The sequence below is a fragment of the Sorex araneus genome, chromosome 2 (assembly GCF_027595985.1).
Source record: "Sorex araneus isolate mSorAra2 chromosome 2, mSorAra2.pri, whole genome shotgun sequence".
NCBI classification, from domain to species: Eukaryota; Metazoa; Chordata; class Mammalia; order Eulipotyphla; family Soricidae; genus Sorex; species Sorex araneus.
The window spans coordinates 228,799,839-228,850,479 of NC_073303.1; the positions used below are offsets into that span (position 1 = coordinate 228,799,839).

A 50,641-nucleotide genomic window follows, 5' to 3' on the forward strand; every position below is an offset into this window, starting at 1 on the left:
CTAATTGGTGGACACCCATGACCATTTAATCTTGCTTCAAGTCCCCTCCCACCCGGCTTTCTAATAAAAACGCAAAATAGCGTGGGAATCCCCTCTCAGAGGAAGCAACGGTGCGGCTTTAAGAGAAAGGGAGGGGAGAAAGAGGGCACTGACTCAGGTAAGCCTGCCATTGGCTACTGGAGGGGATCCCACCGCAGGGATTGGCAGCGACAGAGTCCGCCTCTTCTTGTGATTGGCTGATGCAGAGAGATATAAAGGGCTGGCTCGGCCTCCCGTTCCGCTGGAGCGAGACGGCTGGGAATCGCGCGGAGCAGCGCCGAGCCGCTCCTGGCGCAGTCCTCGCGTCTCTGAATCGAGTTCAAGCCCTGCAGCTGCTGCACCATGAAAGAGAGACGGGCCCCACAGCCAGTCGTCGCCAGATGTAAGCTGGTTCTGGTGGGAGATGTGCAGTGCGGGAAGACGGCGATGTTACAGGTGTTAGCGAAGGACTGCTACCCCGAGGTGAGCTCGCCGCCGCCGCCGCCGCTGCCCTCCCCTCCGGCCTGCGGCGACTCCCGCCCGCCGGGGAGCGTCTCCCTCCCGGCCCCGCGCGGGCTGGCTGGACCAGCGCCTTCCCCCGAGACCTGTTCCACTTCTGCCGCCGGGCTGGCTCCTCCTCACATCTTCCCCGAAGCCCCAATCAGATTCCCTTCTCGCTCCTGGACCTGCTCTCGGGGAGCGAACGGGGACACCCGAGAGGCAGGGGTTTCTTCTCGACGCAATACCTGCTGGCACTTTCCTCTTCCCAAGTCGGTGTCAGATGCCTGCTGGGATCAGGGGCTTGCAGGGAGAAGATCCAGGCGAGACTTGGCTTGTGGCTCTGAAACTGGGTGACCCCCAGATTGGGGGGGGGGGCGCGAAAGGAGTGCGAGTGTATCCCCACACACCTAGGAGCTGGGGGCTGCACCCTGGCTGGGAGTCCTTCTTGGTCCTTCACACTGTCCCCTGTTGACTCATGTGTCCCCCCCACCCCGAGTATCCCCCCTCCGCTACTGCCATGCTAGTGTCTCACTAGACTGTGTGGCCCCGTGGGTAGCCGGCACCAGCTGAGGGTTCTGAGGGGGCTGCGGGGCTGAGTCCTTCCTCTCCTTTCAGACGTACGTGCCCACCGTGTTTGAGAACTACACAGCCTGCTTGGAGACGGAGGAACAAAGAGTGGAGCTTAGCCTCTGGGACACCTCAGGTAAGGCCTGGCCCAGACACCCCTCCCGTACCCCGTCTCCAACCTCTCCTGGTCCTATGCAGCTGCTTTTAGATACAGGTTCCCTCTTGACTGGGGAGAAGGACTGTGAGTGTGGCAGGAATCTGCGAGAAGGGGACCAGAAATTTCCTTGGCTGGGAGTGGAGGAGAGGTTGGGTCAACTCAGTCTACTGACTGGTCGAGGAGTACAGAGCGGGTGAGCCCCAGAAACCACCAGCGTCTGTCTCTACCTTCATCTTCCAGAGAGCTGGGCTGGTGAGGCGAAGGGACCCACGAATACTAATGGGCTTGGGGGAGTCAGAGAAGGTGCCTCCATTTCCATTCCTGGCCACCCAACATGCTCCCCGCCCCACACCCCATTTACTGCCCAGAGAACAGCCACATGAGAGGCTGGAGACATTGTTGCTGGAGGCAGTTGCCTTGGGGGGAGTGTTGTCCGGCTCAGTCTTCTCTCCTGCATTCTAACTCCGCCGCGGCTGTTCTCTGCTGCAGCCGGCGTCTCTGTCACATGCTGCGGCTCAGAGGCTCAGCGATGCATCACTCATGTTTTGGAGGGTGGGGAGCTGGCTTCTTATAGCGCACTTACATCGTGGGTGGGAGTGGCAGGGGATATGTTGGCTCCGACCATTGCCCCTCACCCCCCAGCTCCTCATAGTGGATTGAGGCAGAAGATGCCCTGTCTTTCTGGAATGCAGAAAGCAACATATTCTCCCAGCCTTCCAGCCTAACCCCTAAAGGCTAAACTGACCGTAGCTTTGATTTTGGCTCTCTTCTCCGACCTCTTTACCCCAATCACGATCAGAGATTGGCCTTGTAGGGATAATTTAGGAATAAAGACTAGGAATCTGAGAAAGAAAATGAAACCCACTCCTCTCCAAAACATGCATATTCGGGCTGTTTAAAGAGGAAGTGGAAGTCACAGGGGCTCCTGTGACATATTGCAAATATGCCAACCTGCTCCTCTGAAGAATGGTGGCTCCCATGATTCAGTTTTGAAAAGATGGGATTGGACAAGGGATGGATAAGCAGAAAATGAGACTTCTCTCTCTCCCCCCACCATAGCAAAACCCCAAACCCAAACCCCAATTCTTCAACCTGGTGTGTTGTCCACTGCGGTCCAGTGGTTGGGAGGCGGCTCTGGTTTCCTGGTCTGGGCCGTGCTGGCTCGGGCTGCCGGGAATGCAGCGTGGCTTGCATGACTTATGGTTTTTCGTCTGCTCTATCCTGCCTACCTTTTCATCTTCGCAGAATCTTCCTGCAGCTGCGCTCTCTTTTTCCCTCCCACTGCCCCCAAATGCCTCCACCCCACGACTCCCCCCACCCGCACCCCCACCCTCATCAGAATGCAGCCCTGAAATCCCAATCCAGATAGCTGAAAACCAGCAAGGGTGGTCTCTGCTCCCCACATTGCATCCCATCCCCCCAATCTTAAAGGACACAGTCCCCCACAAACTCCCTCTTTCAAAGTAGGTGCATACACGGAAAAGGACGTGGCAGGGGGTTTGTGGGATGGGGCCTCCCAACCCCCAGGATTGAGCTGGACCTGCTTCCATTCTTCACTTGTGCTCTCAGGGGCAGGGGTGCCTGGAGACCCGGCCCCTGAGTCGTACACAGTGGCAGTGTTCTCTGTTCCCTGGCATTGCAGAGCTGAGACCCCACCTCAGGGAGGGGATGGGAGCGGGCTGCCGAAGAAGCAGGCTGCAATCCTAACTCCCCTTTTCTCCTTTTTTTTTTTTACAACCAACCCCCCCACCCTCAGCTTGGATTCCCCCCAGTTTCCATGGTGATTGCAATGAAGGGAGAGGGGCTGCTTGCTATTCTGAGCACGAATTGTCTGGGTTCCAAATTTGCTACTGTTCCTTCCCTGGGCTGGCAGGGGGGGCAGGCTTGCCCCGGCATTTACTCAGGTGGACCACCTGGGTCTGTCCTGCTCACACCCCTCCCGAGGAAGGGCACAATGAAGCCCTGGAATCCCTAGGTACTGGTGCTGCTGTCTTTAAAAGTGCCTCCCGATGGTCTTAGGTGGATGGGGCACCAGCTTACCTTTCACCCATTTCAGTGTAAGCCCATTTGCGGGGGAGGAGGAGGACCCCAGATCCCTGTCAGCTCTTCCAGTTCTGACCCCTGGGAAGAGAAGCAAACCGCCAGTTATGTAACAGGCAGGTCTGATTATTCCTTGGGAAGACCCTGGAGCGGAAGGAGGGAGCAGACGGTGGGTGAGCAGGGGAGGAGGTGCCTTCCTCTGGGACAGTGTGACCTTAAATTAATCCGGGTGGGCACCCACAAAGCGACCACCCCCTTATTTTGCCCAGTTTCCCCTTTTTGAGACTAAGGAAGATAGTCTTCTTATACTGCTGTCTGGTAGGGGGTTGGTCCCAGGCTGCAGCATCTCCTCCTGGGAAGTGGGGCGACCAGTCTAAGGGACTTGACTGCTCTTCTCTAGGGTCTTTGGCGGCATTCGCAATAGCTCATAACCAGCTCTTTCTCCCCTCTGCCAGGATCTCCCTACTATGACAATGTGCGTCCACTCTGCTACAGTGACTCGGATGCAGTATTACTGTGTTTTGATATCAGCCGCCCGGAGACAGTGGACAGTGCACTCAAGAAGGTAGGGCTGGATAAATGCTACAATATTTGGTAGCCTGAGAATAAAATGAGTCACAGGAACCTTGCCTTCATATCCCCCCTGTGTACCAGGAAGAAACTGGGTCCAGGCAAGGAAGAGATTGGCCCAAGGCCAGACCAGTAGCTTAGTTCTGAGACTAGAACTCAGCTCTCCTGCCCACTCTGCTCCTGCCCTTCCACTCTCCTGTTCTGCTCTGCCAGAAACCAGAGGGGGGGAGAGAGAGAGAGGGAGAGAGAAAGAAAGAGACAGAGAGGGAAAGAGAGAGAGGGAGAGAGAAAGGGAGACAATGGGATCCCTACACTGAGTCCCAGGACACCTTGTGCATCTTGCCCTGTTTTCCATAAAGATCTGGGATTATTTCTTTGGCTGCTTCTGCATTCTGGACTTGCTCAGCTCACTGGACTGGGCGAGGGTATAGACCCATGCTGGTCTGTTGAGCAGAGACTGGAAGGAGACCTGCCCTGTGTTCTCTGGTGGCTGTGTAGTTGAACGAGGGAGCAGCCTCTTGGGCAGCATTCCTGTGGCCCCAGAGCCTGTGTGCAGGAAGATGATGTAATTAGTGCAGTGGTGGCGTTATGAGTCAGAGCAGTGCTGGCAGGCAAGAAGTTGGATGTTGTGTTCTCCTGGTACCTGTCAGTCTGACTCTCCTTCCTTCCTCTTTCCTTCTTGTATGGCTCTTCAGTGGAGGACGGAAATCCTGGATTATTGTCCCAGTACCCGTGTTTTGCTTATTGGATGCAAGACAGATCTACGAACAGACCTGAGTACTCTGATGGAGCTGTCCCACCAGAAACAGGCACCGATCTCTTATGAACAGGTGTGTGTGTGTGTGTGTGTGTGTGTGTGTGTGTGTGTGTGTGTGTGTGTAGGGGGGGTGGTCTCTGGGTATGGCCTGGGACAGGCTCTAGGCAGATTGACACTTGACCCTTGGCAGGCAGGGGATGTGGTGCGCACATCTGTCATCAGCAAACTGATTACCAGACTAGAGGTTCCTGTTTGCTCTGATTTGTGCTATGGGTTGACAGGTGAGCTGTTTTGTTCCTACATGTGCCCACATCCCCTCTATTGCTTTCTGTGGACCCTTCGCATTAGAATCTCCAGAGGAGAATCATTAGGATTCTTGATTCCAGACCTAGAGTCAGTGGGATGAAGAGCGGAGCTGCATTTTAATGGAGCCCTGGATGATGTCTTATGCTTATGGGAGTCTTTTAAACCCATGCGACACATTTGATTTTTTTTGTTTTGTTTTTTGTTTTTGGGTCACACCTGGCCATGCACAGGGGTTACTCCTGGCTCTGCACTCAGGAATTACTCCTGGCGGTGCTCAGGGGACCATATGGGATGCTGGATTTGAACCCGGGTCGGCTGCGTGCAAGGCAAACGCCCTACCTGCTATGCTATCACTCTAGCCCCCATGCGACACATTTGAATCAACTGGTGTGTTCTTAAAAATACTGATGCTTTGGGTCAGAGACATGGCACAACGGGCTGAGCACACGCTCCACATGCAGGAGGTCTGGGTTTGATTTCTTTTTTTTTTTTTTTGCTTTTTGGGTCACACCCGGAAATGCACAGGGGTTACTCCTTGCTCTGCACTCAGGAACCACCCCTGGCCATGCTCAGGGGACCATATGGGATGCCGGGATTTGAACCTGGGTCGGCCGCGTGCAAGGCAAACGCCCTACCCGCTGTGCTATCTCTCCAGCCCCTGGGTTTGATTTCTGGCACCATATAGTCCCCAAGCACTGCTAAGAGTGAACCCCCCATCCCCCGCCCGCCACCACCAGGCGCTGAGCCAGTAACAGACTCTGAGCGCTACTGGGTGTGGTCTCAAAACAAGTAAGACTTTCCCTGCAGAAAATAATTAGCAGAGGGTGATGTGGGAGAGGGTGCTGGGTCCCATCTGGAGTATCCCTGGGGAGGAACCCTAAGCAAACAAGGGTGTGTCGTTAAGATGCTTTGGAGGGCAGCACTGGTGACCTTACTGCTCCCCCATCCCCCCATAGGGCTGTGCGATAGCCAAGCAGTTGGGTGCGGAAATTTACCTGGAAGGCTCCGCTTTTACCTCGGAAAAGAGTGTCCACAGCATCTTCCGGACAGCATCCATGGTGTGTCTGAACAAGCCCAGCCCAGTGCCCCCAAAGAGCCCAGTGCGAAGCCTCTCCAAGCGGCTGCTCCACCTCCCAAGTCGCTCTGAACTCATCTCTTCCACCTTCAAGAAGGAAAAGGCCAAAAGCTGCTCCATCATGTGAAGTGGGGGCTGCTGGGAAGACGGACCCCCCCCCCCCCGCCCTTGGGGAGCGAGGCACGGGGAGTGGGAGCATGAGACCGTTTAAGAAACTGGACTTGAGTTTTTCAGATGGCCACAGCGAGGGCTTGGAAGGAGACAGGAGTGGGACGAGGAAAGAGCCAGGCCTGGCTTGAAGAGCTAACAGAGAAGGAAACATCTCACCCCGAGCCAGGCGCTGGGTTGTGGAGGGGTCAGCTGCCCCTGTGCCCCCTACTCTGGGGGAAGGGAAGGTGTGTGGGGGGGCTGGAACCTGCGGGAACCTCACCTTCAGCATCATGCCACTTCCACACAGGCCTGGGGACTTGAGGGACCCGGAGCCCTTCCTTCCCCAGCGGAGTGGAGAGTGGAGAGGCCCACGGGCAGCTTCCCTGGGAGGGAACCAGGCGATTCACCATGGAAGGCAGCAGGGCAGGAGCTGGCCAGAGCTTGTGGCAAGGAAAGTCCGTCTGTGCACAACCCATGCCTCATGGAGCAGTGCTGTCATGCATCTCCATGCTTCTCGCCGGACTCCCAGGGTCCACGGGAGGTGGCCAGACCCCCATCTCTTGTGGTGTGGGGGTTAGTGGTGCTTCAGGGGGTAGGGCTGAGTGGGGTCACCAGGCTTTTCTGCCCCTCAGACAGTACAGATGGCGTTTGTTTTATAGACTCTTGTCTTTGGAATGGGGGGAGTATTTCAATCTGTTATATGTTCTGTGTTTAAAGAAGAAAAACTATTTATTAATGAAAAATATAATACATATAAAGATCACTGCTTCTTTTATCATTTATTTGGGGGGTGTTGAGCTAGACCAGGCTGTGCTCAGGGCTTATTTCTGGATCTGTGCTCAGGAATCACTCCTGGCAGTGCTTGGGGGACTGTAAAAAATTATAAGGATGCACGTGCACGCGGGAGGGGGAGATGTGATGATGTGTTGTTGTTGTGTTGTTGTGTTGTTGTGTTGTTGGAGGGCTCTCAGGGTGGTTCTCTCCTGCACGCGCCGCTCATATTCGTTGCTCTCGAGCTGCTGTGTGTGAAATGGGTCAGGATGGCTCCTCCTTGTGCTCTGCTTCTGTGTGAGCCACTGTGCTCTCTTCTGTCTGTCTCTCGTCTCTGTCTCTGTAGTCTCTCCCTGGCCTCTTCCGACCTCTCTCTGTCTCTGCTTCTGTGTCTTCTCTCTTGCTTCTGTGTCTTCCCTCTCCTGCTGCCTGTCTGTGTCCTGCTGCCTCTTCTTTTGTCTCTGCTGTCTCCTCTTATGTCTCTGCTGTCTCCTTTGCTTCTGTGTCTTTCCTCTACTTCTGTTACAGTCTTAGTTTATATAGCAATCACAAACGGCAGTAACACAAAGGTGGGTTGAACATTAACAACAAAGAAGGGTAAGACCATTTCTTGAGGAGATTAACAAAATCTCATCTAAGGAGATTACTCCATATTACTAGGAGATCTGCTCAAGGGTGGGATCCAAACAAGAGTGTGTCAGGGACACACCCTTCCTTCCTCAGCTAGTAATCAGCTTAAATAGGTATGTAAATCTACTTCAAATACTTCTAGCAATGTCATTCTGTATGAGCACAGTCAGAGATACATTAGACTTAAAGTTTGGTTCTTCCTGAGGACATTCACTATCTATTCCAGACCACAGTCCTCAGGCCAGGTTAGTCTTCCTAACCCTGGCAGGGTCCTAGTCTCGTCGTTACTTTTGGATCATGACAGCATTTGTCTATGACCATGCTCTCAACTGATAGTTGAGTATTGTGGCACTTTGGCCTGGCCCATTTTGATGCCAGGGTAGCTCATAGCTTGCCCTGGGTCCCTTCTGTCCCTCATTGGGAACTTGCTTTTGGGGTGCTAGGAACTAAGGGCAACTGAGTCAAGAAAGCAGATGCCCAGGAGTAAATATTATTGGAGTCAACCAGCTCCCAAGTTACAAAGCATATATTAACTGTCTTCCTGTGTCCATACAGAAAGGCCATTCATTGCTTTAAGGTAAACTAAGTTCTCTGCGGCAAGGCTGAATGGACAAACCCAGTGTTATCCTACAGGGGACCATATGGGGTACCTGGGATTGACCCCTAGTTTGGCCATGTGCAAGGCAAATTCCTTATTCACTGTACTACAACTCAGGCCCCAGTTCACTGTTTCTTAGATTTGTCTCTATTTCCTTTGAGGGGAAATCTGCCCCATGGCACTTACAGGAGACTGCAGCAGGGCTGCCTCTGCTACTCTCCCGCACCTCCAACAGGGGTCTCCTCTACCCGACCCTGTCTTTGTCCCCAACTCCAACCAAGTCTGACTCAGCCAGTGAACATGTCCTTAGTCCTAAAGCAGGTTTCCCTCAACCTTGGAACTAGTGATAGTTTTGCCTAGATAATGCTTCATTGTAGGGAGTTGTGTCATTGAGGAAGATTAACAGCATCCCTGGCCTCTTATTTGCTCTTAGTACCACTACCAACAATGTCTTCACATACAGCTAGACACCTCTTGGCGAGCAAAAATCACTCTGTGATGAAGCTGTTGCCACAGAGTCTGGAGGAAAAAGGTCAGGTTGGGGAAGGAGCAGATCCAAGCTGCTGGGAGTAGGCCCCTCCAGAAGAGGGACGGACTGACCCACAACTGTGGGAGGAGCCCAGGGCTCTGCCACTCTCTGAGTTCAAGGAGAGCTGATGTCTCGGGCTTTCTTGCTCACTAATTCCTTTTCCTGTTGCTAGTAGCTCAGGGGTCTTTTCATTCATGCTCTTTAATGGCCTGAAACTCTTTTCTCTCCATTTCATAATGTACTGGATATAAGAGGCCATTACAGGACCAGAGCGATAGCACAGCAGGGAGGACGTTTACCTTGCATGTGGCCGACCTGGGTTCAATTCCCGGCATCCCATATGGTCCCCCAAGCACCGCCAGGAGTGATTTCTGAGTGCAGAGCCAGGAGTAACCCCTGAGCATCAGTGAGTGTAAAAAAGTTTATTACATGGGCCCAGGGACTTGACTGAGATCTCACACTGGTCTTCCATGAGTGAAGCTGCTGGTTTATTCCTTGACATTGCAGTCCTCCGGGCTATGCAACAAAGTGTTTGTGACTATTTCCATTTCCACATGGCAACTGAAATCAACAAAAAGGAAGAGAAGGGGAAAAAATAATTTCTCTAAAAACCATTGGGGGGCTGGAACAACAGCACAGCAGGTAGAGCGCTTGCCTTCCATGCGGCTGACCTGGGTTCGATTCCCAGCATCCCATATGGTCCCCAAGCACCACCAGGAGTAATTCCTGACTGCAGTGCCAGGAGTAACCCATGCACATCACCGGGTTAGACCCAAAAAGGAAAAAATAAAATTAAAATAAAAACCATTGAGTATTGAGTAGTTATTATGTGATTGACACTATGTGGAGAGGTTTATTTACTACACTGAGCACCATAAATTATGATAGCTAATATTTGATGTTTTCTATGGGTGAAAGATGCTTATGAGTTCTTTATGTGATTACTACCTCTTATAACTTTGGGGTATTACATACCTCATTTTATAAATAGCAGAACAGATCCAGAGAGATTAGTTAGGGAGAGATTGGTCATCACTAGAGAGTGATAGAATCTGGATACAAAACTTGACTACCTAGTTCTAGAACATGTATTTTATTTTTTTTTAACTGCTATGTTAGCCGATCTCTGGTGATGGCCATGGATCTGTTTTATTTATTTATTTAGGATTTTGGTGGGTCATGTCACACCCAGCAGTTCTCAGGGGTTACTCCTGGCACTGCACTCAGAAATCACTCCTGGCAGTGTTCAGGGGACCATACGGCATGCTGAGGATTGAACCCTCATGCAAGCCAAATACCCTATCCACTGTACTATTACTTCAGCCCTGCACCTGTTTTATGTTTATTTAGCCAATTCTGATGGTATTTGGGTGCTACCTCTGGCATCGTACTTGGGGGTCACTCCTGGCAGTAATCAGATGACCATGTGGCACTGGGACTTGAGCTTGGGTCTCCGGCATGCAACACATGCGCTCAGCCCATTGAGTGTCTCTCTAGCCCTCATTTTCTGTACTTTATAAAGGAGGAAACTATTTAATTATCATATCAGGGGCTGGAGTGATAGTACAGCAGGCCGGGTGTGTGCCTTGCACATTGCCAACCTGGGTTTGGTCCCTGGCATCCCATATGGTCACCTAAGGAAGCCAGGAGTGATCCCTCAAAACAAAACACATGTCATGAAATCATACTGCTAGTAAGTAATGAAATCAGAATTCAAACTAGGTCTCGGTGTTAACAATCATCTCATGGACCTCTTCCTGCAATCCATGCTGAGCCCAAAGTTTGTGATTCTCACTGGACAGCAGTTTGTCTACCAACATCACTGAACATACATGTTGGTGAAGGAACTAGAAGACTGTGAGGTGGCAAAATGGTTAGCATGCATGACCAACAAGTGCCCAACCTGGATTTTACTCCTAGTACCATACCACGTGGTTCTCTGAGCATTGCCTGGCACAGCCCTGGAGATCCCTGACCACTGGGTGTGGTCCCAGAGACCCCAGAGTACTGCCAGGGTGGCCTATGTAATTCTTGTCACTTTGGGGCCTGAACAGTATCACATCCTGAGGCCTTGGCATTAAGCCACTGGCACAGTTAGCCAGGATCAATGTGCATGATCCCTGAGCACTCTTGGAAGGCCCCCGCCAAAACCAAAATAAAACTAGCAATCAAGGCAATGGTACGGCAATGATAATTCTTTAAGCACACATCAAAGAGTTATGCACAAGTCTATCGACTTGGACAAGCTTATCATACTTTGGGGCTCTATTATTATTATTTTTTTATTAGTGAATCACCATGAGGGTACAGTTACAGATTTACATATTTTTGTGCTTGTGTTTCAGTCGTACAATGCTCGAGAACCCATCCCTTCACCAGTGGTTGGGGCTCTATTTTTAAAGTTGGTAAATTCCAGGTTGGGCATATGGTTCAACACGTGAGAAAGAATCCGAGTTTAGTCCCTGGCCCTAGACAAAACCAAACTAAACCAGACTGAAGCAGGCCAGTGCTGGTAAATTCCACACTATGTAACCCTCATTGAGCACCCACGGCTTATGTGTGTGATCCCTGGTCACTGGCACCAACAACAAGAGAAAGAGATTAAAAGAAAAAGAGAGATGGGAAAGAGAGAGATATGGCAAATAATGGTGTCCTAGAAATAGGAAAAAAGCATGAATTCTGAAGTTAAATGAACCTGGAGTTGAATCCTGGCTTCATTCTTTTACCTATGTGGACTTTGAAAGAATAGTTAATCTTTTTGGATCACAATCTGATTTATCAGTAAAATAAAGAAAACACCCATATTATACTATTAGGGAACTAAGTAAAATAAATGTCCAGCACAGGGATGGGCATTTGGAAAATTCTCAGTTAACAGTAGCTGCTTTTGCATATTCCAACCTATCCCTCTAGACCTAGCTGGGATCCTGTCCCGTGAGAGGGGCGCCCTCCAGTGTTCCTCGAGTGAATTGCAATGAGTAGATGGCAGGTAGCCTTTTTCCGTTCTCAGAATAGTAGATACGCTGCAGGGTTCTAAGTGCAGGAATGTGCCTCTCCCAGGGTTGCTTTGTGCCTTACGCTCAAGGCTGCAGGATTATTTCAGTTTATTGCAAGGTTCAGTCTGAGGAGAAAAACTGGAGAGAGAGAAAAGCTGATGCCCCTCCAACATGTCACCTCCCCACCCCCGATATTCTTTCTTGTGTCGCTATCATCTTAGAAGCTTCAAGTTTTGTTTTCTGATTTGTTTTGATGAGGAAGTACCAGGAGATTATGAAGTCTAAATCCAAAGAGAAAAAAAGTGAATGTACAATTTTGGGATGAAAAACTAAGTAGGAGACTAAAGAAAGGGGAATAGAAGAAGAAACACTACAAAGCTAGTTCATTGCCTAGTCAGATTCCAAAAGGCTATGATGCAGTCAGAACGCCAGTAAGATGTTGAAACACGTGCCACATCTCAGTGATCTTTCTAGAACAATATTCCCCAACACCCTGTCCACTATTGGTTACCAGGTAGAGAAAGGTTGAAAACCATCCTGACATTCCAATATGGAGCACTCCATTTGGAGGACATCAAACAAGATGGGATGTTTGATGACAGAGAAGCCAGCTAGGCTGATTAAACACAAACAAACAATAATACAGAAATCTCAACTAACAACAAACAGTTTAGTAAACCCTCAGACAAGCACTTAATGACTCCATGGTGAGGTATAACTATTCTCACAAATTTCCTTTTTATTGTAGTGCTTTTTGATAGTTCTGTTAGCCATTTAGTCGTAACAAGCAATATAAAATAAATTATTTTGTGCCTGCTAAGGGGGCAGGCACGGAGGATGATTGGGAAAGTGGGGACAATGATGAAGGAAGATCACTCTGGTGGCAGGATTGCTGTTGGAACACGGAATGACTGTAACAACTGTATTATGAATGACTCTGTAAGCCATGGTCTTTAAATAAAGAAAAAAATCAATTAACAACAACAAAAAAATAAGGGGCTGGAGTGATGGCACAGTGGGTAAGGCGTTTGCCTTGCACGCGGCCAACCCGAGTTCGATTCCCAGCATCCCATATGGTCCCCTGAGCACCGCCAGGAGTAATTCCTGAGTGCAGAGCCAGGTGTGACTCCTGTGCATCGCCGGGTGTGACCCAAACAGCAAAAAAAGAAAAAAAGATGGGGGTATGGTGCCTCCAGCAGATCAGCCTGTACCTGTGGGGCAAGTGCATCAGCAGCCTGATGGTGCCTTCAGACTTCCAGATACCCCAAAATTGCTGCTGTGCCTTTGACCAGACCCCAACAACTTGGGGCCAAGTTTACCAAGAAATTAAACAGCACAGCACCAAAAGTTAGATATGTGGGAGACACACCAACAAACCACCTCTGGCTCAACTATATAAGCTCATTTATTGGTCTTATTTCAGAGACCCATAAATCTCAAAAGAGATCAAAAGATGTAGTTAGGGCCTATAATGCAGAGGTAGGTGGGAACCCATGACTAAGAGCTCCAGGCCTGCTTGGACCAGGACTGGACCTCCTCCCCCCGGGCCCCCAGTTTTCCAGTAGCTTGGCAGTCACACCCACAAACTGCCTCCAGTGTCATTGTAATCTCATCAACGGCCAAGACCCAGGGACTATAAACTAAAACTCCCAAAAGAAAGCGCCGCAGAATGTCCTCACCCCATGCCAGGCTGTCTTCACCAGGGCGCCCCAGAGAGGGGCAGGTGAAAGCCCTCCCCGCCCCAAGGGACCCAGCTCCAGCAACCCAAAACTTTCACAACCCAACTGCCGCCAGGCTCAAGGTCACTTCCCATGCGCTCTGCTGAGCCTCGCATATGAGTAAACATATTCCTGGACCATGTGGCCACTTTTGCAGCTGTGTGACACATCATAAAACACTCCCTACCCATTCCCCTTAATAACCACACCACCTTTGATGGGGTTCAGAGAGTAGGCAACAAATCATAGAGGGAAATATATATATATGCATATATATATATATTTTCAGATATATATAACAAAGCTCACATCACCCAAACTTTATTTATTTATTTATTTATTTTTGCTTTTTGGGTCACACCCGGCTATGCACAGGGGTCACTCCTGGCTCATGCACTCAGGAATCACCCCTGGCAGTGCTCAGGGGACCATATGGGATGCTGGGATTTGAACCCAGGTCGGCCGCGTGCAAGGCAAATGCCCTACCCGCTGTGCTATCACTCCAGCCCCATCACCCAAACTTTAATGTGTTAGTGATATCCTATAGAATGTCTTAATGGCTCCTGTCAAAATAGAATAATCTTCACACTATTTCCTATATGAACACTTTTTTGTAAGCATGTTCAGCAGTTCTTCATAACAGACAATATGAAATATATTTTTTCAGTTGTGTTTTGGGACAGGGATTGGGGTTTGGGATGAAAACATCCTGAATTTGGTGGTGGGAAGGTATAATGGTGGGATTGGTGTTTGAATATTGAATGGAATCAAACATTGTGCACTAACTTATAAATTTAAAAAATTAAATAAAAAAAAGTAATGTGGAGTTCGTGCCAAATTCAATCAGCTTAATCAATGGCTGAATAAATAGCAGTGCTCCTACATTAATAAAAAAAAGAAAAAAAGGCTGAAAACCACTGGTCTATCACTTAGGTTATAATGACAGGTTGGTGGAGCAGTCGACAGGTGTAAAAAGGATAAGGAATGCTGTTCTAGAAGACCTTTGGAATCTGTTGTGGGAACATGTTTCCCACAAAGTGTTCACAGTAACTAGGATTAAGGCAATTGCTCTATGGTTTCTAATATGTCCTTCTAAACCTGCGTCAATCCCACACAATGAATACTTGTCCCAGTCTTATTGTAAAATGGCAGGTTACTGGCGGGGACTGGAGGGCTGCGGCACGTAGTGGTGCCCACACCTGCTCTGCGTTCAGGGATCAACTCCGGCTATACCGGGTGCTGGAGATTAAACCTGGGTCAGTCATTTGCAAGGCAAGCACCCTACCTGCTGTACTATCACTCTCCCGCCTTGGCTACCACTAGCCTTTAGTTTGTCCACCTGGAAAAAAAACAAAAAAACAAAAAACAGGGCCAATGATTCAGTGAAGACACAAAGATCTTGTCTATCCACTAACAGTCAAGTAATTCATTCTAATCTAGCGCTAATTGTAATAACTTTAAAAAGTCCTTAAATTTCTCGTCGTAAGCACAGGCCACCATAGCCATCAACTGCAGTTTCTGGGAAAACTACTACATTCCAGGAAGGTGGAGCGGCGGGAGAATCTCATGCGGGAAAAGGACACCAAAAAAGAAATCCCACAAAACTCTTCCTCCAGCCAGCGTCGACGCTCTGGGAACCACATCGCCCGGCAGCGCCCGCGGCTCGGCGGCGCCCGCGCCGTGCATTGTGGGACTGGTAGTTCTCCCGGCGCGCGCCGGCCCGGCCTCCGCGCGCCCGGGACTCGCCTTCCCGGCAGGCCGCGCGGCGGGGCTGCCTCTCGGCGACCAGGAAACAGGAAAGATGGCGGCTGCTCGGCGACGTTGAGGCCGCGTTGGGCGGTTCAGACTCAGAGTGGTGAGTCGCGGGCGGTGGAGGTGGCCCCTAGGAACGCGCAGAGAGGGCGAGTGTGGTGGCAGGGCCGTGGTCCCCGCCCTCGCGACGTGGCGACCGAAGAACGCTGCAGGGCGAGGGCCCGAGCTCCGAGAGCTCGGCCGGGCGCTGCGAAGGCGCTGGGGCCCCGCGGGAGTGCCGGGACCCCGGGCGGGTCACACGCCGGCCACGCGCCGGCCGCTGCCCCCGGTGCCATCTCGCTGCCTCGTGTTTCAGTGCTCAGCCCAGCCCCGGCCAAACTTATCTCTGGCTTTGCTTCCGGATCCAGCTCCCCCCTTCCCGCCTGGATCTTTCCCTCCCCGAGAGTGACTCTAACACACGCCTTCGGACCCGCCAGTGCGCGGGATCCACGCCCCTCGGGCCTTCCAGTCACCGTGGTGGCCCCCGGGCCGCCGTCTCGGGCCGCTCGCCTCCCTTCATTGTTCGGGAGCCCCCGCACGGGCCGGCCCGAGGGGGCTTTTCTCCTCCGGAAGCCGCACGGCCCCGCGCTCCGCCTTCGTGTCTTCAGCTGGAGAAACGCTTCCTTGGCTGTAAAGGGAAACCCGCCCCGCCCTTCACGACCCCGGGGGTGGGTGGGCAACTGTAGGAAGCGTCCGGATGAGCTGCCCCCAATGAAAGGGGGCTGTGTTTACTGTCTTCTCCCTTCTCATTCTCCAAATGCATGGCTCCCAGAACAGTTCCTAAGCTCGCCACCCATCTGTCTTCTGAACGCAAGGGTCGTTTCTCCATCTCCTCAGCCGTGTCTGGTTGCTACCTTCTTGAAACTCGGTTTTGGGTTCTTTGGGGCCATACTTTACTTTTTCCCTTCTCCTTTCTCGCTGCTGTTTTGTTTCAGTCTTGTCTTTCCTTTTTGTTGTGTTGTTTGGGCAGTGCTCAGGGACTACTTCTGGGGTGATCATGTGGGGGATGGAACCCAGCCTCATGAGTTCTCTCTCCAGCTCCTTCTGTGCCTGACCTCTAAATGTGACATTGTTTAGACTTTAATCCTGGAGCCTCCTCTGATCTACTTTTTTTCCTATAGTCATGTGTTGCCTAACAATGATTTGGTCAATATCAGACACATGACAGTGGCCCCCAAAGGTGATACCGTGTAATTAGTGGATAGTAGGCTGTACCACGTAGATCTGGCAAGTCACCTAACGCTGCGTTTGTCAGGATCTGTCTCTGTCATTGAGTGGTGCATGATTATGTACTGCCTACTTAAGTAATACTATGTAATATCTATGACTTTAAAAGTAATTTGTGTACTGAACTCAAATTTTTGTCACCATAGTTTTCCGAGTTCCAGCATTTCATTTTCAAATTGACTTTCTGTAATGGCCACGAGCAGGGAATCCTAGGGCCGCTCATGGTAGTACTTGGCCAGCCTAGCAGAGCTTTGGGTCCAGCAGTGCTGGGGAAGGGGGCTGGAGGATGGGGTTCTCCAGATATCCCCTAGCAGTGCTTGGATGCTGCCCGACAGGACCACATGTGACGGTGCTGAGGGCCAGGTGCCTTGCAGGTGTGGGGGATCACCGAGACACTCTGAGCCATCTCCTGGCGCGGCTACTGATTTTCCTACTTTCACCACTTAGACCCTCAACATCACCAACATGAAACTTCGTTTATTCCTTCCCTACCTTCTATGGTCACTAGTATCCCGACAAACTATTACATTGCCAAGGTCTTAAACTTAGAGGTATCTTTGTGTCCCCTCCTCCTTCTCCCTTCCTGGTCAGCCCTGTCAGTTCTACCAAAGTGTACCCTGAAGCAGCTTCTTTTCATCTCACTGCTATTTTCCTAAAGCAAGCCACTGTGATCTCTTGTCCGGACTATTCTAACAGCACTGTCACTCGTTCTGTTTGCACTCTCCCTGCTGTGTATTTTCTTTGTTTGGTGAGGGTGAGGCCTGTGCCCAGCAGTGACTTCTGGCTCTGTGCTCAGGGTGTCACTCCACTAGTGCTTGCTGTGTGCTTAGGGGATTGTGTGATGCTGGAGCTCAGACCCAGGCCTGCTGCAGTCAAATCCTGCGCTCCAGTCTCAGAGCTAGCTAGCTAGCCTCCTACTATGTAGTTTTTTGCCAGATACCAAAGGGAGTCTCTAAAAATAGAAAATATCACATAATTTCCAAATTTATTTTTTAGCCTTGAATGAAACTTTTTAAACACCATGATTTACAAAGTTGTTGACAGCACAGCTGTTTCAGGTGTTCAATATTTCAACACCAGTCCCACCACCAATGTGCCCTTCCCTCCACTAATGTCCCCAGTTTTACACCCACATCCCCGAGCCTGCTCCCTTGCAAATAAATCTCATAATGGTGTTGCTAAAGTCATGGCCTGAGGAGTTACTGAGTTGTCAGGTGCTATTTGAACCTTCTCGGTTACTGTTTTCGCTTATTGAGTGGGCTTTACTCAGTTTTCCCATCTCATTTTCTGTAGCTCTGTAAAATTTGGAGTTGTGCCACTGCGCATGTGGCACATTCAGGGGCTTAGGAGCTGGGACCATCAGCTGCAGGGGTCTTTCTGTTGTCCCTCTGCTATCGCTTGTGAAGCTGGGCCATTCTCTGGCAGCAGTAGGAGCCGAATGTGGTGGGTAGGAACACTGAGTCTTGTGGGGGGGGGGGTCCATCAGCCCCCATCCCACTAGGGGTCCAAGATCTGGGTCTAGTGGCAGCAGGGCCCACCTGAAATAACTCGGCTGCCAGCCTCTCTGAGATCAGTCCTGAAGCTGGGCCATTTCTTTGGCCACATAATTTCCAGTTGAACACACTTTCAAGGCTCCTGATGTAGTTAAATTAAAATCCAGATTCAGGGGCTGGAGCGATAGCACAGCGGGTAGGGTGTTTGCCTTGAACGCGGCCGACCGGGGTTCAATTCCCAGCATCCCATATGGTCCACTGAGCACCACCAGGAGTGATTCCTGAGTGCAGAGCTAGGAGAAACCCCTGTGCATTGCCGGGTGTGACCCAAAAAGTGAAAAAAAAAAAAATCCAGATTCAGTGAAAACTATAGAATCCAAGTTTCTTTGTTCTTTCTTTGTTTTTGGACCAGGAGGTGCTTAGGGCTTACTCCTAATTACGTGCTCTGAGGTCACACATGCTCAGGGGACCATATATTTTGATCAAACCAGGATTGGCTGCATGCAAGGCAAGTACTTTAATCCTGGTCTGTCTCTCTGGTCCCATAAAATCCCAAATTTCTTTACTTTTGCCTAAAACACAATTAATAATTTGGCTCCTTCCCACCTGCCTGACTCCATCTCTAGTCAGTCTTTCCCCAGATCGTAGTCACTAAACCACAAAAACCGCAGCTTTTCCTTTATGCGGCATGGGAAAGAAAGTGGCTGTTGCAAGCTAGTTTAGGAAACTAATATTCCAGCTTAAATCTTTGGAGATAAAGCAAATTCTAAGAAATAATTCCAAATTTTAGGAGAAGGAAGCTGAGGAGGTGGATGTAGTAGAGGCAGATTCAGACTTGCTATCCTTTTGCTCCTACCTGAAGTAGATGTAATGGTCTCAGAAACAGTTGACATCGTAGCACGACAGGAGAACAAATGCTTAGAATCTCTTATGGCACTAGACTGAAAATGGGGAATATCAGAATGTCTGTGCATTCTTATTTTGGATCCATTTCCTGTGTGCGCTTCATCACACTTCACCAACTTTTCCCCTTTGCATAATTAGAGTTGTTTTTGCTTTCTTGGAGTGCCTGGGTTTTCACTCCGGGGCTCCTCCCACCAGTGCGTAGGGGTAGCTTGAGCCCAGGTTACGTACCCATGGGTCACTCTGGGCATTGCTTAGTGTTGCCGGGGACTAACCCGGGTTAGCTGGATGCAGGGCACACCTTCTGCTCACTGGCCCCTTTAATTTCCTTTTGTGTTTGTCTTTCAATTTAAAATTATATTTTTTAAAACTTTTTGTACTGGTTGGGGTTCTGTGATTTATAATATTGTTAACAATGGTTCCTCATTAAATTTAGATTTTATCTGGGGTGCTGATTATAATGCCTGATCTCAAAAATTAAGCTTTTGGCAGCAGAAAGATGGTACATTAGGAAAAGTGCCTGATTGCATACAGTCCTGGTTCAATCTCTAGCACCTTATATGATCTCCCGAGAACTACCAGGAGTGACCCTGAACATGGAGCCAGGAGTAACTCCCGAGTGCTACCAGGTGATGTTCCAAAACCAAAAAAATAAATGTTTTTTTTTTTTTTTTAAATGACCTTATGATGACTCCTCTTTTTTTAGTTGTATGTGGGGGATGAATACTCACCTGGTGGTGCTCAGGGCTTCCTCTTTTTTTTTTTTTTTTTTTTGGGTCACGCCTGGCGATGCACAGGGGTTACTCCTGGCTTTGCACTCAGGAATTACCCCTGGCGGTGCTCAGGGGACCATATGGGATGCTGGGATTCGAACCCAGGTCAGCCGGGTGCAAGGCAAACGCCCTACCCGCTGTGCTATTGCCCCAGCCCCTCAGTGCTTCCTCTTGACTGCACTCAGGGATCACTCCTAGCAATGCTTAGGGGACTGTATGTTAATGCTGGGGATTGAGCTGGGCTTGGCTGTATGCACAGCAAGCACCTTAGCCCCTGTCTTACATCTCTGGCCAGAGAACTTGTGTTCCTGAGATATATGTATGTTGACTGATCCTAGTGTACTGGCAGCCTAATAGAACCCTAAGATAAACAACAGAAGATACTTCTAGAGGTAACTGGTACATTCTTTATTCACTAGTGTTTCTTTTAATATTCTCACAGCCTAATTATAAAAATAAGGATGGTCATTAAATATTTACTTTTATTTTAAATTTTTGGCAGTGCTTGGGGTTGGTTCTCATGGAATCATGTAGTACCAGAGATTGAACCTGGTGCTCCATGTTCAATGCAAAGCCCTTAAGCCATCTTCTTGGCTCACTGTATACTTTTTTTTTTTTTTTTAAGTCACACCTGGCTCTGCACTCAGGAATTACTCCTGATGCTGGGAATAGAACCTGCGTTGGCCCCATGTAAGGCAAATGCCCTACCCACTGTGCTATCACTCCAGCCCCTCACTGTATACTTTCAAAAATAAATACAGAGGGAGTTGTGGAGGGAATAATATAATGAATGAGAGAGAAGCCAGCTACTCTGTGAAGTTACTCTGAGCTTCATTTTCCTTATCTATGAAGTTGGCAAGCCAATATTGGTAGAAAGGGCTCTTACTGACCTTATCTAGGGTTGTTCTGAGAGTAAGTGAGGTTTTTTTTTTTTTTTTTTTTTTTTTTGCTTTTTGGGTCACACCCAGTGATGCTCAGGGGTTACTCCTGGCTTTGCACTCAGGAATTGCTCCTGGCAGTGCTTGGGGGACCATATGGGATGCCGGGGATCGAACCCGGGTCGGCCGCGTGCAAGGCAAACACCCTACCTATCGCTCCGGCCCCGAGAGTAAGTAAGTTATATATAAAATGTTTGTGGCTTTTTGTTTGTTCTTCGGCCATACTTAGTGATGTTCAGGGGCTACTCCCAGAGTGATGTTCAGGCGACTGCACTGCAGCGCTTTGGACTGCCTCCCAGTCCCTATAAACACTTACTAAATTTTTCTTTTTGGGTCACATCTGGCGACGTTCAGGGGTTATTCCTGGCTCTGCACTCAGGAATTACCCCTGGCGGTGCTTGGGGGGACCATATGGGATGCTGGGAATCAAACCTGGGTCGGTTGCGTGCAAGGCAAACGCCCTACCCACTGTGCTATTGCTCCAGTTCCTATAAACACTTTTGAGCACAACTTAATACATAAAGAGTTCTCTTACCATGACAGATGGCAGGAGAGCTGGCTGACAAGAAGGACCGTGATATATCACCTTCCAAGGAGGAAAGGAAGCGATCTCGGACTCCCGACAGAGATCGGGATAGAGACAGGGACCGGAAGTCCTCCCCATCCAAAGACAGGAAGCGGCATCGGTCAAGGGATAGACGACGAATCAGCCGTTCTCGCTCCCGATCCCGATCCAAGTCCACAGAAAGGTAAATTAACTTTTTTTGGTTTGTTCTTTGTGAAGGGAGAGTGTATCTCAGACTTCTTTCTTTTTTCTTTTTTTTTTTTTTTTTTGGCTTTTTGGGCCACACACGGCGATGCACAGGGGTTTCTCCTGGCTTTGCACTCAGGAATCACTCCTGGCGGTGCTCAGGGGACCATATGGGATGCAGGGAATCGAACCCAGGTCAGCCTCATGCAAGGCAAATGCCCTACCTGCTGTGCCCCTCAGACTTCTTTCTTGGTTCTTCCAATGTCCTGTACAGAAGACATTGTTTTTCATACTCTTTAAGAAGTGACTTGTAAAATGCTCAAGAAAGATAGTTCTGTTAGAATAATTTGTGACCAATTATTGCCATTAATACAGCTCATACAGTACAACTCTGATAGATAAAATCTTAGAATTCCTTTATAACTTTCCAGGAAATAATCCCCAAATTTGTAAAAATATTACATTGATTAGGAAAGAGCATGTTTTAGTACTGCTGTGAAGCAGAGTACTCTGGAAATATCCAGTAATTTTTATATTCTGTCTTTAGAGAACGACGGCACAGAGAACGAGATAAGGAACGGGACCGGAATAAGAAGGACCGAGATCGGGATAAGGATGGGCACAGACGGGACAAGGATCGCAAACGATCCAGGTACCCAGGAGCTGAAGGTGGCCTTCGGGCATATTCCTGTCTCTTTTCCAACTCATCATCTCTGCATCTGAGCCAGCTCAGTTTTGTGGAAAAGTAACTTTCTTAAAGTGATCCTACAGTTAATGGCAGTCCTGTGTTTTGCATCTTCTTTTTGTTTGTTTGTATCCTTGTTTGCTTTACCCAGCAGTGCTTGGGGTCCCCTGATTAGTACCTGGGGATCCAAGCATATATCATCTTTAGAAATACATAACCACTTAAGTCACAACGCTTTGAGCATCCACTTCCTCTTAGAACTTAGAAATTATTTTTGAAAGAGTTTCCAGTGTCCTAAGTATTTCTTTAGCAATCATAAGACTAATGATATATACATTATATATTTTCTCGGGGTATATAACGTATGTTTGCTGGGGCAGTACCTCAGTATCTTGTTCCTCTGGAGACTTCTGTACCATCTCTTTTAGGCCTTGGGTGAGGACAGAATCTTATAGTAGATGTGGGGAAAAGGCTGGTAGAAAAAATGAAGAGGAAACATAGGTAACTGGGAACGGGATAGGAGGGTGGGGTATAGGCTAAAGTCATTAAGAATTAAAAAGTTAATTCAGTAAGCATCTGCTATTTGAAGAAAACTTGGGGTTGTTTTTTTGGGGGGGTCACACGTGGCAGTGTTCAGGCGCTAGCCCTTGCCCTGTGCAGTGTGGAGAGACTATGCGGGGCTGGGGATCAGCCTGTTGAGCCGAGCTGTCTCTTTCTCTGGCTCTTAAAGAATAAAAATTTAAAAATACATATTTTTGTCACATCCAGTGATGCTCAGAGTTTACTCCTGGTTCTGTACTCAGGTATCACTCTTGGTGGTCTTGGGGACTTTATGGAATATTAGGGTTTGAACCTGGGTCAACCATGTGCAAGGCAAATGCCTTACTCACTGTATTATTGCTCCAGCCCTGCAGAAAAACTATTTGACCTCAGTAGTGAAGACCCATTTCCCAGCAGAAATTATTAGTCTTGGAAAAGGAGACTTGGGTAGAGTGGGACCATGGTTGGATTCTGTGATGGCAGAGTGACCCTGACGGCAAAGGGTGCATCGCACATGATGGATGGCCATGGACCAGTCCTGTTGAGTTAGGGAAATACTCTATCCTGTTTGGGGGGCTCAGCTTGCGTCCCAGCCAGAAACTGGGGTGAAAGAGTAATTTGGACCTCTCTTTTCCCTTTTCCTTAAAGTTTATCTCCTGGTCGAGGAAAAGACTTTAAATCTCGGAAAGACAGAGACTCTAAGAAGGATGAGGAAGATGAGCATGGTGATAAGAAGCCGAAGGTAAAGATGTGGAAGGGCTTTCTCATTTCCTCCTGCAGGTCAAGCACAGCTCTGCTGACCTTCAGAGGGGACGGCCTTTGTGGCTGACGCACTTGTCTTATCTTTAGGCCCAGCCACTATCCTTGGAGGAACTTCTGGCCAAGAAAAAGGCTGAGGAAGAAGCTGAGGCTAAGGTAAGAAGGGAGAGTCTGTGTATGTGTCGGTTGGCCTGGTCAGAAGAACACACCCCACAGAAATGCACATGCTCACAGTTGCGCAGGCTGGCAGTGTGATGCAGCGGGCAGAGGGCTGTCTCCTTTCAGGCCCCCTTGGCTTGCCAGGCATGTCTTTCTGTTGTCACATCGTCCTTTGTACAGGATTGCTCTGGCAATTTGTGCATGCAAATGTCTTCTTCATGGACCTCAGATTGGATTAGGGTCTCTCCTGACATCTCGCATTACTTTATAAAGGCCCTGTCACCAAATACAGTCACTTTCTGAGGTACTAAGAGTCAGGATTCCATATAGGAGAATGTTGAAGGCAAGTAGGTATGATCATAGAGGGATCTAGGACTACTTCATTTTCTTTTTGGGGTTTTGTTTATTTTTATTTTTGTTTTGGGCCATGCCTGTTGGTGCTCAGGGGTCACTCCTTAGTTCTGCACTCAGGAATGAGTCTTGGCAGTGCTCGGGGACCATATGGAATGCCAGAGACTGAACCTGGGCCAGCTGCGGCAAGGCAGGTGCCCTACCCACTATAGTGTTGCTCCAGACCCCTGCTTAGTTTCCTTTACAGGTTCAGTGCCTCAACCGATGTTCCCTGTCAGTTATGCCCTACTCTCAGACTATTTATAGTTTCTGTCTGTTTTGTAGCCCAAGTTCCTCTCCAAAGCAGAAAGAGAGGCTGAAGCCCTGAAGCGCCGGCAGCAGGAGGTGGAAGAGCGGCAGAAGATGCTGGAAGAGGAGAGGAAGAAAAGGAAACAGTTCCAAGACCTGGGCCGGAAGATGTTGGGTTCGTTTCCTCCCCTGGCTGTGGGTGCCTAGAGGGAGGACAGAGGGGAATGGAATGGTAACGTCACTCTGGGAAGCTGGAAACTTGTTTGCTCTGGACTTTGGAAGATGGAAGAGTGGGAGAGATTTATGAGAAAAATACCTTCCCGAGGTCTCTACTGGCATATCACAAACCTCCCCTTTTTACTCACTTGGCTTCTTTCTGTATTCTCCTTTTGCCTTCCGTGGGTTCCTCTCCAGAGCTTTCTTTTGTTCTGCAGAAGACCCCCAGGAGCGGGAGCGTCGGGAGCGCAGGGAGCGGATGGAGCGGGAGACAAATGGAAACGAGGATGAGGAAGGGAGGCAGAAGATTCGGGAGGAGAAGGATAAGAGCAAGGAGCTCCATGCCATTAAGGTGCAGGCGTTGACTCTGTCTTCACTTCCATCACAGACGAAAATGGGGCTTAATGATTTGGCTGTTCTGATCTCTGCATTTTAGATCTGGGACTTCAGTTAATGGAATTTGTGTTCTGTTTCTGGGCAGGAGCGCTACCTAGGTGGCATCAAGAAGCGACGCAGAACAAGGCACCTCAATGATCGCAAATTTGTCTTTGAATGGGATGCATCTGAGGACACGTCCATTGACTACAACCCCCTGTGAGTGGCTCTGGACAGATACCACGTCTTTTCAGCGAGGCAGTTCTTAGAGCGATCTGGCGATTATGGTGGTAGATGTATGATACACTGGGTTGAGAAATTGGCAAACTAATAGCCTTCTGAGTGAGGCGAGATTGACACCAGGTTGTGGAATGGTACTTCTTGATAGTCCGTCCTTTCGTTCTCCAGGTGCAACAATTCCTTCTCCTTTCCCTTCTCTGGTTTAATTGCAGGTACAAAGAACGGCACCAGGTACAGTTGTTGGGGCGCGGCTTCATTGCAGGCATTGACCTGAAGCAGCAGAAGCGAGAGCAATCACGTTTCTACGGAGACCTGATGGAGAAGAGGCGGACACTGGAAGAGAAGGAGCAGGAGGAGTGAGTGGGCAGAGCTGGGCTCGTTGGGCAGACCCCCAGGCCCCCAGCAAGGGGCTAAGTAGAAAGTCCACGTGTTCCTCATGTCCTGCTCCAGGGCCAGACTCCGCAAACTTCGTAAGAAGGAAGCGAAGCAGCGCTGGGATGATCGACATTGGTCTCAGAAGAAATTAGATGAGATGACAGACAGGGACTGGCGAATCTTTCGCGAGGACTACAGCATCACCACCAAAGGTGGCAAGATCCCTAACCCCATCCGATCCTGGAAAGACTCTTCTCTGCCCCCACACATCTTGGAGGTCATTGATAAGTGTGGCTACAAGGTAAGGAGGGGCAGATTGGCTCAGAAGACCTGAAATGTCCTGATTAAAAACTTAATTAGCATCAGAGAATTTGGTTCCTTGATTCATGCCTTCTCTGCTGCTGGGTTCCAGGGTGACATTGTCTCACAGTTCTGGTCTTCGGCCAGCATTGGCCTTTGACAAGCATTGGCCTTACTGGTTGTGTTTCTTCTGGGTACCCATTCCTCTGTCATTGGTGTCCTGCTGTGCTGGCATATATGCCCACTTTGTGAGTGTAATTCCATTGCTGTCTGGTGCATTCAGGAACCAACACCTATCCAGCGCCAGGCAATTCCCATTGGGCTACAGAATCGTGATATCATTGGTGTGGCTGAGACTGGCAGTGGCAAGACAGCGGCCTTCCTCATCCCGTTGTTGGTCTGGATCACCACGCTTCCCAAAATTGACAGGTGGGCTTAGTTGACACCCATTGGGGCAGCCGTGGCTAGGAAAGGTGAAATGGGCAAGTAAATGTTAGAGATTAAACCAGGAAATAATTAAGCCCAGGGAATAACTGGATAATGTTGGAGATTAAAGCAGGAAATAATTAAACCCAGGAAATAATTGGATAATGATAATCAAAGAAATGTTTTATTCTTTGCAAAGGTCACCCCCTGGAGTAGTTGACTCTCCTAAAGTTTCCGCTTGATTTTTTTTTTGGGAAGCTAGGGATCAAACCCAGGGCCATTGAACCCAGGGCCTCAGTCATGTGCGGCACAAACCCTACCACCAGGCCATAGGCCCAGCCACGTGGAGTCTCTGAATTTGCTGGGTTTTGGGTTTTGGGCCACACCTAGTGATGCTCAAGGGTTAGTTCTGGCTCTGTGCTCAGGAATTACTCCTGGCATTGCTTGGGACTGTATGGGGATGCTGGGGATTCAGCCTGTGTTGACCACATTCAAGGTAGCTTCCTATCTGCTGTATGATCTCTGCAGCCCTTGGATTTTTTTTTTTTTTTTAGGGGTCGCATCCAGTGGTGCTGGGGGCTGTGGGAGCTACAGTAATACTCAGCCTGGTCCAGGGGAGCAGTGTTGCTCTGGCCTGGCAGTGACGGGGAGGGGGAAGTATCAGAACTACCCAGCAGTGCTCAGGCCATGGGACACTGGGGGTTGAACTCAAGACTCTATGTGCTTGGCATGTGCCCTGCCATTTGGGCTGTCTAGTCCAAGAGTCCCTTATTTTCTTCTTTTTGTTGTTTTTATTTTTGAGGACCATGCCCAACAGTCCTTAGAGGCTCCTCCTGATGCAGTGCTCAGGGTCATTCTTGGCAGTACTTGGAGGACCATGAGGTGCTGGGGATCAGATCTGGACTTCCCTCATGTGCTTAGCCCTGGAGATTTCTCTTCCACCCAAGTCTTTTCTTTTTTCTTTTTGGGTGACACCCGGCGATGCACAGGAGTTACTCCTGGCTCTGCACTCAGAAATTAATCCTGGCAGTGTTCGGGGGACCATATGGGATATGGGATGCTGGGAATCGAACCCGGGTTGGCCACGTGCAAGGCAAATGCCCTTCCTGCTGTGCTATTGCTCCAGGCCTCCCCGCCCCCCAAGTCTTTATTTATAAAGGAGAAAATTATATCCTTCTTCTATCACACTCCCCATTTTCATATTGCGCTTAGCCCGGGAGATACTAACGCCCGGGCTAGGTTGGATCCCCATCACCACATGGCCCCTGAGCCCTGGAGGTCCCCAGCAGTGCCGGGCTGGCCCTGGGATCCCCAACATTGCAGGTCCTGAGCAGCGTTGCACCCTCAGGCCCTTGCACCGAACCAGGGGCCCGGTTGGCCAAGAATCGCTGGTGGGGCTGCTGGGTCTCCTAAGCTCACTTGGGAGGGTTCCCCACCCCTCGAGAAAGGAGAGTGACCTTGTCTTGCCCCTGTTCGTGGTTAGCTAAGAACCAGAGCTCTTGAAACTGGGGTGTCCTATTGACTACAGGATCGAGGAGTCAGACCAGGGCCCTTACGCCATCATCCTGGCGCCCACTCGTGAACTGGCTCAGCAGATTGAAGAAGAGACCATCAAGTTCGGAAAGCCACTGGGCATTCGCACGGTGGCCGTCATTGGTGGCATCTCCAGAGAAGACCAGGGCTTCCGGCTGCGCATGGGCTGTGAGGTTTGTTCTCCTTGGGGCAGTCTGTTTTCAGGGAGTGCGGGGTTTCTAGTTCTCCATATATGCAGTCCAATAAAGGAAGGGACAGATCTGTAGGTGCTGTTGTGTTGACACACCGAGGGGAGTGTGGCACACGCTTTCCTTCTTAGGGCCACTGAGAGAGTGGACAGAGCTTTCCCTTAACAGAGGAGCTGAGGTTGGCTTAGAACCTACCTTTAGCGGTGCAGAGCAACAGTACAGTGAGAAGGGACCTTGCCTTGCACGCAGCCGACCCAGGTCCGATTCCCAGCATCCCTTACAGTCCCCCAAGCACTGTCAGGAGTAAAATTCCTAAGTGCAGAGCCAGGTGTAATCCCTGAGCATCGCCAGGTGTGGACCACAAATCCAAAAAGAGCCACTCGTGAGAGCTGCCGGTGAGCACCCTGGGTTCATGTCCGTGAGAGTCTTCATTTGTTCGGATAGTATTATGGATTTAGGTGTTGCCTTAGGCTTGGGGAGGAAAACTTTTTATTAGCATTGTTCTAAAACATTTTTTTTTTTAACGTGTGTTTTGGTTTGGGGGCCACACCTGGTGTTCAGGGGCTATTCCCACTGACATACTACCCCAGTGGGTTGTCACTTCCAGCGTTCTTCAGTACTATGCGGTCCTTCCTTATGCGAAATATGCATTCCAACCCGTTGTACTACCTCCCTGGATCAGGAGAACTTGATTCTTTTTGGAGAAACCTGCTTCAGGGGCGAGAGAGATAGTACAGTGGATAAGGCACTTGCCTTGCACAAGACTGACCTAGGTTTGATCCCTGGCATCTCACATGGTTCCCAAGCCCTCTCTGAGTAACTCCTGAGCAGAACTAGGAGTAGCCACTGAACATTGCTGGGTGTGCCCCAAAAACAAACAAAAAAATCTGCCTTAGAATTAAGTGTTTTGGGACAGGGAAGACAGTGTGGTAAGGCACTTTCCTTGCACACAGTAGACCCTAGTTCAAGTGATCCTTGAAGACAGAGTGAGGAGTAAGCCCTGAGCACCTTTCCCCTGTCCCCCAAAGTTTGTGCTGACTTCTTAGTGTAATTCCTTTCTACAGTCCCTTCATAGTATGTCTTAGTTTCTCTTGTATGTATGGCAGATCCTTTGTTTTGTCCCCTTGTCTATGCCCTATACGTCACCCAGAGACCCCATTTGCCCTAAAATACATCTAGGACCATAACTGTGATTTTATGACAGTACTTAAAACTTTGCACTGACAAACGTAACTGGAGGTTAGGGCCCAGGCTCCTTAGAATTGGAGGGTCTGTGGTACAAAAGGGGAGCTAGCTGACAGGAGGGAAAGTAGGGGATTCCTGCTGAGCCATGTGTGATTTCCTTCTCCATCCATTCCTCTGCCCCCAGATTGTGATCGCTACCCCGGGGCGTCTGATTGATGTGCTGGAGAACCGCTACCTGGTGTTGAGCCGTTGCACCTATGTGGTTCTGGATGAGGCAGACAGGATGATTGACATGGGCTTTGAGCCGGATGTCCAGAAGATCCTGGAGCACATGCCTGTCAGCAACCAGAAGCCAGACACAGATGAAGCCGAGGACCCTGAGAAGATGCTGGCTAACTTTGAGTCGGGGAAACATAAGTACCGCCAAGTAAGGCGCTTCCCTGGGCTGGGAAAAGTAGAGCGGATCCCCAAAGCTGCCCTGAGGCCGCCCTTGCCCTTGGTGGCTGAGAGTACATGTTCCCTAATGAAGTAGCAGGCAGACCGTGGCATCCTCTCATGTCCTGACGGTGTAACCAGCTGGAGAAATGACTCCAGAATCACAGCCATCGGCGTGCCTACAGGCAGAGTCTTGTCCTCAGAGGGACAAGTCACCGAGTCCCGGGCAGCGGGGGCTGTGGGAAGGCCAAGGCAGAGGCCATTGCAGTTGGCATTGTGGTTCATTTTAGATCCTTCCTTTGGCGTTGTGGGGGAGGGGGACTTGGTCCACACCTGGCTGTGCTTTGGGGCTAGCTCGGTGCTGGGGGGCTACTCTCGGCAGCTCTGGCAGGTGTGTCGGGGGAAGATGATCATGTAATACCCGGGATGGAACCAGGCTCCCCGCAGAGCACTCTGCGCTCCTTAGCCTGTGCGGCGCTGCCTCTGGTGATGGTGGGATGCGGCTGGGCCCCGGCCTGTGGCTGAGTCTCCCGTTCTCGCAGACTGTCATGTTCACGGCCACCATGCCTCCGGCGGTGGAACGTCTGGCCCGAAGCTATCTCCGGCGCCCTGCCGTGGTGTACATCGGCTCTGCAGGCAAACCCCACGAGCGTGTGGAACAGAAGGTCTTCCTCATGTCAGAGTCGGAGAAGAGGTACGGGGGCCTCGGAGCCAGGGCTGCTCCCTGTGAGTGTGACTGGAGGATGTTTGTTCTGCCACATGCAGAGCTGTTGCCTCATCTGGGCGCCACAGACACTGCGACTTGCAGTGTGGGGTTGGGCCCGTCCTCAGGCTGCGAGGTGCTATGCTTCTTGTTTTCTCTTCTCTCCAGGAAAAAGCTGCTGGCAATATTGGAGCAAGGTTTTGATCCACCCATCATCATTTTTGTCAACCAGAAGAAGGGCTGTGATGTTTTGGCCAAGTCCCTGGAGAAGATGGGGGTGTGTCTGGCGGGGGGAACAAAATCTCGTCTCTCTGCTGCTGCCTCTTGAAGCGCACCAGGTCCCCCGGGCTCTTGCTTTCTGCTCTCTGGTCCTGACCTCACGGTCCCAGCAAGCTGGCGCCAAGGGGACGCGCAGTTTCTGCCGGGGAAAAGCGACTGGTGCATCCAGAGCTGCCCGGCTCCTCCTCCCCGTGGGTTTGGCCTGGGGGGGTTTGAGGTGACATCCCGGCAGCCCGGGGATGTGGCCTGGAGCAGGGCAGAGTCTGCAGAGCGGGGCTGTGGCGGGAGAGAGGGGTGGGTCCTCAATGTCCTTGAATTTGGACACCAAGGCCTGAGAAGGGCTTAAATTTCCCGAGACGGTGAGGCCCTGCTTCCCCCACCCTCTGACAGCCTCTCACCTGCCCGACTCTCCACACGCAGATGATTTCCCGTTGCCTCTGCTCTCCCCTTTTCCTTCAGCTCACTCTACCCCTCCTCACTTTGATTTTTATTTTTTGAGGGTGCTGGGGGTTTACTCTCAGCTCTATATTCAGGAGTCACTCCTGGTGGGCTCAGAGAACCAGATGGGATGGAACTCAGGTTGGCCATGTGCAAGGCCAACCCCCTCCCCACTGGGCTAGCTCTCGGGCCCTGGCCTCCCCGTACTTTGCATGACTCATTCTTTCTCCTGTGTCCTTCTATTGCCCCTGCTGCCCTCTGACCCCACGCCTTCTCCCTGGCTCGGGTTCTTGGCTCACTCACTTTCTCCCGACAGTACAATGCCTGTACCCTGCACGGCGGGAAAGGCCAAGAGCAGCGAGAGTTCGCCCTCTCCAACCTCAAGGCTGGCGCTAAGGATATTCTGGTGGCTACAGACGTGGCAGGACGTGGTATCGACATTCAGGATGTGTCTATGGTCGTCAACTATGACATGGCCAAAAACATTGAAGGTCAGTGGGGGATCTGAAACGCTGCCATCCTCGGCTCTTTCTGCTCAAACTTGAGGCTATAGTCTCCGTTCGGAGACTAGTCCCAGTGGGAGAAGCACCCGCCGTTTATTGTGCACGGGGTTGTTCACCGCAGATAACGCTGCCCTCGGGGTGGGTGGTCTGCACTGGAGCAGCCCTCGTGTTTTGTGGAGGAGTGGGGGGTCCCACCGTGTACTTCCTGCCTGGAGGTGTGGGCTGGAGGGGGGGCAGCCCCAGAAGTGGTGGCAGCATCTGACTGGTGCTGCTCCCCCTCCCAGACTACATCCACCGCATTGGACGAACGGGACGAGCAGGCAAGAGTGGCGTGGCCATTACCTTCCTCACCAAGGAGGACTCCGCGGTGTTCTATGAGCTCAAGCAGGCCATCCTGGAGAGCCCGGTGTCCTCCTGCCCCCCCGAGCTCGCCAACCACCCGGATGCCCAGCACAAGCCAGGCACCATCCTTACCAAGAAGCGCCGGGAAGAGACCATCTTTGCCTGACGGGCTCCTCGCTCGGGTCGCAGGGCGTGCTCCGAAGCTGCTGCTTCAGGACCCTCAGTCTGGGGCTCTGGGGACTTCAGAAACAAGCGGTTTCCTGCCCAGCCCCCGCCCCGGGTGTGGGGCCCCAAGTAAAGAGGAGCTGCTGGGAGAGGCGAGAACAGCCGCCAGGGCTTTGGGCCGCTCTGCTCTCTGGCAGCCTCGGCGGTGGCGTTGGCCTGGCAGCTCTTGGCAGTGTCTCGGGCAGGCGGCAGGCGGCGGGAGGGACCTTCCTGGCACAGACCGAGTTGTGTAAGCCATCGCCACGCTGCTGCCCTCGATGACCCAGGGACCTGGTACTGAGGACGTGGGCCTTGGGCCCTCGGCATCTTGCCTGCCGTTTGCCTGTTGGATCCTAAACAAGACGGGAGCCTTGCCGGGAGCCATGCCAGGCCCGGGCCGCGGGTGCTGTGCACTCTGGCGTCCCTCACCCAGGGGAGTTTTTTAGCAGTTGTGGGGACAGGGTGAGCTGGCTGTGTCCATCTTTGTCACTGAGTGAAGTTTCTGTTTTCTATTCGCTGAGAAGATGTTTGTATGTTCTGAGAATAAATACATGACTGTTAAGACTGCCTGCTTCTACCTCAGCTCTCCGGGTTCTCCCTGGTGCTTCAGAAGATGTTGGTCACTGCAGGTGGACTCATGGCATGACAGAAAATGACAGTAAGAGAAGACCTAGGGTCTGAGCTGGTCTCCGCCTCCAGAGGCCCAGAGGAAATGGCAGAGCTAGTGACGGCAGAGCCCTAACACAGTGCTTCTCTGCAGCCGCAAGCCGCTGAGGCTCCAGCCTATCCACTGAGGAAGCACCGTGATGCTGGGAGGTGAGGCAGGAATGGGCCAATCTCCCACCTGTCACCCTACCACCCACAGCTCACTCCACCGATCACTCACTCCCCTCATGCCCACCCCTCACTTCCACCTGCCGCTCACTCCCCCTCCTCCCACCCCTCACTCCCCTGTTGCTCCCACTTGTCATTCTCCCACCTGTCACTCACTCTCCCACCCATCCCTCACTGCCACTTGTCACTGAGAGTGCTCCCAGCCGTCACTCTCCCCACGGGTGCGGTACGCCTTTGTTTACGGTGCATGGAGATGGACAGGTCTGAGGGATGACGGGTGGAGCCTGCCTGCCCAAGTTAGGACCCTGTGAGAGCTGCAGTGCCTGGGTCCTCCCCTGCCCCTCAGTATTGCCCCTGCCCCGTACCAGAGCCATGGTACAGCGGGTAGGGTGTTTGTCTTCCTCTTGGCTGGAGCAGTAGTACAGTGGGTAGAGTGCTTGGCTCACCCGGGTTCAGTGCCTGATATTGGTCCCCCAGGCACAACCAGGGATAATTCCTGAGTGCAGAGCCAGGAGGACCTCCTGAGCACCACTGAGTGTGGCCCCCAAATGAAAACAAATACTGCTCCTACCCTCCAGAAAGCTGGGCAAGAACAATTCAAGTTGCAGCTTGAGAGTGGCCTGTGACACTGTGACTTGGCCTTTCCACCTTCTAGAACAGGTCTCCTCTGTGCTGCTAATGGTTTGCCTCCAGGCCCCTAATCAGGGGTAGGGGTGGGGACCCCCACGAACAGCACTTCCTGCTGCTCTGTCCTTGTTTCCTTTCCCTGGGTCCAGGGTGGGGGGGTCTCAGCCTCTAGTGCATGCACCCCGAGCTGACAAACCCAGACAGGAGCCGAGCGGCTGTGCAGGATGTTTATTAGTGATGACGTGAGATGGGGCAGGGTCCGTGGAGCATGCGCTGGAGGTCACACACTAGTCATAAGGCAAGGGGAGGCGGGAGGCTGTGACCTCTCCCTAATGAACCCAAACTTCACAAGCTGTGAGTTAGGGATGGAGTCGGGGCCCACTATTCCCCAGGAGTCATGGGGGCAAGGACAGGAATGATAGGATGCGAGAGCAGGAGGGGGAGGGGGGCCCCGAAGCTGTTCCTTATGTTCTCTGCTACACAAGCTCTTGCTTCCCAAACCCCTAATCCAGGTTGGCTTCCATCTGTCATTTGGCTCCATCCTGCGCCTGGTCCCTGGGCCTGTGAGATGTCCAGACGCTTCATGGCGGGGTGGAGAGCCCTTCCCTAGTTCCGTCTGCACGGCCACTGGCCTGAGCGTCACCTGCCGCGGCTCCAGCCTCGTGGGTGTGATTGTCTGTTTCTGAGTGTGGCAGTGAGGTGAGTGGGGCTCACGGGGCCCCAGCACAAGCCCGAGTTCCTGGCGGTTTGGACTTGTGCCCGCCCAGGGACCAGTGTCTCCCCTCAGGCCATGCTGCCGGGACCCCAGCCTCTTGTCACTGGGAGGGCACCCCTTCCCTGAGTCTGGTGGGAAGGCCCTTGCTAAGGGGTCCCGGCCCGAGGGCACTGTCCAGTGAGGCAGTTTCTTGTGCAGGAGGAGGAGGTGCTGGGGGCGCAGCACACACAGCTAGTACCTGAACGAGAGCCTAGGGGGTCACTGCCCAGGAGGTGAGGGGCCCTCTGTTTTTCCCAGAACTGGGGGACCACAGGCAGCCGTGGAGCTGGGGCTGGGCAGGGGGTCGTGGGGGCTGAGCCTAGTGCCAGCCTAATGCCAGCCTAACTCCAGCCTGCCCGGAGGGGGCCCAGCCAGCCGTGCCGGCGCTGCCGGGGGCAGCCGGAGGTGCTCAGTAGCTGTCCTTGGGCCAGGGCCGGTTGCGCTGCCAGTTCCGGTCATTGTGGTTGTGCTCCGAGTCCTGGACTAAGAGTCGATCTTGGGGGTCATGCCCGTTCGCACTGGGCAGCCCCGAAGTGTGCTGGCGGTGAGGCTGGTACAGGTCCTGGTAGGCGTCTGCATAGTCCTCCTCCAGGTGGCGGGAGCTGCGCTGGGAGGAGCCAGTCCAGGCCTGGCGGGAGCTCTCACTGGCCTCGTCAGACGGCATCAAGCTGTCGCGCTCCAGTGGCGAGTGCTCCTCGCCGCGCTCCCCCAGCAGCTGCTGGTTCTGCAGCAACACGACAACTGGAAGGGGGGAGCCAGACCCGGACCCCACCGCCCTCCCGTGGGGTGGGGGATTCAAACTCCCTCAATCCTCTGGGGCGTTCTCCCTCTCGGGAATGAGGACTGGAGCTTCCTGTGGGATTCAGCCTGGCCTTCAGGCGGACCGGAGATTCGCTTCTCTCGAACTCTCTCACCTGCTGATCCCCTTTTCTAGCGGGAAGGCCCTTCGCCCTTCGCCCTACTTTGATTTTTTTGTTTTTTGTTTTTTTTGCTTTTTGGGTCACACCTGGCGATGCACAGGGGTCACTCCTGGCTCATGCACTCAGGAATCACCCCTGACGGTGCTCAGGGGACCATATGGGATGCTGGGATTTGAACCCGGGTTGGCAGAGTACAAGGCAAACGCCCTACCCGCTGTGCTATCGCTCCAGCCCCCCTTCGCCCTACTTTGAACTTCGAGCTAACTTCCCTGTCCCTCTGGCCAAGGATGCTGGGAGTGGAGAAGGGGCAGGACTTTGAGCAGCTAAGCCTGAGCACGTTGCCCACAACAAATGGTTACCTGAAGTCCAGGAATGGTGCCGGGAGGGCCCAGAAGCCCAGGGCCTGGCGCTGGGTGGTGGGTGGCCCTCCAGTAAACCTCCAGATATTCAGCCAGGTGCTCGCAGGCATCCTCCAGCTGGTTCTCATCCAGAATCACATCAAATGACTCCTGGGGGGAGGGGAGGGGGGAGGACTGCTGGCTTCGTGCCAGCACAGCCCCTCCCTGGTAGCCTCCTTCTGCTCCGGAAGAGCCAGAGGGCACGGGGTGGGAGGGCTTCGGGCACTCACCGGGGGGCACTGCACCAGCTTATCATACGCCATCATCTGCACAGTGAGGTGCTTCATCTGAGACTTGCCCCGGGAGCGGATGAGCCGCTGCAGGACCTGCGGGGAGGGCAGAGGCGGGCCAGACAGGCAGCAGGAACAGGGGACTGGCGTCCTGCAGAGCACAACGAGTTCTGGGGGCGACTGTGCAGGGGCCCCCTCCACCGCCGTGACTTACCTTCGGGGATGAGACTTTGACAAAGACGATGATGGGAGCCAGCGAGGTTTTGGCCAGCTGTGCTGGGTGGTTGATTGTGTCTGCATCCAACACCACCAGCTGCAGGGACTTGGCCAGCTCGAATATGCGTTCAATCTCGCTCTGCACCTCAGCTGGGGCAGGGAGAGGCGAGGGGCTGCTTGCCAGGAACTGCTCCCCTGCTTCCCACTTCATTGGGCAGCGAGGGCACCCGGATTGTGGGGACAGGGAGCCGGAGGGAGAGAGTGTTCCGCGGGTCTGGGAGCACTGGACAGCACGGAGGGGGATGGGCAGGGGCGAGAGAGGAGGAAGGGACTGGGTTGGGGGGGCTGTGCCAAGAACCGCAGAGGACCCTCACCAATGCTGGAGCGGGCGGAAGAGCGCTCGATGATGGTCCTCTTGCCAGGATTGTTGAGCACAGAGCGCTTTGCCAGGGAGAGGTCGGCCGTGACTCGGGTGATGGAGATCCTGGCATGCACGGAGAGTGGCCCTGTGCCCTTCTGTGGGAAGGTCAGGCCCCACTTCGCCCAGGCCCGTGAACTTGCCCTTCCTGCAGCTCACGCTCCTCTTACCTGCCGTCAAACCTGTGTTTGAGGAAGTCGAAGAGAGCCTTCTGCATCATGTCCGTGACCTGGGGGAGGCGCGGGGCAAAAGGCACGGGATTGGCTGAAGGCCACAACTTCAGGCCTGGCCCAGAGCTCAACCACTTCTCCTGGATACCCAAGAGAGAATCCGCCTCCCACTGTCCCTGAGCCCTGTACGCCCAAGGAGATGACGGGACACGGCCCTCTTCCTACCTCATAGCCTTTCAGAGAGGGTCCCACCAGCACCACAGGCCGCATGGAGGGCACCACATCATATGGGGGCACGTGTTCTGCCTGCAGAATTGAACTGTGGTCAGGCCCCGCCAGGGCCCCACCGTCTGGCAGGGCTCAGACTCAGAAGTCGGACCCTCTCCTGCTCTCCTGCCCCACCAGCAATGGAACACAGCCCCACTGCCACAGCGCCCCCCCCCCCCCATCCATTCCTGACTCACCTGCTTTTGCTTCTGCTTGGCTTTTTGGAAAAGAAAATAAAAGATGAACGTTGGTGACAGGAGAGAAGGTCCTGGGGGCAGGACTTTCCTTCCTTAGGGGAGCCCTGGGGCTTCACCCGGCTTCCGGTCCCTCCACCAGCCCCTTCCCACACAGTTCCCGGGGGGGGGGGGGGAGAAGCTCCATTTCCCTCTTAGCGGGCTGGGGAAGGCTACCTAGAGACGGAGGAGGGGAGCGTCGATTGCCAATGTCACTCAGGCTGGAGGGGTTCCCGGATCTCCTGGGAGCAGAAAGGGAGGTCAGTTAAGCATCACTGGGTGGGTGCTGCATGTTGCTTCGTAGCTGTGTACGTTTCCTGAGATCTTACCTAGCAAGAAGGGTGTGCTGTGTATGTACCTGTATCTGTGCTGAGGGTGTGTGAGGGTGGGGGTCGCAACGTGCCCGAGGGAAGAGGACACTGGCTTGGGGGTGTTCACTGCGCCAGCCCTGCTCTCACCTGGCCTTCTGCTCCTGCTTCAGCCGGATGCTCTCCAGGCGCTGGGGGCTGGGGATGAAGGCGATGTCGCCGCCCTCCTTCACTAGCCGCCCGATCCACCAGTCATTGCTGTACTTCTGCAGGGGGTGAGGCGGTGAGAGAACGTGGCAGGCCCCAGTTCCAGCTCTTCCGTGAAAGGCCCAGGGAGGCGTGAAGGGCGCGAAGGGCAAGGGCAGGCGCAGGAGAGGCTGCCAGGTCTGGGGGACCGTGAGGCAGCCAGTCTGACTCCTTCCTTGGTGGGAAGGGGGTCAGCCCAGGAGGGGCTCGGCAGCCTGACTAGTGCTTCGGGTATGAGAGGGCTGGTGTGTGTCAGGGGCAAGAGGGAAGGAGTGGGAGTAAGTAAGGGGCAGGTGGCCAACCCAGGTTTGATCCCCAGCATCCCAGATGGGTCCCCAAATCCTGAGTAACCCTTGAGGACTGCTGGGAGTGGCCCACAGACCATAAACAGAAGTGAGGGCCGGAGGAAGGGGCCAGGAAGCTGCAGCCAGAGCAGGTAATTACGTGGCTTCTTTGGGGGCACAGGGCAAGTCACCTCTTTAATGTGCAGAAAGTCTTTGGCCTCGAAGTTGACTCCGGAGCCCTGGACTGGGCACTCCTCATCCAAGACGCCACAGTAGCTGACATTGGTCCTCACAGCGAAGGCCACAGGTTTGTGCTGGAGGACGAGCACGGGAGCAAACGAGGAGCACCTCAGAGCACACCTTCCCCGAAGCACCCCCAGTAGCAAAGGCTGCAGGCGGGGGCTGAGTCCCAGCTGCCTCCAGGCCTCCCCGATAGCCCCCCCCCCAAGCCCGAGCTGCTACCTTGGCCCTTTCGAGCTGCTGCTGGGCCTGGCTCTCCACCTCCCGCCGGGCACTCTCCCGGTCCTCCTCCAGGGACACGTCAGAGTCCAGAGACGGGCGGCTGGTGTAAGAGTCGGCTGAACCCTGGCACGGGTGGGAGAAGAGATGACCCTGGGCTCAGGCACAAAGAGTACCCCAGAGGCACCTAACCCACAGGGCTGGCTCCACTGATCCCCATCGCTCAGTGTCTGCAGTGGCCAAGCCCCGGAGCACCCTCCTGTCTCCAGGAGCAGGGCTGAGTGCCTCCAGGCCCCAGCAAAGTCTGCCCAGCCTCTCTCTGCAAAGAGAGGGCCCCTCCCCCAGGCCTATTAATACTGCAGCTTTGAATAGCGCCTTCCCTTCCCTCCTGCCTCCCTGTTCTCCCTTCTACATGTCCTCCGAGGCAGAGGGAAGGAAGATGTACTGAAGAGAAGACAGTGGAGGAGATTCTGAATTCAGGAGCCCCAGCCCTCACGTTCACATGGGCCTGCAAAGCACCTGCAGATTATCCCTTTAAAATGCCTGGGGGTGGGGGGGCGGAGAGGCAGAACAGGGCTAAGGTGCCTGCCTTGCTGACTCCAGTTTGGTCCTTGGCTCCACATCTGGTTCCCTAAGCATTATCAAGAATAGCCCTTGAGCACCACCAGGCGTGGTGCACTGGCCCACCCTCCCCCCGCAACACGAATGTCTGGAGGAGCATCCCCGCCTGGGAACAGTCAGAAGAAACTTGGGGCTGTGCCGTGGCTGTGGCTCTAGAGCATTTGCTGCGCCGTGTATGATGCCCTGGGTTCAACCCTCAACACCGCAAACACAGAAAACAAAAACACGGACCTCTCCTCTGTTCCTTCCCCTCCAGGATGAGAAGGCTCAGAACCGCCCCCCCACTCTGCCCCCTCTCTGCTCTTACCCCTGCTGGGCGCTGGCCAGGTGTGGACAGCAAACAGGACCCGGAGAAGACACACAAAGCACAGCCACGCCTCCCAGCCTACCTCTCCCGCCTCCCTGGGGGCGCAGCCCGGAGGGAAGGCCAGGGTGGTGCCAGGCAACACAGGCCAGGCGTGGGAGCCTGCTGCTGTCAGGGGGGCTTTGGCAGCGGGCCAGGAGTTTGAGCCTGTGCTGGAAGGGTCTCTGGCAGGTCAGAGAGATCACCTTCAAGCTAGGGGAGGCCGCAGAGTGCCAGAATGCCGAGGTCTGGGTTTCCTCCTCAGTCTAGGGAAAAGGGAATTTCTTTGTTTTTTTGCAGGGTAGGGGAGTTTGGGCCACATCGGCAGTGCTCAGGGGTTACTCCTGACTTCTCACTCAGGAATTACTCCTGGCAGATTCAAGGAACCATATGGGATGCTGGAAGTTGGCCGCCTGCAAGGTAAGCGCCTCACCTGTTGTGCTATCTCTTTGGCCCCAGGAAAAGGGAATCTTTTGTTTTCAGCCTCAGTTTCCCTCTTTTGTGGGTAGATCCTGCTGTGTGTGTATGTGCGTGTGCTCGCACACACACACACACACACACACACACACACACACACACACACACATGCTCGCGCGTGCACATGTTCTCTGGCTGCCCACTTACAGAAGGGGCTGAAACCAAACTCAGTGGAGAAGACAAACTCACACCCCTACATCCACTGCAAGCGCAGCTCCCGTCAACCACTGGCATGAGAACCATTAGCGTGGAGCCAGCCTTGGCCCCAGAGCCCAAGTAAAGACTGTCCAGCTCGACAGTGTGAATGTAGCGCAGAGGGGGAGGGACACGACTCCCTTCATTTCACAGAGCAAGAGAGTCCTCTCGAGAAGGAACATGGCTGGCGTGGCAGTAGGAGACGGAGGCTGCGCCCCAGGAAGAACCTTTGCACTGTCAGCAGGAGGCGGGAGGCCGTCCCTGCCTGAGGACACAGGGGACAGCTCCGTGGGTTATGACCGTCGCAGGGAGCAGAACAGGCAGCAGCCCGGTGACAAGTACAAGACAGACTGACCCTGGCTCTGTTCGCAGCCCAGTTCAGAATCTCACGTCCCCGCCTGACATCTGGGTCACCAGGCCTCCTGCCCAGTGGGCTGCAGGACCTCTCTCGAAAGGGAACAAACCAGGCTCGAGACGGAGCCTTCCTGCTCACTGCCCGGGCCTCAGAGTTCCCCCAGGCCTCCCGTCTCTTGAAGTCGGCAGAACTGGGCCCCAGAGATACTCGGGGAGTCTCATCTCCCCTTACCCTTTCTTACACCCAGAGATCTAGTTCTTCGGAACCGCCAGGAGTTTGGCACAGTGCCCTGGTGGTGCCCCCCTTGTTGGTGAGTGTGTGGGCAGGAGGCAGCGCCACTCTCGCCTGGCACGGGGGAAGGAGAGGAGGGAGATGAGCCGGTGGATTTATTTAGAGCCTGATCTCCCTCCTACTGCTTCAGAGGGGGCCTCAGAAGAGCAAGGAGCCTGGTGAGAGAAAGGGAAGAGGGGGAGGGAGGGGGACCCGGAATCAGAGGAGTGGAAGGGCACATGGTCAGCAGGAGGCCACCCCACACCCACTACAGAATCTTTCCCCTGCAGTAGCCCTTGCCTTCTCACCAGGGATGGGAAGAAACTTCTAGGGTCTTCCAGTCCACACACAGAGAGGTCCCTTCATGAGCACACCTTTGCACCCAAGCCAGCTATCCCCTCAACTGTCAGAAACAAGTGCCCACCAGAGCCTTCAACATCATCTGCTCTAGTTCTAATGCAATGAGTCCCAGAGGCCCAATGGGGAATAGGGCTCAGTTGGAGCCCCGCTGCAGAGAAGGGCGCGGGGTTGTTTATACTGAGCCTGGCAGCAAGAAGTGGCAGAAGCCTCGGACACTGCCCCACCACACTCCATGGTGACAGACACTCCGAAGAAGTCAACCTAGTGGAGGTTTGCAGGCGGGGCTGGAAAGGTGCACCCCATCTTGCCCCATCTCTCCAGGCCCCATCTTGCTCATGGCTCCGGGAATCACTGCCTAATGAGCTGATTTGTCTCAGTGGGTCAGGAGATAAAAGCAAAGAGGAGAATTAAATATTTATTGGTTGCCTGGTTCTCTGAGCGGAGAGCTTCCTCTCCAGCCCAGGCCCTCCATGCTGCTCTGGCCGCTCAGCGGGAGGCGTGGAAGGGATGGGGCTCTGCCAGCTGGCCCAGCCTGGTGCTGGGTGCCAGTTTCCAGCCCGAGAGAGAAGCTGCCTGGAGGCAGAGCGAGGAGATGGGGTGATGTTCGGGGTGGCCAGGAGGGAGCGATGGAGGTGCTCAGGCGGCGGAGCCTGCTCAGGAAGGGCTTGGGGGTGACCCTCTGATCTTCTCTTGCCCCCCCCAAGTGTCCCATGGGGGTCTGCATTCCCCTCCCCCACCGCCAGCCTCTTCTGCAGCTGTGGTGCGCGCCCCCCATGAACTCTGCCTCCAGAACTCCAGACCCTACCAGGGCCCGCTGCGGTCCGCGGCGCCCCCACCCCGGTCCTTCCCTCCCCTCTCTCCTTTCCTCCCGTGGCGCTGGGGCCACCTGCTTGAGACTTCTATCTCAGTCGATGCCTCTGGGCTTAGACATGGTCCTGGAGGGTCCTGGCACGGGAAACCCTTCGCCCCTTTCTGCACACGCCTTGCCCCGCAACAGAAGCGTCTGTCAAAGTCCTGAACTGGGGGCGAGGCCGGGGGCCAGCCAGGGTTCCCCAACTTCCCCACCCCCATCGCAGGCACTCACCGCCTCCGAGTCCTCAAACCCGGGCACGTAGGAGTCGTCATACATGGGGAATCCGGGCGGGGAGGTGGGGCGAGCGGCGCGGGGGCGGGGGCGGCGGGCCGCGCCCGAGGGACCAGCGAGCCCCGCAGCCTGCGGGCGGCGGCCGGGAGGCAGCGAGCGGCGCGCAGGAGCGAGCGAGCGCGAAGCCCAGCGGCTCCAGCCCCGATCTGCTCCCCGCCCCCCGAAGCCTGCGGTCCCACCCCGCGCGCCCGAGGAGGCCGGCGCCGGCGCGGGGAACAATAGCGCCCGCCCACCTGACCCCCTCCCGGCAGAGGCGGGGCGCGGGGAGCGCCGAGGGCCGGGCCCGAGGTGGGTCCCCCCGCACCTCCAGGCCCGCGGGGCTGCGGGAGGAAGGGGCGGGGAGACGCGCGGGCCGGGGCGGCGGGAGGCGGGGCGAGGGGCGCTGCGGCCGGACGCGCGGCGGCCCCGGAAAGGCCCGGCCGGGGAACAAAGGGGAGGGGGAGGGGAGGCCGGGGGCGCCGGGGAGCGGGAGCAGGGGTGCGGCGGTTGGGGGGCGACGGGAGAGGCCGGCCGGGGGCCGGGGAGCAGCGGCGGCGGGCGAGAGAGGCGGCGTGTCCGGGCCTGGGCCGTCCAGGGGACCCCCAAAGCAACCCCCACGGTGTTACCGGGAAGGCGCGACCCGGGGATCCCAGCCGCGGCGCGCCGGGAGCTCCTGCCCCGCCAGGTGCTCGGCCCCCGCAGTGCGGCCGCCCGGGCCCTCGGCTCCGAGCCGTGGGGGGATATTTGGGGTCCAGCCGCCCACACCTGTTGCGCAGCAGTTTTCACCCCTGGCGGGGACCGGGGTTCTCTTCCTCACCTGCTCGCCAAGGATTCCTCCTAGGTACCCATGGGGACTGGGGCAGCGAAGGGCGGTTTTAGGTGAGCCTGAAGGATTATGGGGCTCGGTTGGAGCTGGGAGGAGGAAGGGCGGGGGTCCCCGAGTCGGCCACTATAAGGACAGATTCCTGCCTAGCAAAGATTTCGCGGTGGGGAGGAGGCCAGATCGACCGTCCCTTCCCTTGCGAAGGAGCCCTGCGCTTGGGGATTGGAGACCACAATGGCCCCTTCTTGATGACCCCCCCCCGCACGAAGATCCACCCATTTGAACTCCCCTTTTTTCATCTCCTGCGCAGAATCATTCATTTGAATCTTGGTTGCCCACCCATATTCTTGCTTGCGCATCCCCACTTTTTCACACCGACGAGAGTTAATAAGACACCTGCTTACTTATTTGCCTTCCTGGCCTAAGAGGGAATCTGAAAAAGCAAAACTCTGATAGGGTTTAAAGGGCCTCAGGGAAGAAAGCCTGAGCAGAGGAGTGGAGCATCCGGCCTACTGGCTTCCCTCTTGGCGGCCTGTCCATCTTCCCGGGCAAGAAAAAGGGCAGGACCCATCTCAAGGCGGACTTGAGTCGGCCCTGTGAGCGGTGCTGTCCAGCCCTGCCCAGCATCACCTCCTGCTGCATTCAGCAAACAATGTGGACGCTCCTCTGGAGGAGGGGATCATTTACCAGTGGGGGGCGCTCTGCCTCCAGAGCTGCATCCAACACTATAGCCGAGTGGGCTGTGTGTTGGAGTCTACTCTGGAAGTGTCTAGACTATCAGGTTTTTGCTCTTTGGTGCCCTCTCCCAGTTCCTCAGAAGTCCTTGTGTCCTTTTCATTTTCCCTTTTGTCTTTTCTATTCCTTTTGTCTTCCCAAGGGGGGCAGAAAGGAAGCACACAGTGAAAGAGATAGAGCTAAGAGACATCTGAGGCCCCTGCTTTCTGTGGGAGAGCCTGCGCACTCCCCAGTCTGCTCTCCTGGCCTGGCCTTTGGGGAGCTTCCTGCACCGCTAAGGTGTCCAGGTAACTGGCTTTGCCGTCTGCCTCATTCTTTCCTACCACGGTGTTGTCTTCATTCCCACCTGGGACAGTGGTGTCTGAGACTGCTCAGGAAACCCGGGTTGCCTTGGCAACTAGCCTCTGGGGAACGGGTTCAGGATCCTCATACCTGTGCCTATCCCCTGGGTCTTGCAGTAGCCTCCGGGCTCCTCTCATTCCTTATCTCTGGTTTGCTATTCAGGATCCCTTTCCGGTTCCCACCTCGCCAGCACCTCCCTGCTCCAGGCAATGCCAGCCCCGTCGGTTTCTGTCCTGTGAAATGCCTCAGTCTCCTCCTGGCCTCCAACCCCCTCCCCCTTTTCTTCCTCCGTGGCTGAGCACAAGGGTGGGGAAGGTCTGGAGGAGGGGCGCCTCCTGCTCCTTCCAGGAGAGCTGCTAGACTGGCAGCTGGCCCGCACCCAGCACGTGGAAGCAGGACATGGGGGAACAGGTGGAGGCAGGCGGGAAAGAACCCTGAGTGACCAGATTTGGAATCGGATTTCTTGAAAGCCTCCAGAATATACACTCGCATCTTCTAAGTGCCCCAGAGAGCTAGGCAGCTATCAGTCTTTGAGCATAAAATGGGGAAACTGAGGGAGGAGCTAGGACCTGTGGAACTCCATTTCCTAAGCAATCTTTAAGATACAGACCAGGCCACAGTCTCGCGCGTTCCAGCAGCAAGGCTGCCCCAGGGGACCCGGGAGAGGACTGGGGAATTGGCAGACCCCACCTTCTCCAGTGGCCTTCCTGGCCCGTCCATCAGTCCCCCACCCCCGGGCCCCATGCTTAGAAGCTGTGGACACTCCCTGCCTCTCTACCTGCTGCTTCCGCCCTGAACCTCTCCGCCGCACACATCTCCCTCCCCGCAGTCTTGCATGGCTGCAGTCTCCCTCAACACAGCCCTCTTCCTAACGTGGAGTGGGGCTCTCCTCTCACCCACGGGGCAGGGCCCGCCGTTACCTCATTCAGCAGGAAGGTTGCACTGGAGTCAGAAAAAGACATAGACGGGCTAGCGGCCTCTGCCCTCCCGGGGCCGGGGGCTCCGAGGTGGGAGCAGGACCTGGCGCTGCCTCGCACGCTGGCTTGCGCCTGCACGCCGGGCCTCGCCCGCAGCCCGCCGCGCCGCTCGCTCCCTCCCCTCTGCCGGGTGCCTCCCTCTTCCCTCCTCCCCAGCGCGCGCCCGCCTTCCCTCCCCTCTCCCTCCTTTCTCGCCTCTTCGGTCACGCTCCGCCCGCCTGGCCTCCCAGCCCTGCTCTTTCGTCTCTCCTCCACGGGGCCCGTTCCCTGTTGACGCGGGTACCCATCCACACCGCGCCCTCTCCTTTCGGTCTCCCTATCTCCGTTCCCCCCACCCCCCCACCGGGTGGGGACGCGGCGCTGGCACCGGCTCCCGGCCGTTCCCCGCACCCCGCTCTGAGCGCCGCGCCCGCCTCCGGCGCGCGGGGAAGGTGCCGGGCGAGGCTTCGGCCCCAGAAGGAAGGTCCGCGCCGGGGCCGGCGCGCCGTCCGGGTGCCGGGGAGGCCACGGCCGTTCCCCCTTGGCAGGAGCGCATTCCCCTGTGGCTCCTGCGGGACCCGACCGGAGGCAGCCCGGCGGGGATGCCCCCGGCTCGAGGGGAGCCTCTCAGAGCCCCCTTCGCCGGCTCTGGCGCCGCGGGCTTTGGCTCCCCGCCCCGCCAGCGCCCCCAGCTCCCGGCGCGGACCGCTCTCGCCCTGGGGGTGGCATCCGCCGCCCGGCGCGACGGTTGGTCGCCAGGGGTCCGGCCCGGCCAGCAGGAGGCGCTGCCCTGCGCGAATCAGAAGGGGCGCAGCTCGGAACCTGACCCCGGCCCAAGCCAGGAACCACTCCCCCGCCCCCGTCTACTTTCCAGAAGCCGCTGCCCCATCTCCAGACCCCGGGGTGGGACTCTAGGCTGTGCTCTAGCCCCACCCCCGGGGCTCCTTGGAGATCCTAGGTCGCTCCTACCTCCATCCTGGTTTTCCAGGGGCGGCCCGTGGAGTCCGGCAGTGTCCAGGCGGCTGGGAGTGCAGTCTCGGGACTGCTCAGGCCAGCATCCCCTCCCGCCCCCCTCTACGGGCACGTCAAACAGGACAAGCCCAAGTTCCGGCGGGGGAAGGGGGGACGCCGGGGTGTAGCCCAGCCAGGGCCCTCGCCGCACCCTTCCGAACGGACCGGCCTCTCATTGGCCCTTCTGTTCCCTCCGACGCTCATCTTACAGAGGACGCTGGGGTCCCCAACTGCTCCAATGGACACCTCCGGAAGGAGACGGACCTAGGTCATTAGCTTCCCCCAACACTGCTCAGAACTTTTCTCTTTCGGAGGAGGGAGCGCCACTGTCCTTTGGGCCCGTCTTGTATCCCTTCCCCGAGAGCCCCTGGGACCCGGCCTCCACTCCTCGAAGCCTGGGGATCTTGGAGGATTTCTCTTGCCCCACTGGCTCCCATTCCAGAGGCTTCTGAGTGTGGGGATAATGGACTCTCTTCCCTCCTCGCCCACCCCCGGCCCCTCAGGCTGGAGTACCCTGCAAAGTGCTCTGGAGAGCGCCTCCACCCGCCCTCTGTGGTCTCGCCCAGTCACCCACCCTCACCCCGGCTTCAACTATTCCGAGCACCTAAAGATGCTGTGTGTGTTTTAAATGTGTGCAGAGCTGTTTGGGGTTTGTTTGTGCTTGGTTTTCGGCTCTTACAGAGGGCGCAGGAGCTCTGCCTTTCATTTCAAGATAACCTGAAGGGAGAAGGCTCCCTCCTGCACCCCCCTGACCACAGCTAATGGACTCGCTCCTCGGGGCCTTGGGGCAGCTTAAGTTTCCATAGGAGCAGGGGGAGAGAGGGGTTTTGGCCGAGGAAGCCATCCTGCCTGGACCTCTCCCCTCCCTCGACTCTCCCTGATCCTATTGCAGGAACAAGGTCTCTCCACCCCCTACATTAAAAATAGAAATATCAGTGCCTTTTCTCTGAGCCTCCCAGAAGGTTCTCTCATGGGGGCAGGTCTGCACAGCTCTCCCTCAGTCCCCCCAGCTGCAGGATCACGCACCCCTGCTCCCTTCCACCGCCAGAGAAGGTAGAAATCTCAGCTGGAACTAGGAGCCTAGCCCCCAAGAGTCGTCCTCCCCGCTCCTCCTTAGTGAGATGACTGGCAAGGTGAACCCTCGGGGCCTGGCCAGGACCCACATGCTCCCTGAAGGCCCCATCCTGACCTGATGCTTCAGACTCCCGCTGAGAGGACCAGCCTAGACATGCCCCTGGAGCCTTTGCTTGCCGGCTTCTCTCAGACTGCACAACCCCCTCCCCCCGGGGTCCTCTCTCCCTCTTTTCTGGATATTGGGAGGGTCCCTGGTAGTCTGAGCACATGCAGTTCTGTACCAGGGGGTTGCCCTGCTGATCCAGAGCTGGATTGAACCCCACTTACCTCCTCTGCAAGGCAGAATCTGCACAACTGTCCTTTGTGGCCCTGGCATTTATAAATCTGTGTACCACAAGGACAAAACAAACCTCGTCATGTCCATCCCATTGTATCTGTTCTACTGACACTCAGAAAGCTCTTTCCTCATCCAAGAAAGCTCTGCAGAAGTTGCTTCCACAGGGAATCCCTGCTGCCAACTCCAGAGATCCCCTGGGGAAGTTCCACCAACAGCCGACCTCAGTCCTTCCTGCTACAATCTCCAAGCCTTTCCTGGGCCCCGCCCCTGGGCCTGGTGATATTTGATGCTTCCAGGCACTTTCAGGCTCTATCCCCTGACGCAGCATTTGCTATAAATATGTCTGAAGAATTTCTTGCTGACAATACTCAACAAGATTGCACCTTTCTTCCACCAGGCTCTCTGGAGGGATCGCGCTCTCTGTGGTTTCCAGACTCACAGGATGGTCGCTGAGGCTGCTCCATGGATGGGGGGACTCCTCTGATCCCTGGGAAGGAGGACTTGAGAGATTTCGCTGCCCAGGCACTGGTGCATAGTAGGGGGGGGTTGCTTATTTCCGTTTGAGATGTTTCCCCGCTCATTGCGTGTCAATGGGATTACAGTTCCACAGAAGAAACTGGGAGGGGTTTGCAGGGGGGTTGTGCAGAACTCCGCTGCTGTATGGAAGTAGGACTGAGAGACAGGACCCCTAAGGACAGCCTGGGGCAGGGAGGCTGGGCCCTACAACTGTTTTCCCTTCTGCACACCCCCTGCGCTCAATTCAAGTCGTTCCTCCACTCCCTAATGTTTATAAGCTTCCGAAGCACCAGTGGTCAGCAGGGAAGCTGGAGTTGAGACAGAACGGAACGGGGTTCTGAGATGCTGGGTGTGGAGTGCAGGGCTGAGCTGTGAGGGCTCTTTGGGGAAAGATCTGTGTGAAGGGCAGCTGAAGCATCCCAAGATTTTTCAGAGGCGTGGAATAGAGGGAACTTTGGCACCCGTTATTATTATCATTATTATTAATTATTATTATTACTAGCTTGGGGATTACACCTGGTAGTGTGCAGGGCTTACTCCTAACTCTGTGCTCAGGGATCACTTCCAGGGCACAGAAATGTGAATTTTTCAGAAGTGTGAATTGTTTTGTTTGTTTTTGTTTTGGCTTTTTGGGTGACACTCAGCGATGCTCAGGGCTTTCTTGTAGCTCTGCACTTAGGAATTAGTCCTGAGCTGGGGATACCAGGGATTGAACCCAGGTGGGCCCCGTGCAAGGCAAACGCTGTACTGTTGCTCTGGCCCAGAAGTGTGAATTGTTGGGTTTTTTTTGTTTTTTTGCTTTTTGGGTCACACCCAGCAATGCACAAGGGTCACTCCTGGCTCATGCACTCAGGAATCACCCCTGGCTGTGCTCAGGGGACCATATGGGATGCTGGGATTTGAACCCAGGTTGGCCGTGTGCAAGGCAAACGCCCTACCCACTGTGCTATCGTCCCGCCCATGAAGTGGGCATTGTTAAAGAGAGGTTGTGTGTGTCCCAGAGCCGGCTCAGAGGGATGAGGCTGAGCCTGAGGCTGATACATGGATGGTTTGAAGACACAGGCTGAGCTGTCTCCTCTCTGCCCTGCACCCCCTTCCATTCTATACTCCCCCCCCCCAACACTCCCGTCGCCCAGCCCTTGCTGAGGTTTAAGGGTTCTTTTACCTCTCATAGGAGCCCTGAGGTCTGTCCTAATCAGAGAAAGAGCAGGGGCAGAGAGAGGTTCTGGAGACCTATGTCTGGGCTCTCTTCTAGCTGCTCCGCCCTCCCCCCCACCACAGTCCTGTCTCTGTGCTTCTCTCGGTGTTAAGGAGCCGACCGTGGTATCGGCTTCAGCTCAGGCGAGCACGTGGTGCCCAGAATCCCTGGGAATGAATTATTGAGGAGACTAGGCCAGGCTGTCCTTCACCAGCGCTGAGAGGATGAGACCGGGAGCCTGGGACGCAGCGGGGCGGCAGGAGAGGCCCAAGCAGGATAAGGAGGTGCAGTCTTAGGAGATGCTTCCTGGGGGAAGGGGAGGCTGGTGAGGAGCTGGGACCCTTAATCACCAGCAGGAGCTACAGTGCTGCCCCCTCCCCAGTAGACAGGAACCGAGAGTGGGAGATTTTATTTGACTCCAACTCCTGCTAATACACAGGGTTCCGTGTGGTGCTGAGAATCTCTTCTGTGCCTGCCCCTGCAGAGCTAGCTCTTAGCTTTCCCAGACTGGGAGGTCTGTTTTGCTTTGGGGCCACACATAGCAGTCTTCAGGGCTTACTCCTGGGGATAGTGGGGTGCTGGGGAGTGTATCTGGGTCAGAGGCTTGCTAGGCAAATGGTACACGTGGTACCATCCAGGCCCCAACCTGGCAGGTCTGGACAGGAATGTCAGCCCAGTGCTTGGATTTGTGCTTCCTCTGAAACAGAGCCTTGGCGCTACGGCCTTTTTTGGGTGCCCTGGAATTGGCCCTGGCAAGGGCACAAGGCTACAGGGAGGGTGCAGGCAGAGCCCTGCCCCCACTCCCTGAAGACTGGCCCCTTTGCTGTGGGGGAGCACATGGAGCTGCTGAGTACCTGACCTGGCATGAGCCACATCCAGATACCTCCGTGGGCTGCAGCATTGTGAGCCTGAGAAGCAGGGATAGACCCCGGTGCCATCACCTACTGGTTGTGGGCATGTAACATATCATCCCAGAAACCATTTTCTTATCTTTGGAAGGAGGAAAGATGGGCACTTTCCTAACAAGAGATCATGTAGGAATTCCACAGGACCTTCATGTTTCAGAAATGTAAATTGCTGGCCAGGGATGTGACTCAGTATAGAGGCCCTGGTTTGATCCCTGGCAGTGCACAGACTAAAGGTAAGCTGCTGCTGAGTCAGTGATTAAAGAGCTTCCTTGGTGCCATTCTTCTTTTTTTGTTTTCTTTTTTTTCTTTTTGGGTCACACCCAATGTTGCACACAGGTTTCTCTTGGCTCACGTGGCTCATGCACTCAGGAATTACTCCTGGTGGTGCTCGGGGGACCATATGGGATGCTGGGAATTGAACCTGGGTCGGCCGAGTGCACTACCCGCTGTGATATCGCTCCAGCCCCCCTGAGTGCCATTCTTATTGCCACCTGTGTTCACTGTGTATAGCTGACAGCTCTGCTGAGCACTTCTGTGCTACAGTTTATTTCCTGCTGTGTGGCAGAACCAGAACTACCACTAAAGAATGTGATGTGTGCAAACACCACCAGTAAAGGAGTGCGACCCTCCCAGTGACCCAAAGACTGAGTGTGAGCACCAGAACCTGGTGTGGCAAGCTCCGTAACCTAGCAAGTAATTCCCACCCCCTAACTGCAACTACAACATCAGTAAATGGGGGGGACTGTCAATTGCTGGCCTGGAGGTATGGCAGGAGGTGAAGCAAGCACCTAGCACTCTCAAGGATCTCCCTGGGCTCCATCCCTGCCATCACATGGCCCCAACACGGCCA

General features: G+C 54.2%; 3 protein-coding genes across 7 annotated transcripts; 2 read left to right on the forward strand and 1 right to left on the reverse strand.

Moving 5' to 3' along the window:
- The first annotated feature begins 285 nt into the window (after positions 1 to 285).
- On the forward strand, positions 286 to 6,901 carry RND1 (Rho family GTPase 1). Its single transcript, XM_004616725.2, has 5 exons — positions 286 to 501; positions 1,135 to 1,222; positions 3,739 to 3,848; positions 4,549 to 4,683; positions 5,873 to 6,901. The coding sequence occupies exons 1-5, from the start codon at positions 382 to 384 to the stop codon at positions 6,116 to 6,118; spliced, it is 699 nt and encodes a 232-aa protein (XP_004616782.1). The 5' UTR covers positions 286 to 381; the 3' UTR covers positions 6,119 to 6,901.
- An 8,202-nt stretch (positions 6,902 to 15,103) lies between these two features.
- On the forward strand, positions 15,104 to 32,350 carry DDX23 (DEAD-box helicase 23). The gene is made up of 17 exons (XM_004616726.2): positions 15,104 to 15,238; positions 21,052 to 21,257; positions 21,807 to 21,911; positions 23,133 to 23,226; positions 23,334 to 23,399; positions 24,078 to 24,216; positions 24,476 to 24,609; positions 24,739 to 24,851; positions 25,085 to 25,228; positions 25,323 to 25,548; positions 25,831 to 25,976; positions 27,502 to 27,679; positions 29,064 to 29,306; positions 29,857 to 30,008; positions 30,186 to 30,294; positions 31,051 to 31,225; positions 31,522 to 32,350. Exons 2-17 carry the CDS (start codon positions 21,052 to 21,054, stop codon positions 31,743 to 31,745), a joined length of 2,454 nt encoding a protein of 817 aa, XP_004616783.1. The 5' UTR covers positions 15,104 to 15,238; the 3' UTR covers positions 31,746 to 32,350.
- A 1,107-nt stretch (positions 32,351 to 33,457) lies between these two features.
- CACNB3 (calcium voltage-gated channel auxiliary subunit beta 3) lies at positions 33,458 to 44,894 on the reverse strand. 5 transcript variants are annotated; one of them, XM_055126057.1, is made up of 13 exons: positions 44,712 to 44,894; positions 38,151 to 38,273; positions 37,880 to 38,002; positions 37,309 to 37,544; positions 37,028 to 37,092; positions 36,815 to 36,834; positions 36,576 to 36,656; positions 36,351 to 36,409; positions 36,137 to 36,246; positions 35,761 to 35,912; positions 35,547 to 35,642; positions 35,278 to 35,427; positions 33,458 to 34,722 (listed from the first exon to the last, which is right to left on the reverse strand). In XM_055126057.1, the coding sequence occupies exons 1-13, from the start codon at positions 44,751 to 44,753 to the stop codon at positions 34,408 to 34,410; spliced, it is 1,572 nt and encodes a 523-aa protein (XP_054982032.1). In that variant the 5' UTR covers positions 44,754 to 44,894; the 3' UTR covers positions 33,458 to 34,407. The 5 variants fall into 5 exon arrangements, with proteins under 5 accessions (XP_054982032.1, XP_004616785.1, XP_054982031.1 ...); XM_004616728.2 differs by having other exon boundaries at positions 37,309 to 37,424; positions 44,712 to 44,891; XM_055126056.1 differs by lacking the exon at positions 44,712 to 44,894 and adding an exon at positions 41,853 to 42,219.
- Between the last annotated feature and the right edge of the window lie 5,747 nt (positions 44,895 to 50,641).

Bases quoted from the DNA above. Each gene is read 5' to 3' on its own strand.
- RND1 (XM_004616725.2), top strand. From the start codon at position 382: ATGAAAGAGAGACGGGCCCCACAGCCAGTCGTCGCCAGATGTAAGCTG. The intron at 502-1,134 runs GTGAGCTCGCCG...CTCTCCTTTCAG, and splicing joins CGAAGGACTGCTACCCCGAG to ACGTACGTGCCCACCGTGTT. The intron at 1,223-3,738 runs GTAAGGCCTGGC...CCCCTCTGCCAG, and splicing joins TAGCCTCTGGGACACCTCAG to GATCTCCCTACTATGACAAT.
- DDX23 (XM_004616726.2), top strand. From the start codon at position 21,052: ATGGCAGGAGAGCTGGCTGACAAGAAGGACCGTGATATATCACCTTCC. The intron at 21,912-23,132 runs GTACCCAGGAGC...TTTTCCTTAAAG, and splicing joins AAGGATCGCAAACGATCCAG to TTTATCTCCTGGTCGAGGAA. The intron at 30,295-31,050 runs GTGTGTCTGGCG...TTCTCCCGACAG, and splicing joins AGTCCCTGGAGAAGATGGGG to TACAATGCCTGTACCCTGCA.
- CACNB3 (XM_055126056.1), bottom strand. From the start codon at position 41,897: ATGTATGACGACTCCTACGTGCCCGGGTTTGAGGACTCGGAGGCG. The intron at 38,274-41,852 runs GTGAGTGCCTGC...CACCCGTGCCAG, and splicing joins GGTTTGAGGACTCGGAGGCG to GGTTCAGCCGACTCTTACAC. The intron at 36,247-36,350 runs GTAAGAGGAGCG...CGTGCATGCCAG, and splicing joins AAACACAGGTTTGACGGCAG to GATCTCCATCACCCGAGTCA.